The sequence below is a fragment of the Hypanus sabinus genome, chromosome 12 (assembly GCF_030144855.1).
Source record: "Hypanus sabinus isolate sHypSab1 chromosome 12, sHypSab1.hap1, whole genome shotgun sequence".
In the NCBI taxonomy this organism is placed as follows: Eukaryota; Metazoa; Chordata; class Chondrichthyes; order Myliobatiformes; family Dasyatidae; genus Hypanus; species Hypanus sabinus.
In genome coordinates, this window is record NC_082717.1 from 68,652,449 (window position 1) to 68,724,537 (window position 72,089).

Sequence of the window (72,089 nt, forward strand, 5' to 3'; positions counted from 1 at the left end):
CTCTGTTGGTAAGAGATGGAATTACAGCTTTAGAGAGGTGAAATAGGGTGAGAGAATGTTGAATCTTTGTAGGCAGAGTTAAGAAACTGCAAGGGCAAAAAAACATTATAGGAATCATATATAGGTCTCTGTGGGTTTGATATTGCAAAGGGAACTGGAAAAGGCATGTAATGAGGGTAATGATACAATTGTATCAAGAGGATTGGGAAAATCAGATTGGTGTCAGATCCCAAGAGAGGGAATTTGTTGAATGCCTATGAGATGGCTTTTAAAAGCAGCTTGTGTTTGAGCCTACTCAGGGAAAGGCAATCTTAGATTGCTGTTATGTAATAACAGATCTTATTTGGGAGCTTAATGTAAAGGAACCCTTAGGAGTCAGTGATCATAATATGATTGAATTCATACTGCAGTTTGAGAGGGAGAAGCATGGGTTACATTTATCAGTATCACAATGGAATAAAGGGAATTACAGAGGCATGAGAGAGGAGCTTGCCCAGGTGGATTGGAGGAGGATACTGGCAGGGATGGTGACAGAACAAAGGAGGCTGAAGTTTCTGGGAATACTTCACAAGGTGAAGGATAGATATGTCCCACAGAGGAAGATGTTCTCAAATGACAGGGTTAGGCAACCGTAGCTGACAAAGGAAGTTAAGAACTGCACAACAGCTAAGAAAAGGAAATAAAATGTAGCAAAAATGAGTCAGAAGTTGGATGATCTGGAAGCTTTTAATATCCAACAAAAGGAAACTAAAAGAGCTATAAGAAGAGAAAAGATAAAATATGAGGGCACACTAGCCAATAATATACAGCAGGACACCAAAAGGTTTTTTTCAGTTATATAAAGAGTAAAAGGAAGGCAAGAGTTGATATTGGACCACTGGAAAACGATGTTGGTGAGGTAGTAATTGGGGACAAATAAATGACATATGAACTTAATGGGTACTTTGCATCTGTCTTCACTGTGGAAGACACTAGCAGTGTGCCAGAAATCCATGAGTGTCAGGGAGCACGAGTGAGCACCAATGCTATTACAAAGGGAAAAAGTGTTTGGCAAACTGAAAGGCATTAAAGTGGATAAGTCATCTGGACCAGATGGAATACATCACAGAGTCCTGAGAGAGGTTGCTGAAGAGATAATGGGTGCATTGGTGATGATACTTAGATTTTCAGAAGGCTTTTTATTGGGACTGATACTTTTCACATTGTTTGTCAGTGATTTAGATATTGGAATTGATGGCTTTGTGGCAAAGTTTGTGGGTGATATAAAGATAGGTGGAGGGGTAGGTAGTGCTGAGGAAGCAATGCGATTGCAGCAGGACTTAGACAAATTGGAAGAATGGGCAAAAAGTGGCAGATGGAATACAGTTGGGAAATGTATGATAATGCATTTTGGTAAAAGGAACAATAGTTCCTAGTGTCTATTATTTAAATGGGGAGAAGGTTCAAACATCAGAGGTACAGAAGGACTTATGAGTCCTCATGCAAGATTCCCAGAAGGTTAGTTTGCAGGTTGAGTCTGTGGTAAAGAAGGCAATGCAATGTTGGCATTTATTTAAAGGAAAATAGAATATAAAAGCAAGGAGATAATACCAAGGCTTTACTCTAGTCAGGCCACGCTTGAGATATTGTCAATAGTTTTGGGCCCCATGTGTCAGAAAGGATGTTTTGTCATTGGAGAGAGTCCAGAGAATGTTCATGAGGATGATTCTGGGAATGAAGGGGTTAATGTATAAGGAGTGTTTGGCAGCTTTGCACCTGTACTCACTGGAATTTAGAGAACTATATGGGGATATCATTGAAACCTACTGAACGTCGAAAGGACTAGATAGGGTGGACGTGGAGAGGATCTTTTCTATGGTGGGGGTATCCAGAACTAGAGGGCACAGCCTCAAAATTGAGGGGCAACCTTTTAGAACAGAGGGAAGCTGGATTTATTTTAACCAGCGAGTACTGAATCTGTGGAATTCTCCACCACAGATTGCGCTGGAAGCCAAGTTCATGGGTATACTTAAGGCAGAAGTTGATCATTTCTGGGTCAGTCAGGGCATCAAAGGATATGGCGAGAAGGCAGTGTATGGGGTTGAGTGGGATCTGAGATCAGCCAGGATGGAATGGCGACGGGCTAATTTTGCTCCTATGTCTTCTGGTTTTATGGATTTGTGATTTAACAGGTCTGGAATTGGAAGTTGTTTTATGTTTCAGAGGATAGATAAATATATACTAAATATTATAAACTTATTATTTCTTACATCAACAATAACAAAGAAAAGTTCTGTAGGTCTTTCTGCTGGAAATGAGTTAACATCAGCAATATGAGAGCAAATAGGTTCTTAGTTTACAATTCCTTAAGATAAAGTATAGCTGGGTGGGTGAAAGTTCTTTTGAGTAATGGCAAACAATATTGGATAGAATGGCCTCAGTGTAACTTTTAGATATAACAGTTGAGAGAAATGAAGACAATACAGAGGATATCAGATAAATGTATACCTCATACTCAAGTGTAGTGGTTAGCACAATGCTTTATAGGACCAGCTGTAAAAATTGATTGTTCGATTCCTGCCACTGTCTATAAGGAGCTTGTGTTTTCTTCCTGTGACTGATTGGGTTTCCTCCCACATCCCAATGACCAGAGTTAAACACGTCGTGGGCATGCTATTTTGGGACTGGCAGCATGGTGAAACATGTGGATTACCCAGCGGAAACTTCACTGATTTGATTTGATACAAACAATGCATTTCACTGTATATTTCAATGTACCGGTGACAAATAAAGCTAACCTTAATCCCTTCAGCAGGGCAGATAATACACATTTTAATAATTAAAGGATACCCTGTGTCCATGTACTTCCACACATCACAGTTTTCTGCTGTGACTTAATGAAGGGCCCACAGGTCTGTGAGACCAAGTCTTTTATGTTGACAACCCCACTAAAGGCAGGTATATAGATGACATAAACTGATATTCTGGTGGATGTGAACAAGTTGCCAGGTTGTCAAGCACGCCCTATTAAGCTGTAAAGCATTACACTGAGATTTTCCTTATCCCTTCATATGGGCAAGGGATGTCAGGGTAAAATTTTGAAGATGACTAGATGAGTTTTCTCCAGAGGTCCTGGCTCATGTGTACCAATTAAAAAAATGCAAAAAAAAGGATCAGGAGTAGGCCTTTCAGCCTCTCAAGCCTTTTGTGCCATTGAACAAGACTGGCTGATCATCAGCCTCAGTACTGTATTCCTACCCTATCCCCATATGACTTGATTCATTAAGAGTCAAAAAGCTACAGAGATTATATTTAAATACAATCAACCAGTCAAATACAACCAATCAGTATAATAGCCAAAACTTTTGGGGTAGAAAGTTCTGGAGTTGACACCCTCAGAAAGATATTTCTCCCATTTCAGTCCCAAATTGCCAGCCCCTTATTTTGAAACAATGGTTTGGATTAAAAGTGACCTCTAGTTCTAGGGTTCTCAGCAGGGGAAAACATCCTCCGCATAAATATGCACAAAATAATCGAAGAATTCTGTGTGTTTCAATGAGGACACCTCTCATTCTCATAAACTCTACAGATCAGAGGCAACGACTTCTCACTCTCTACAAGTAAACAGACCCGTCATGGCAGGGACCAGTGAGGCGAATCTTTGCTGTATTCCCTCTGATATCAAACGGGACCTTTACGTTAGATCAAAATTGTACACAATACTCTAAATGGGAAGGTAAGTACAGAGGGATAGACCCGGTTTCCAAATTACTTTCTTTTCATACCTTACTTCGGAAACTTCTGTTATCACCTCTGTATGGCAAGACGGAGATTTAAAAATGCGGGCAAATGCCTATCCAATTTGATTGACAGCGATACTGGTAGCCATAGCAACAGCACCACCCCTCGCTGCCCGACGTCGTGAGAAGTGGGATCGGCCGCAACCAATCGGAGAAGCCGAGCTGGCCGGGCGGCAGTTTTCTGTCGGCGGAACAAAGATGTCGGAGGGGAATCAGTGTCAAGCGCCGGTGTGAAGAATGAAAGGGGAGGCGGGCGGCGGCGGCAGCAGCAGCAGCAGGAGAAGGCTAGAGCCACTCCCAAACCCACCGGTCACACCCGAAGACACGGGCATAAGAAATGCCCGGCGCACTCCCCGGACCGGGGGCAACAGGCTGAGCCGAAGCTGCAGGCCTGCAGCAAGGCCCGGGACGGCTGAAGGTGAAAGCACGCTGTCATTTGGAACCCTTCTCCGCCTTTCCCAGACTAACCACCTCCTTACCACTAACCAGCGGGACTGCTGCAGCCACTTACTCTTCTGCCATCTCTCTGCCGATGGAGGAAGATGGCTCACACCCTCCCAACAACTGCATTTCCTCTGCTGCCCTGGTTCCTAACTTGCACCAAAACCCCTGCTGTTGGACTTCCCACTCCCAAACTAGATAATAAATTCTTGCCTTGGTTGTTCAATCCCGACACGGTCTGACCCTCCCTCTTCCAGGTCCCTCTTCTGACCCCTTAATTATCTGAAATGCCTTCAGTTCTGATCTTTTGATCTAAGATGTAAAGTTGCTTTAACATTGTCAGCTGTCGCTCCAGCTACTGAAGTATGCCCGTTTGTCATTGCATAAAATCTACTTTTGATCAAGCTGATTTAATGATTAGTTATGAAGGTTCTTGGATTGGTAAAATGTGGAATAGAATTATCAGTCTGGGTGAAGTTAAGCAGAAGCACGTTTCAGCAATCTTTGATATCTGTTGTATCTATGCTTCTGAATAATAGCAATGACTTAGGGTAAGCAATTAATGAGGATATTTATTTATTAGAATCCTACATTAAAACAGTCAGCTTGGCTCAACTTGTAAAGATGACCAGTGGGTACCCATTCCTATTAATCCCTTTTTGTGGTACTTGATAGTACTACATAGCCTACTATGGCTAAGTGATTCATTGCTCATCTGGACACTTAAATACTGTCAGAACTCCAGATTCAGGTGGTACTTGTAACTGCCTGGGTGAAGAAAGTCTCCTTCATATTCGCTGTAAATCTCTTTTCCCCCATACCCAATCTGTGTCTTGTTATGGAGAAGAATTGTCTTTATATACCTTTCAACATTTTACCTCCCTGCTTTTGTATTCAACATGCCAACTAATTGGGATCTTATACAACTTCTGAAACATATCTATCTATGTTGCCACTTTCAAAGATCTAAAAACTTGTACTCCAAATTACTTCTGATTTTAATGATCTATAAGGCCCTCCCACTTTTGGCCTAACCTTATTAATGCTCCCAAAATTGCATTGCTTCACACTTGTCTGGATTAAACTCATTTTTCAACCCATTTCATCAACACGTCAGTATCATTCTGCAGTCGAAGACTAGCTTCCAAACTACAACAACTCTGTCAATCTTTATATCATCTGTAAGCTTGCTGCCCACAGACAAGATATTCATGTAGAGTGCCTATAAAAAGTTTTCTTTTTTTGGTTTACAACATTGAGTCACGGTGGATTAAATTTGGCTTTTTTGACACTGATCAGCAGAAAAAGACTTTCATGTCAAAGTGAAAACAGATCTCAACAAAATGATTTAAATTAATTACAAATATAAAACAAAACAATTGATTGCATAAGCATTCACCTCCTTCAAGTCAGTATTTAGTCAATACACCTTTGGCAACAATTACAGCCTTTAGTCTGTGTGGATAGGTCTCTACCAGCATTGGACATCCAGACTCTGCAATCCAGACATCCAATCCCTGTTGGTTTTTATAAAACTGCTCAAGCTCTGTTAGGTTGCATGGGGATTGTGAGTAAACAGTCCTTTCCAAGTCCGTGCACAAATACTCAATTGGATTGAGGTCTGGAATCTGACTTGGCCACTCCAGGATATTAACTTTGTTGTTTTTAAGCTGTTCCTATGTAGCTTTGGCTTTATGCTTGGGGTCTTTGTCTTGCTGGAAAACAAATCTTCTTTCAAGTCGCAGTTCTCTTGCAGACTGCATCAGGTTTTTCTCCAGGATTTCCCTGTATTTTGCTGCATTCATTATACCTTCTACCTTCCAAGCGCATGCTGCAGTGAAGCATCCCCACAACATGATGCAGCCACCACCATGCTTCATGGTAGGTATGGTGTGTTTTTGATGATGTGTATAGCATTTAGTCTTATGGCCAAAAGGCTCAATTTTGGCTTCATCAGACTATAGAACCTTCCTCAGAGTCTCCCACATGCTTCTGGCAAGCTCTAACTGAGATTTCATGTGAGTTTTTTTTCAACAGTGGTTTTCTCTTTGCTGCTTTCCCATAAAGCTGTAACTGTTAAAGCACCTGCTATTCTAAATGATTATTAATCCTTTCCCTTAGTATTTTTTCCTGTATCCTCTCTACCACTGCTGTTGGGCTCACAGGTCTACAGTCACCCATCTTTTCCCTGTTGCCTTTCTTTAAGAGTGAAAGATATTTGCTCTCCTCCAATGCTCAGGTACCTCAAAAATTTGAAAATGTCAGCCAGAATCCTAACAGTCTCTTCCCTTTCTTCCCTGTAACAGACTGGGATAAATCTCACCCAGTTTAGGGATTTATCTACCTCTAAATCCACTAAGGCATTAAGTATGTTCTCTTTATTTACCAATAAAGTAATTGTGAGATCTTGAATGTATGTTTATACTGAGCAAATCAACTTAGTAAAATTATATAGAAAAAGAATGGAACGGATTTCTAATTCAGTAAGTTGAACTAGGTCAATTAAGAAGCAGGTTATTTTAGTTGTTGTACAGTGCATTAAGAAAGTATTAATTCATTATTTTGTTGTAAAGGCACACTTAGGAAAGAGTGACCATGATACAGAATTTTCTATTAATTTGAAAGTTATATAATTTATTCTTAAAACAGTATTTTTACTATAAGTGAGGAAAATATGAAGATCTGATGGGATGCTTGCTTGTGGTAGATTGGGGCACTTTTTAAATATATATTCTGTTTTTTACACGATTTGTAATCTATTCAATATACGTATACTGTAATTGATTTACTTATTATTTTTTTCTTGTTATTCTGTATTATGTATTGCATTGAACTGCTGGTGCTGCTAAGTTAACAAATTTCACAGCACATGCCAGTGATAATAAACCTGATTCTGATTCATTTAAAAGGCATGAAAGTAGACAGGCAATTAAAGAAAAGCCTAGTTTTCTAGAAATATATATTTCTTTAAATCACAAAGGCACAGTAGGAAATAATCTAAGCACGGATCACAGAAGAAATTAAGAATATTAGTAAATCTTAGGAAAATCCTTACAAGTTTGCCAAAAAAAAGCAGTGAATCTGAGAATTGAAAACATTTTAGAGTTCACTAAGTGATGACTATGACTTTGCTAAAGAAAGGGAAACAGAATATGATGATAAATCAGTGAGAAATACTGTAAAAATACCAAAAGGGAAAGGCAAACAAAAGTGCAAAAGAGTACCCTGCTGACAGGGACAGGCGAACTTACAAAATCAGTTAAGGAAATGGCAAAGAAATTGATAAATTCTCTGTCTCTATTGACAAAAGGCGGCTCAGGAAAATCTCCCAACGATCCTGGAAAGCTTGTATCTGTGGGATAAGAGAAAATTGTATTGGTAAATAAATATTAATATAAAAGTTAATGAGCTTTATAAATACTAAATACCTGATTATCCTTATTCTAGTATTTGGAAACTGATTGCTATGAAGATAGTGAGTGTTCTGGTTACCACTTGCTGGGAACTGACATGGACCTGATGGATTAAATTAAGAGGGAGTGCAGCTAAGGTTCCCCAGTGGCAGATCTGTAAGACTGAGTAATGCAAGCCACTTATTCTGTAGGATTTTGATTCATGAAAAGCAGCTTCAATATTGTAAGAGGGAAGTAATGCTGGATAAATTGATAATGTTTTCTCTAGCTGAGGACTCTAAAACTAGGTGTAACAACCTCAAATTAAAAGATTACACTTATTTCATTTACAGTTGAAATGAGGCGAAGTGCTTTTACTTGTGGTGTGGTGACTCTTCAGAATTCTCTTCCCCAGAGGACCTTGGTCACCATTTGTATTCAAAACTGAGATCAACAGATTTCTAGAGGGTGGAGGACAGAACAGGAAATTGGTGTTGGGATAGAAGCACAGCTGTGATTTTATTGAACTGTGGATCAGAGTCAATGGGCAAATTGCCTATTATTTCATGAGTGGCTCAATATCAAATTTTGTTTGATAATTACCTCAGTAAAGTACTTTGAGAATTTTCCCAACTTTTAAGTTTATTTGTTAATGCTCTGGAGGGAAAAAAATAACCATATGATTGAGCAAGGGTTAAGAAAGAGTAATTTGAAGCCTTTAGTAGATCCAACCTGGATAAAGAAGTGATGTAAACACAGAAAGTTAAGGAAATAATCCTAATTAAAGGAAAGAAAAAATATGTCTTTCAAAGCCATACCAAACTGTTTTGCAGAGAGTTAGGATCTTTTAGGAGTATGGTCATAATTAAAGCAAATAAGTGTGGGTGCTGGTTTAGGCACAGTCAGGCCTTGCATTTAGCTTTGTAGTAATGTTCATGTAGTCTGTTACGTCGGTGTTGACTGAGGAATAAATGTGGATTAGTTGGTTGCCTGTAATTCCTCTATTAATACTTTTATCTGTACTTGAGGGAGTTGCGTAGCCTTGGTTGTTGCACAGACTAGGCCCTCGTGTCACAGGGTTGTCTGGTTCAGTTGCCCAGGGGAGGAGATGCTGAAGGCAATATGGGAGAGAGCAGGGATGCAGCGGACACATTGAAGTTCTTACTGGGTTGGGTGCTGCCCTGTAGTGTTTGTAGGTGGAAGGCAAGCTGGATTGCATTCCTCTTCAGCTGCACTCAGGCATGATCAGGACTGCTGTATCCTTGTTCTTACAGAAACTTGGCTCCAGGACAACATCCTAATCATCATCAAACTACAGGCCATGACTATCAGGAATTTTGCTTATAGTATTTTTTTGGACTATACATTTTCATTTCTATCATAATTATATGTGCTATGTGTATCTTGTGCTGCATGTGACTACTGTTTATTGTGATTTGCACGGGAGGGTTGCTGTTTTGTTTGGCTGTATTCATGTGTATAGTTAAATGACAGTTGAACTTGATCTTTAAAATAGGATTTGGAAAGAATTATTTAGAATTTCAAGCATAGGAATGTCGAGATGATAGGGCCATCTCCTCTTTCTCCCTAATCACTTTTCCTGCACTATGCTGGTATTAGAACTACAATTCCTGTCCATAAGAGTGACTGCCCACTTGCTAAATTCCTCCCAGCAATACATCAGTTTTGTATACTAGACCATATACTTGAACTGTAATGGACACAGCTGGTGAGAGAGGGACTATGTGCAGGATAGACCTCTCCCTTGCAATGGCCAGTAAGTATGGGTGAGGAGCAGTAACATAATAATCCTTGCCTGGTTAATACTGGGGCAGTATTTGGCAATAGTATCATAATTCTATGACTATGTAGCATTGAAAAAGGTCCCTCAACCCAACTTGTCCAAGCAGACCAAGTTGTTTATGGTTGTTTGTTCCACTTATGTGTGTTTGTCCATCTAAAACTTTCCTGAATGTATACCAGCCTCACTATCTTAAAGAGCAAACACGAGGAAATCTGCAGATGCTGGCACACAAAATGCTGTGTTCCACCAGCATTTTGTGTGTGTTGTAACTATCTTTTAATTGTTGTAATTGTATCCCCCTTTACAACTTCCTTTGACAGCTCATTCCATAAAGCTACCGTTATTTTTATTTCTATTTGTTTAACATCAGTTAAGAATTAACTAAATCCACCACAGTAAGAAAGACTTGTAAAGAAAAGTAGAGTACTTATTTATTTCAGATGCTACTTTGTTAATCTGTAGTTCAAAATAATTCCCTTCAAGGGATTTGTTTTATATCTTGTATTTGTGCGGTATTGTCTGAGTTGGAAAGACATAACCTCCTAAGAATATTTATTTGTGATATTCAAATCCAGTAATATTTCATCTTCCAGAAATATTGTCATATAAAACACCCAAGAGGATATTTAGAAAGCAACATTTCACTGCCAATCAAGAATCTCCAGTCAACGATTCGGAGTTGCAGCAGGATATTTATTGGGATCAGCACTCACCTACCACATTTAAATTGGGTAACGTAGCAAGTTATCAATTGAATGATTTAGACTTAAGAAATGCTGCATTTCCTTTTCTCATTGTTGTTCCTTTTTATCAATTTGTGCATTTGCTCAGTTTTTTAAAAACCTTTTTTTTCTCATTGTCCAGCTTCCTACTCCTAATTGGCTCCAGTTTCAGCATTTGTATATTTTGGATCATTCATCATAACAAATCTGCCCAAGTTGCTCACCATATCTTAATATCTGTCTTATTAAATACCAAAAATTGTGCAATATAAATGTTAAAATTATTCTTATATTTTAATTATTAACATTAAGCTGGCTAGAATTTATTGCATGCATTTTAAACTGTTTTTGTTGTTAGCTATTAGCAAGCTTTACTGAGAAAAGGAAGATGCTAATATGACATTCCATTTCAGGCTGGAAATGTTTGTTCATTATTTGTACAATGTAAAACCATTGTCTTACATTGTTTTTTTTTGAATTGATTAACTCATCTGCTGAAATACTTGCTAGCAGTACTGAGCTATGAAGCATTTGCCTCCATATAACATATTGTATAATATCAAGGCATTCAAATTAAAAATCAGGCCTATTTCTAAAACTTTGGAAAACAGAAAAACCAACTATTAAATTGCTTGAAAAAAGTAACTAGTAGTTATTTCCTTAAAAATGAATGGTGTCAATTTTTATTGAAGCTGAATATTTTTATAGAATGCTATATTAAGTTAATTTAGCCTCTCACCTTCTCTTACAGGTAATGGAAAGAAGTCATCTGGAACTTGTCCACATGTGGTAGAAATATCCGATATAGTTAACCGTATTGCTCCTCAGGTAACAATCTAGGACCCCTTAGCTGTTTTCAAAGTGATAGAGTAAATATGAAATTAACACATTCAAAATTTGCACTTTTTTTTTAATTTTTAGACTCGGTGAATAGAAATTAGCCATTCAGTCCTTCTGGTTTATGTCAGCATTGTGCTGCACACCATCTTCATAATGCTGTATTTCAGTCTGTCTATCAACATAATCTATTAAATTCTCATTTTGATCAAATACTATCATTCTCTGGTTAAAGAACTTTTTGTGGAATTCTCTGGAATGTATATGATGACTCATATTTTTTGATTCTTAATTTTAGGTTCATGCAAGCTATTTTACCACATGTGCCTTCTGAAGTCCTTCAATAATTTTGAACATAGTTATAGAGATATTGAATGATTAGTGTCCAGTGGTTGCTGGTGATTTTTAATCATCCATAGAATGAGCTAGAGAGAATGTTGGTGTATTTTTAACAAGTTAATTCATTAAAGTTAGATATTATCAGCAACCTATTTTAAAATAGAAACTTTAATTGCTTGTTTTAAATTTGTCATTTTACCAATGAACGCACAGGCTACCGATAGTTATTAAATAAGCTAATATGGCATTTGATTAAAAAGTTGTGCAGCTGAGAATGTGTACTTCAGTATGTCTCAAAAAACATTTTTTTTATGCGTGTTTGTAAATAAAAAGGTAAATAGATGAGACAAAGAAGCATAAAGTCAGTATCATACAAATTCTCAAAATATAATGCTGAGAATGCCCAGTAGCACAGGCAGTATATTGATGAGCAGAATAAATATTTCATCACTTTTCATCAGAGCTATAAAATGGTAAAACCTTTTGTATCTTCAATTTTCAGTTCTATCCTGAAACATTAACTCATGTTTCTGCATCCACACACGCTGCCCAAAATAATTACTTGTAGAATTTTGTGACCTTAAATTATTTCTTAAGGCATTTTGCCATTAGCAAGAGTGGCTCCTAAGTGGAATTAATATTTGAGTGCTTTAATTGCTTAATATTATTATTTAAGTGAAATATCAATAATCAGCCTTGTGTTTGGCATAATCAGAGATCTTCTGAAGTACCTTTGAATATCTGGCTAGGAGAAGAGGCAATCCAGTGCAGCCCTGCTGTTTCTTTTCGAGAAAGAATCAAAGCAAATAATTCAAGGTATGTACAATTTTACAGTACAGATGGCTCCTGTTTTTCAAACGTTCGCTTTACGACACCTCACTGTTATGAAAGACCTACATTAGTTCCCTGTTTTCATTAACAGAAGGCGTTTTCACTGTTAATAAAAAAAGCAGCGCACGCTCCTCCCCCAGAACTGCATTCTAGCCACCATTGCTTATACACGTGCCTGTGAGCATCTGTGCTTTACTGTATGTTGATTTATTTTGTGCATCCATTAGCAAGATGAGTTTAAAGGTATTGGAAAGGCCTAAAAGAGCTCATAAGGGTGTTACATTTAGCGTAAAACTAGACATAATTAAGCACTTCGATTGTGGTGAACTAAGTAAGGACAGTGTCCACGCGTTGAACTTGCCTGCGTCCACTGTTCACACTATTTACACGCAGAGAGAAAGACTTTTGAAAGCTGCCGATGTTACTATTGGTTCTGGATAAAATGGAAAGTCTGTTGCTTGAGTGGGTTGATGGGTGTACAAAGCGTGAGTAAGTTATACTTAAGGAGAAATCAGTCTTTTTAATAAGCTGAAACAGAAAGCACTGGACAATGGTGATTAAAGTGTTGCGAAAGTGGAATCTAAAGGCAGTCATGGGTGGTTTGATCGGTTTCTGAAGCGAGGGCAGCTTCATAGTTTAACGTTTACTGGAGAGAGTGCTTTGGCTGATACTGAAGCTTCTGAAAAGTTGCCAGCAGAACTGAAGAAAATAATTACAGTAGGTGGCTATTCGTATAAGCAAGTGTTGAACTGTGATGAAACTGCAATTTATTGGAAAAATTGCCGAGCAGGACATTTATTTTGATAGAAGAAAAGCAGGCTAAGGGACACAAGGCATCGAAGGACAGGTGTTACGTACCCAGTAACTGGGTGTCTTACCAGCAAAGATAGAAGTATCCGTTGGAGTCTGGTACTATTTTCAAAACAGTGTTTATTAGTAAAATATACAAATCAATATCAACAATACAAATATACAGATAATACACATTAGCAATACTAAACCTAAAAGTGTGGGTATAATAATAATAATAATAATAAGCAAGCTCTATCGTTGTCTAGGGAATAATGAATTATCATGGGAAAGTCTAAAGTTCAGTTCAGTTCATGTAGGCTGAGGTAGTTGTTGATTCTTTTGTTGTAACTGTTGGGGAGAGAGAGAGAGAGAGAGCGAGCAAACAGTGACAGCTACAGTCATTCAAACTTTCCTTTACTTTCTTGATCTGTGGATGTGTTGTTGTGGCCATTCAGGTATGACCCCTCTGTCCTTTAGCTAGACTGTTCTTCTATGGTGGACTTGTCACCCAGGCAAGGGTAGACACACACACAAGCCCCCACTGGCCTCGCTATAAACACTGTGTGTTAAAATTGACAGATCCTTCGTTCGGTGTCCGATGCCCCACACTTTTCTCGTGGGTTCCAACACTTAAGCAGTGCTCACTAGTGTGTCTCTTGGTGCATCTGAGGGGTGTCTCCCCAGACCCCTATTCTATTTAACATGGATAGAAAACTGGTTGGCAGATAGAAAGCAAAGGGTAGCAGTGAATGGGTGTTTCTCGGACTGGCTGGAGGTGACTAGTGGGGTACCACAGGGCTCTGTATTGGGACCACAGCTCTTTACGATTTATGTCAACGATTTAGATGAGGGCATTGAAAACTATATCAGCAAGTTTGCTGACGATACTAAACTGGGTGGCAGTGTGACATGCGAAGAGGACGTTAGGAGAATACAGGGAGACTTGGATAGGCTGGGTGAGTGGGCAGATACTTGGCAGATGTCATTCAATGTGAATAAATGTGAAGTTATCCACTTTGGAAGCAGGAACAAGAGGGCAGAGTATTGTCTGAACGGTGTAGAGTTAGGTAAGGGAGAAATGCAAAGAGATCTAGGAGTCCTAGTTCATCAGTCAATGAAGGTGAATGAGCAAGTGCAACAGGCAGTGAAGAGGGCAAATGGAATGTTGGCCTTTATTACAAGGGGAATTGAGTACAAGAGCAAGGATGTCCTTTTGCATTTGTACAGGGCCCTGGTGAGACCACACCTGGAATATTGTGTACAGTTTTGGTCTCCAGGTTTGAGGAAGGACATTCTGGCAATTGAGGAAGTGCAGTGTAGATTCACTAGGTTGATTCCTGGGATGGCAGGGCTGTCTTACGCAGAGAGATTGGAGAGATTGGGCTTGTACACACTGGAATTGAGGAGATTGAGAAGGGATCTGATTGAAAAGTTTAAGATAATTAAAGGATTTGATAGGATTGAGGCAGGAAATATGTTCCAGATGTTGGGAGAGTCCAGTACCAGAGGGCATGGATTGAGAATAAGAGGTCAGTTATTTAAAACAGAGTTGAGGAAGAACTTCTTCTCCCAGAGAGTTGTGGAGGTGTGGAATGCACTGCCTCAGAAGACGGTGGAGGCCAATTCTCTGGATGCTTTCAAGAAGGAGCTAGATAGATATCTGATGGATAGGGGAATCAAGGGATATGGGGACAAGGCAGGGACTGGGTATTGATAGTGAATGATCAGCCATGATCTCAGAATGGCGGTGCAGACTCGAGGGGCCGAATGGTCTACTTCTGCACCTATTGTCTATTATCTATTGACCTCACTTTTATCCCTAATCACAGGGTCTCAGGTGTCAATCAGTTTTGAATGGCTTAGCCCATCAAAGCAGCCCACTCCGGCTGTCCACTGAGGAATTTTAATGAACAGAATGGTACCAAGTAAACAGCCCTCTCCAAATAACAGTAAATCAATGGCTCCTCTTCTCTCTCTTATCAGCAGCAGATGTTCCAACTTGTTTTCCTCTTATCTGTGTGTCTCTCTCTCATTCTCTCTCATGAGCAGCATGGTAACAGTAACAGTTTGTGATTCTCCCAGGGGAGGGGGATATGGGCAACTCTGTACCCTTCTGCCCATCAGAGTTGTTCATCCTTCGTAACACCCCAATCCTTCTAGGAATTTTCACCAAAGGGTAAAATTAACTAGTACAGCGTCTTACAGGATTACAGAGTTTAGCAAAAATACAGAAGTGTTTTTAACAACAAAGCAATACAGATATACCTTCAACTTAGCATCTTGATAACCACTTAGCGATTATATTGTTACTTCCTTTAATAACATCAGCGAGTTGTTTACCTTTAAATTCCAAAACAAACTGTAATTGATTCACAGGCACCTTGTTAACAAGCCATTGTTCTTTCAGCCTGGTTACTGCTTCTAAAACCAATTCAGACTTTAAATTTTCTTTATTCAATTTAGGAACAACACCTTTCCCTTCTCCTTCAATAATATTCACATCACCACCTTTCATCTCCTCACTAACTTTTAACACACCTTCTAACACAAACAACTGAGAATTCTCACTCTCCACTGGTACCAAGATTAACCCTTTCTTTACTGAACCAAGTCCATCTGACCCAAAAGGACTGCACTCCTTTTCAACTAAATCAGATACCTCAGACTTTTCCTGAGTTTCAATACTAGGTTCAGTATCATGTGCATCCACATCTTGAACACACTCAAACGGGACATCTACCTCTTCCAGGCTTTCCATACCAGTCCCTTTTTCAAATTCTAAGTTCCCCTGATCCTCCCAGTTACTCTCTGGGCAATTCCCATCCAGAGTAAACTCAACCTTGCGGGTTAAAACAACTTCATCTGCTAACCCAGCAGACTCCTTCAAGGTAATGGCATCCTTTTCATCTAGGACTGCCCTTATATCATTATTGGGAACACATTTAAAATTTTCATCTTCTTCAAACTGCTCTGTCAAGCCAGACAGATCATCCATATCTAACCCTGGACCTTCTAACTGCCTTATCTGTTTCTCATCTTTACTCTGTGCCTCTATAAAGTCCCTCCTGACTAAGGATAGGTCTACCTCCTCTCCTTTACTCTCTTTCACCTCCCTATTCTCCGCTTCAGCATCCCCTAACCCCTCTTGGTACAGGGTTGCTAAAAACGTCTCAGCCAAATCAACACTGGACTCACTTAAACTGTCCTCTTTCTCAGCTGCCTTTCTCGACATGCTGCGAGTGATCGTGCATGCAGGATAGATCTTAGAATCCAGGGGCGTGTCCTCAGCCCTCACAGGTTTGCTCGTTAATTTCACTGCTGCACACACGTCATCACCTGCTAAATCATTACCAAGAAGGACGTCTACGCCGTCTCTCGGTAATTCTGACCGCACCCCTACTTCGACTGGTCCAGATACCAGGTCACAATTTATAATGATCCCATGCAAAGGCACAGCTTCTGTCCCTTTTCCTATACCTCTTAAAACTACCTCTCCAGTCTCAGGACCAAAATCTAGCACTTTACTTAGGATCAATGACTGATCAGCCCCAATATCTCTCCAGATTCTCACAGGAACTGGGGTCTCTCCTTCTTTCACAGACACCATCCCTTCTGAAGTAAATTTCTCACGCCCCTCTTGTACTCTGTCTACCTTTGCCTTCCTCGTCGATTTGCTAATCGACTCAATACACCCTGTAGGGACTGCCATTTTCCCTTTTCCTGTCTCCTTCTTCGGAGCAAAGCACTTAGATGCAATATGACCAACCTTTCCACAATTATAACAGGTCAAGCCAGGAACCTTCCTGCCAGCCTGCTTGTCCTCCTCCTCACCTTTTCCACTAGCTCCCGGCCTACTCTCTACCTTAGCCGGTGGACTTTCTCTACCGTCCCTACTGCCTTTCTGATAACTCTTATTCGAAGAAAACCTTGACTTGTGGGTTAGGGCATATTCATCTGCGAACCTAGCAAATTCCGATATAGACTTATTCGGCTTCTCGTTCAGATACATAACTGATTTTATCCGAAACACAAACTTTAAATTCCTCAATCAGACGATGGAAATCCTCCTCCACCTTTTCTGCAGCACACCAACGATCCAAGAGCACACCCTTTTCATAGGCAAACTCTGGATATGTCTGATTCCACAGTTTCTTTAAACTCTGAACTTCTGTCTGTATGCCTCAGGTACCAACTCATAGGCCCGAAGGATAGCCTGCTTTATTTCCTCATAATCCTCAGACTCGTCCTTGCACAATGCCACATATGCCCGTTGAGCCTTCCCTTTTAATGCATGTTGTAACAACGCCACCCACTGATCTCTGGGCGACTTCTGATTCACTGCCACCTTTTCAAAATGCAGGAAGTAACTATCAACATCCGTCACCTCGAACGGAGGGACTAACCTAAACTCCCTACGAACATTAAACTTCTCCTCTCTTGAGCCTTCCTCTTGGTCTTTTCCCTGTTGTTTTAACCTCTCCATGTCCAGCGCATGCTGCCTACCCCTCCCCTTTTCCCTTTCCTACATCTCCATCCACCTTTCAGCTTCCTCTTTCCTCCTTTCAGCTTTCCTTTCTTCCTCCTCTGCTTCCAGCTGTTTTAACCTAAGTTCATGCTCCCTCTGTTTCTCTTTCTCCTTTAGCTGGAGCTCATACTCCCTTTTCTTCTGTTCTGCGTCCAACCTTAATTTTTCCAACTCTAACTGAACCACCCCAACAGCTGGTTTCAGGGATAAGTTCCAATACCCCCGGCGTGAACACATCCTTGGATATATAATACTGGGCTATGGCCCTCTGTATCTCCCACTTTTTCATTGACAACTTCACCTCTGTGAGATTTAAACCTTTCACAATATTCACCAAGTCTTGTCTTTTTGGCACTCTCTAGCGCCTTCAAAGTCGGGTTTTCTATAAATTCGTCTACATCCATCTTTGCTGCTTTCCCGTCTGGTTACCCACACAACCAGAACAAATAATGGACTTGTAGCCCAATTCACTGGCCCCCCAGTCTGGTATCAAATCTCAAGACGAGGCCCCAATTTGTTACGTACCCCGTAACTGGGTGTCTTACCAGCAAAGATAGAACTATTTTCAAAACAGTGTTTATTAGTAAAATGTACAAATCAATATCAACAATGCAAATATACAGATAATACTAAACCTAAAAGTGTGGGTATAATAATAATCAATAATAAACAAGCTCTATCGTTGTCTAGGAGATAATGAATTATCATGGGAAAGTCTAAAGTTCAGTTCATGTAGGCTGAGGTAGTTGTTGATTCTTTTGTTGTAACTGTTGGAGAGAGAGTGACAGCTACAGTCATTCAAACCTTCCTTTACTTTCTTGATCCGTGGATGTGTTGTTGTGACCATTCAGGTATGACCCCTCTGTCCTTTAGCTAGACTGTTCTTCTATGGTGGACTCATCACCCAGGCAAGGGTGGACACACACACAAGCCCCCACTGGCCTCGCTATAAACACTGTGAGTTAAAATTGACCGATCCTTCGTTCGGTCTCCGATGCCCCACACTTTTCTCATGGGTTCCAACACTTAAGCAGTGCTCACTAGTGTGTCTCTTGGTGTGTCTGAGGGGTGTCTCCCCAGACCTCACTTTTATCCCTACTCACGGGGTCTCAGGTGTCAATCAGTTTTGAATGGCTTAGCCCATCAAACCAGCCCACTCCGGCTGTCCACTGAGGAATTTTAATGAATAGAATGGTACCAAGTAAACAGCCCTCTCCAAAAGACATAACAGTAAATCAATGGCTCCTCTCCTTTCTCTTATCAGCAGCAGATGTTCCAACTTGTTTTCCTCTTATCTGTGTCTCTCTCTTATTCTCTTTCATGAGCATCGTGGTAACAGTAACAGTTTGTGATTCTCCCAGGGGAGGGGGACATGGGCAACTCTGTACCCTTCTGCCCATCAGAGTTGTTCATCCTTCGTAACACAGGTTTACCCTAACGCCTATTATTAACGTCACTGGTGTTGCTGTCCTTAAGCCTCTACTGGTGTACCATTCAGAAAATGCGAGGGCACTTAAAGGCATTGATAAAGAAAACACTTCCCGTTGTGTTCCGTTCACATTCAAGTGGTTGGAATATCCAAGTGTTTTTTTTCTGAGTACATGAGTAGATATGTTAGTCCTTTTGTTGAAAAATACTGTAGAGAAAATAACCTCGATAATAGGTGTCTTGATTTTGTCGATAATTGTGCTGCTCATCCACCTGGCATTACAGAGTATGGCAGTAACATTCGTGTTGCATTCTTACCACCGAATACGACATTGTTGCTGCAGCCGTGCGACCAAGGCCTAATAGCCACAATCAAGGCTTACTATACGTGAAATGTGATGTGATTTTATTGTAAGTACCATTGACAGAGAGGGCAACTCCGAAGCATCTTTGCGAGAGACCTGGAAACAGTACAATATAAAATTGTCAATCGCCAACGTTGGAGATGCTCTCGATGAGAAATGTCGTTTGGAGGAAACTATGTCCCGAGCAGTGAACGATTTTAAAGGCTTCAAACCATCGATGATAAATATGGCAATAGTGTGTTTGGCTAAGGAGACTGGGTTTGTGGAAGTTGACGAAGATGATGTTGAAGAGGTTTTGGCATCCCATGACCAAGAACTGACAGATACAATTGCAAGAGGAAAGGATAACAATCGAAACCGAACACAGTAGCTAACAGCCCCAAAGTGAAGTCGTCCAGGAACTCAACATGAAGCAGTTGCGTGAGATTTTTGCTGTGATTGACAACGCTGCAATGATTGCAGAAAAGTATGACTATAATTTTGAAAGGGTACGTAGCTTTAGGGCATATTTGCAGGATGGTTTGAGTGCTTACAAAGAACTGTATGATAGAAAAATGCATGAGGAATCAAGCATACTGTCGTTTTTCAAGCCTTCCACACCAGCCATAGCAGACGACGAACCTCGACCTTCGCCATCGATGCAGGCAGACATGGAAGAAGGTGACCTGCCTGCCCTAATGGAAACAGATGACAATGAGATGACACCCCAGTCTCCTCTACCTCCCACCACCCCAACCTCCGGTGACTCAGGCTAACACACCTTCATCAGTGTGCTTGCTGTCTTCCCGATTCTGGTAAGTGAAACTACACTGTACATACATTATTTCTACTTTATATAGGCTGTGTAATTTTATGTATTATTTGGTATGATTTGTTATTTGGTTTGATTTGGCAGCTTCATAGCTTAAAGGTTACTGGAGAGAGTGCTTCTGCCGAGAGAGCTTGCATGAGATTTTCGCTACGGTGGATAGTGCTTGATTGCAGAAAAGTATTTCCACTTTATGTAGGCTGTGTATTTATAGTATCATTCCTGCTTTTACTATATGTTACTGTTGTTTTAGGTTTTATGTGTTATTTGGCATGATTTGTTAGGTTATTTTTTGGGTGTGCGAACGCTCACAAATTTTTCCCATATAAATAAGTGGTAATTGCTTCTTTACGACATTCCGGCTTACAAACCATTTCATAGGAGCACTCTACCATCGGATGGCGGGGGAAATCTGTATTTGAAGTTAACAACTTGAGACTTATTGTGGTATTTTATTTTAAAGCAAATTCTGCTGTAGATATTAACAAAGGCATTATTAATGAAATATTGAATTCTTATTTTTCTTGAGGGGTGGAATTGGAAGGTTGTCTCACAGCAAGCATTTCCTACCTTAGAAGTCTTCTGAGCCATTGCCTTAAATAATTGTATTCCTTCTTGAGAAGGTACTCCCAGAGTACTGTTAGATAGAAAGTTTCAGGATTTTCAGATACAGCAATAATGATGGACTGGGAATATATTTCAAAATGATAATTTGCACCATGGACGGGAAACTGCAAATGGTGATGTTGCCATGAGCTTCATCTCAAGTTCTGGCAGTTCTTTCAGATCGGCCTAGATAAGTGTCTGCATTTGTAGATGGTGCAGCCACTGCATCAGAATGGACAGAATAAATGTGCAGGGTGGCTGATTGGTTGCTCATTTTGACAAGTGGAAAATATTCTGCTGTACACTTGACAGACTTGTAGATGCTGGAAAAGTTTTGAATCAGGCAAATCAATTGCAGCAGCAACCCAGCCTCTGATCTGCTCTTGTTGAAACAATATTTATGTTGGAATTCTGACTGGTGACCCCTCACCACAAAAGATGCTGATGCAAGTGGAGCTAGTGATGGTGATACTATTTAAGTGTTGAAGCCAGTTATTGCTTGGTACAAGCACTTATTTGCTCGTACCTCCTGGTCAAGATGGCGAAGGGAACCCGAATTCCTTGAGCGACGTCTATCAGATAGTCTAAGATACTGCTTATTCCACTTCTTGTATGTGTTTTTTTATATAAATGAATTTCTGGAGCTGTTGGAGCCTGTGATTTACAGTTTGGAGATTGATTGAGTGATCTTGCACTCTGCTGTCTCTGAGAAAATTCCAGGAAAGTGGTGCAGGCCTCAAGGCGAAGCTTGCAGCACATGATCGACTCCATTTCACCAACTGAAGCATCCGTTAATTGCCAATTAAAGTGTTGGGGAGGATTGAAACATCAAATCAAATGCAGAAGGTCTGTGAGTATTCAGCGCCAACTGCCTGCCTTTTGCTATGCAGTGACGGATCTCAGCTGGGTAAGGAGTCTGTAAGAGTCTAAGTATCGCTTGCTGCTGCCAGGTAAGATATCTGTGTGTAGCTGCCTATCACTTGCTGCTAGCAGATAAGGTGACTGTGTGTGACAGCCTATCTCTCTCGCTGCTCTGCCTCTGAATTCGAGTCGTCTGCCTCTTTCGAGGCTGTTAGAGGATGTTACTGAAATTCTGTGATTTATGGATTGGATAGACCTCTCTTCAATTTTATGTCTTTTATATCCTGTGTTATTTGCCTGTTCTTTCTAGTTGCGATTTAATTTTGGCACGATTTGTAAGTTTTTTTGTGCGGGGAGGTTGGGTTTGATTTTCTTCCAGTTGCACAATTTGTTTTTCGGCATGGGGGGGTGCTCTTGTTGCTGTACTTTTCCATGACTTGTTAGTTTTTCGTGTGGGGTATTGATATTTTTCTTTGTTTTGTGGCTATCTGGAGAAGACGAATCTCAAAGTTGTATACTGCATACAGATTTTGATAATAAAATGAACCTTTGAACCTAAATGCTGTCTAGGTCTTGCTTTGTGCAGGCTTGGGCAACATCATTTGCCGAGGGGTTGCAAATAGATTTTTCTGCATTTTACTGGCATTAGTTTATTATTGTCACATGTACCAAGATACAATGAAAGGCTTGTCTTGCACATTGTTCATACAGGTCAAATCATTACTCAGTGCATTGAACTAGAATAAGGTAAAATCAAGAAACACGGGATAAGATGTTGATATCCCCTGTGCCAGTGGGTCATGAGCACCTGTTTGAGACTGCCTTGATGTTGGGATTGGCGCAGCATTGGCACGCAGTGGTTTTCAAATGGGCATCCTCCTTGGTGTTCCAGAGTCAGCTCTTGTTGTGTCCTTCCATTCTCTTGATGCTTTCTAGGAGCCCTGGAGAGGTCTCTTCACTTGATCCAAAGCCATTGACTGCTTCTTTTCTTTGCCTCTGAAGTGGCTCTGATGGCTTGCCATAGAGTCTGACCATGGAACCTAGCTCCTTCAGCAATTTGATGATGAATGTGGCTATAATTCCCCAAAACTCACGTCCAGAGGACAAACTGGTTTTCTAGCCGCGTTGCTGAGCTTCAGCTGCTAGATATGTATAGCATAGTTCCTTGCACATATGCTTCAGCCACTGAATCCTCCCATGGGACTGTGAGTTCTATGATGTAGATAATCTGTAATGAATAGGACCAAAGAACCAACTCAGGCCTAAAACTGATGGTAGCAAAAAGGTGAGTTGTTTATTGACATCCATTAGCATTTTTCAGCCAATGGCTGTGTTCGTCTTTCATGATTTTGGCTTAGGAGGGAGATTAGTTGGTCTTTTTCCTCCTTCCAGGATGAATGCTGCTGGTTTCAGAGCATTGGTCGTTCTAGGTGGCAAGGAGTTGGTTGCTATCCTCTTGGTTGGTCTCAATTGCCGCTGCCAGACTCCTTAAGACCTGATTTTGACACCTCATGTATCTGCCTTGTGTGAGGCTGGATTTGCAGCTTGCCAAGAAATGCTGAGGGTTGCTGGAATCAGGCACAGGGCACAAGTTGGGTCCTCACCAAAGCACTGGAGGATGTATTTTTGTGAGGGAAGCACGCCATATGTAACTCTGAGTTACTTCCATCTCGTATGTCCTTTCAGCTGATTTTCCTCTTCTCAATGCTTTTCCACTGCATCCATTGTTCCTGCTTAGCCAGGGAGACAGCCTTTGTCTCACTCTTCCTGTCACTGTACTTCCTCTGCAACCATCTTCCTTCGCTCTGGAATGGTGGCAGTGTGCGGGTTGGGTCCAGTTGCTGCCAGACCAATGTCTCTATGTTGCTTGCTGCACTGCATCAGCTGGAGTCCATTTCTGCCTAGTTACTAAGGTCCTTGTAGTGTTACTAATGGTCTTGGCATGAGAGTCTTTGAGTGGTATCTGTAGATGCATCTTGGAACATTTGAATTCCTCTGTAAGGCCAGTGAAGGGTAGTTTAAGGACCCTGTACTATGGAGACTAATGCACCTTGGGGCATTGAGCCACTTCTTTACGAACGATGTGATGGTTTGAGCTTCTTCACGGTTGTTAGTGGGACCTCGTAGACAGTGAGTGGCTACATCACCCAGGGTAGGAGTCTAAACTATAAGCACCAGAGCTTCAGTTTTCCAGGCAACGTGGTCTTGTCAATGTTATCCAGGCTGCTGATGATGTGTTGCTTTAGTTGCTGCACCTTCTCTTTGTCCGTGAGGCTGACGTGGTACCATCTACCCAGGCTTTTGACAGGCTGTTCAGACACTCTTAGAATTGGATCATCACCTTTGAAGAACTTTGTCTTTCAGCATTCCCTTGACTGTGGAGATACTTCATGACTTACTGGGTTTGATTTTCATTCTAGCGCACTTGATGCTTTCCTGCAGCTTTCCAAGTATTCGCTTGATGCATGCTGCAGTAGTGGTCAATGTTGTTATATCGTCCTTCTACACCTTAATTGGGGAAGACAAAGTCTAGTACTTGTTCTTTCACCACCTACCACTCATATTGAAGCTGTGATAATGACCTCCATGGCCATTATGAAGGTGAGGAGGCCATAATGTCTAATTCTAGTCTCTGCCATGTTGTGGTAAAATCTGCTGTTGTGAAGCACAATTGCAGGTCTTGAAGGTACAACTTCACCAGCATTGTGAATGCTCTGGTATCTGGAAAAAGTCCAATGCTCCCCAGGGGAGTGTATGGGGAAGTGAGCTGAATGCTTTGGCGAGGTCTAAGAAGATCACATAGAGATCTCCTTTCTCCTTCCTAGCTGCTTGGATCTGATGCCATATCATGTTTGTATGTTCCAACACCTGGAGAACCCTGGAATTCCTGCTTTCTGTACAGATGTATCAATGTATTCGTTTCTGTCCAGGTAGGTGGCCAGCCCATCTGCTGTTACAGGGAAGAAGGTTCTCCCCTCGCTGTTCAGAAGGTAAATAAGACAAAACTGACTGATGTTTTCTGCATCCTTTTCGTTTGGAATCAGGACAGTGCTTTGCCATGCTTTGGGTATTATTCGCTGTTGCCACGTTGCCCTCATGACTCACCAGAGAAACTGCAAGAAGTCCAATGCATTCTTATAAAGCCTGTATGGTACTCCACTTGGCCTGGGAGAAGATGCCGCCCTTGCCCATCGTAATCCCTTCTCCACTTTTCTCCATTTTAGAGGGTCAAAATCTAGGTGGGGAGGGGAGGCTGAATTGGCAGGATGTCAGATGAAATGATCATATGTTTCTGCCTTTTCAAGTTGGTGTGAATCTTTTCCAGGTGCTCTTCCAGTTCCTTTTTTTTCCAGGAACTTTTTACAAAGTTCCACTTTTTTTCTGGTGTGAAGAGACCTCTAATGAACGTAAAGGGGTCTTTGTAGAAATGTGTTCTTGTTTGATCTTTCTTTCTTTCTGTGCAGCTTCTTTAGATTCACAATTTTGTCAGCCAGCTCTTAATATCCACTTGAAGTTGGTTGAGACTGTCCCTCTCACTATCTGGGGCTTTCTTCCACTGTTTCCTCAGCTGTCTTATTTCTTGAACCAGTCACTCAATCTCCTTTCTGCTGGATTTTATTGGTGGTGATGATGTCTTTCCACTCTTTATTGCACTGGCTCCAATCCACTCTTCCTCGTAGCAATAGAAAGTGACTCCCATTGCATCCAGCTTCTTTTCTGCTGTTTCTTTTAATTGCTCCAAAATTTTCATCAAGTTGTTGATGATTTCCCACTCTGTTCAGCAGTTTTGGGCCACTTCATGAGTGGTCTATGCCCTTTGATCTTTCCCTCCTTTAGAAGTGTTGGTTGGTAGGTTGTTTTCTGTGCTGACCTCCTCAGTGACAGGGGTGCTGATGCTCTGTGAATTTTAGCTTGTCTGATCAACTTCACTCTACTTAATTGATTGACTTTGCAAGAAGTACTCATCAATGCGAGTTAAAATAATAACAGAATGAGGTATAAAAGCTACTGAAGAAGTAAAGTGCAGGTAAACAATAAAGTGCAAGGTCATGACCAGGTAGATTATGAGACCCGAAGTCCATATTATCGTACAAGAGCTCTGTTGAAGAATCTGATGACAGTGGGATAGAAGCTGCTCTTGAGCTTGATGGTACATGATTTCAGGCTCTTGTATCTTCTGCTCACTGGGGAGTGGAAAAGAAAGAATGCCAGGATGAGTGGGATCTGCCACTATACTGGCTGCTTTAGTGAGGCAGTGAGAAGTACAGGCAGAGTTCACCGAGGGGAGGCTGATTCACACAATGTGCTGAACTTCAGACTCAGCTCTGCAGTTTTTTGTTGTTACCGTGCAGAGCAGTTACAATACCAAGCTGTTACGCATTTAGACAAAATGCTTTCTATGGTGATTCAATAAAAATTGGCAAAAGTCGATGGAGACATGTCAAATTTCTTTAGTATCCTGAGGAATTAGAGGCATTGGTGAGCTTTATTGACCAAGCCATCAATGTGGTTGAACTGGGATAGACTATTGATGGTGTTCTCATCCAGGAAAGTGAAGCTCTCAACCCTCTCTACCTCCACACCATTGATGTAGACAGGAGCAATTGCCCCCCCCCTCCCCCGTTCCTGGTTAATGACCAGCTCTTATGCTGACATTGCGATAAAGGTTGTTGTCTTCAATTCCTTCCTGTACTCTGACTCATTATTTGAGATGTGGCCCACTATGGTGGTATCAGTAGTATCATCTGCAAATGTGTAGATGGAGTTAGAGCAGAATCACAAGTGTATAGGGACAGATTAGAGAGTAAGGACCCAACCTTGTGGAGCACCAGTGTCTAGAATAATCAAGCACTAACTACAAGCACTACTACACTACTGCACTAGATGCTTCACACACACCCTGTGAGCAAATACTCCCACCCATCAGTGGTTCGCTCACTTCACATATGTAGTCAGTCCATGCCGCATGGTGCTCTCTGCTTGCTACTGTCTGCCGACAGCTATTGCCACTGGCTAGCCCTCTTAATAGAGGGTGAAAAGAGGAGCTGAGTGTGTAAGCCTCCTCCTGCCAGTACAGAGCCTCTCCACCAAGACTCCTGCAGTCCCTCCTCGGGACCACACACGGAAACTGGGTACTTTACGGTCCCAGGCTAAACTACAGGGGATCTCGGAGCAGCAGTGGGCCCCAGAGACGTGGCATGCAGGCCCACCACTGTGTGGACACACCTTGGTGCCTGTCAACCACTGTCCCAGCTATGGGCAAATAGCCCCACTGCCTTGTGGTAAGTCTGTTGAGGCAAGGCTAAGGGAGCACACCCTGACAGAAAAGCAATGCACTGGCAGCGCGCAATCAGCGGGCCTTAACAGACAAAAGATCCGGCAGCCTCCTGCAGCCAAGATGTGGGACCAGTTGTCCTGGGATCACCCTAGCCACCGGGATTTACCTCATCATGGTAAAGATAGTGCTACTGGGGATGGCACACCCCCTGTGGCACTTGAAAAACTTTCTTGCGCAGATCCCCACCTCTGACCGCAGTGAACAATACCTGGATCTTACTTATGGTTGAAGTCTGACGGCGATGGGGCGTCTGGCAACGGGAGCAGGTACGAATGGACTGGGAGCTCCTAGTCAGAACCTTGCATGGCAGTGACTCTTGGACTGCACTGCTCACCCTAATTGGGGAAGGGCATAGAAAAGGTGGCCTAAAAATTGCCCATTCAATAACTCACCTGGATAGGTTACCACGCCTGTTGGGTTATTCCACTACTGCAGTCGAAATAAAAAACAATACAACCTAAAGCTGGCAACGTGGAATGTAAGGATTCTCCTGGACTTGTATGTCATCTCTGACAGACCTCACTGGAGAACAGCCTTGATCGCTGCTGAGCTGAGGCGCTACAACATCGACATTACTGCCTTGAGTGAGACCAGGCTCCTGGATGAAGGCTCCTTAACAGAGGAAGGGTTGGGTTACACCTTCTGGAAAGGTTTCCCCCCAGATGGACAACATCTCCACGGAATAAGATTGGCCATCAAGAACACCTTTCTACCAAGTCTCGCAGAACCACCTGCTGGCTTTAGGGAAAGACTAATGACCCTTCTTATCCCCCCGGTAAAAAAATGTTATGCCACACACTAATACCTACACACCAACTTTGCCATCTGAGGAAGAGGCCAAGGAATGCTTTTACCAGACATTGAATGAAGTTCTTTGCCAGATCCCTAAGAATGATAAGATCCTTTTGCTTGGGGACTTCAACGCTAGGGTGGGACAGGACAACAGGATATGGAGTGGATTGCTAGGTAGGCATGGTATTGGCAAAGTGAATGCAAATGGCATGAGGCTACTTACTCTTTGCTATGAGCATAACCTTACCATAACCAACACCATCTTCCAGCAGAAGGCAAAATATAAGACCTCATGGATGCACCCTCGCTTTAAACATTGGCACATGATCGACTTCATCATTGTGAGACGGAGTGACATCAAGGATGATCTCATCACCCATGCCATGAGAGGTGCAGAGTGATGCTGACCATCGTGTGATTGTAGCCAAGCTACATATGAAAGTGTGCCCCCCCCTTGCAGTTGCAAAAACCCAATAAGAAACGGCTAAATTGCAACCACCTGAGAAACACAGAAGCAAGAAGTGAGTTTCGACGCATTGTAGCTGAGAAACTAAGGGAACTGGATTCTTCTCTGGGCTCAGAAAATAACATGGAACTCCAGTGGACCTATTATCAGCTCTGCGCACTATGAGGCAGCAGCCCAATCCATCGGCCATAAGAGCAGGAACTATCAAGACTGATTTGACGATAACTCAGACACCGTCCAGAACTTGCTTAAGGACATGCGCAAAGAATGCCAGGCAACTTTAGACAACCCTTCATCCACCAGCATCAGACGGCTTTGGCAGGCAGCTCAGAGGAACGGCAATCCGGCCATACAAAATGAGTGGTGGACTGAAAAGGCACATGAAATCCAGTCCTTTGCTGATAATAATGACGTGCATAATTCTTACAATGCTGTCAAAGCCGTCTACGGCCTAATAAATCGTTGTGTTACTTCCCTGAAAACAGCAGATGGACTAACACTTCTGAAGGATCAATACCATTCTGCAGAGGTGGGCTGAGCATTTTAACACCCTGCTTAATCAGGATTCTGATGCAGACCCCACCATCCTGAATGAACTGCCTGAACTTCCTCCTGTCCTCGACCTCAGTCTACCACCAACCTTCCAGGAGGTTCTATCAGCTGTCCATTCCCTTAAGAGCAACAAGGCCCCAGACACTGGCAATATCCCTGCCGAGTTACTGAAGAATGGAGGGTACATGTGTACGCTCTACCAGTACATCACCAAGGCCTGGACTAATGAGAACATCCCACAGCAATGGAGAAATGCAAACATCATTGTCATTTATAAGAACAAGGGTGACAAGGCCATCTGCGGCAATAGTAGGAGCATATCACTACTTTCCGTTGCTGGAAAGGTCCTGGCTAAGGTGATGCTTCAGAGGCTCATCAGCAACATCGCCGAGTCAATACTGCCTGAATCACACTTCAGGAAAAGTGCTGGGAATAACATCACAACCTGATTTATGGCCTGTGTCGACCTCTCCAATGCATTCGACATTGTGCAAAGAGAGCTGTTATGGGATGTCCTCCTCAGGTTTGGCTGTCCCAATAAATTTGTTAATATCCTCCGCCAGTTCTACAGTGAGATGACTGCTCGGGTGACCATAGGAGGACAAGAGTCCGAGCTCTTGTGCGCACAGGGGTGAGGCAGGGAATGTGTGCTAGTGCCAGTGCTCTTTAACATCTTCCTCTTGTGTGTTACCAAGCTTCTCCACAACAAGATTGAAGACACCAGTTTTGTGGCAGTGGATGTCAGATTAGATGGCAACCTCTTTGACATCAGGAGGCTCCATGCAACCACCAAACTGCATAGAGAGTGTATCTTGGAGCTGCAGTATGCACATGACTTTAGTGGCCCGTACTTCTGAGGATCTTCAGACTGTCCTTGCTGTGGCAGTGAGAGTGTACAACAGGATGGGGCTGACTGTCAATACCACCAAGACAGAAGTGGTTTGCCAAAGGAGTACCAGTGTCCCACCCACCCCACCTGCCTTCACTGTGGTGATGAAAAGCTGTCAGTAGTGCCACCTTTCAAATATCAGGGGAGCATTCTCTCTGAGGATAGCGGCAATGACGACGACATCCAGAGCTGCATTAAACAGGCATCAGCTGCCTTTGGGAGACTTCAGAGTAGAGTCTTTCGGAACAGGAGCCTTTGTCCCTCCACAAAGGTCGTCGTATACCTAGTGGTCTGTGTCACCACCCTCCTTTTTTTTAGCTATGAAGCTTCCACATAAGCTGCCTCCAGCACATCCTGTGAATTACCTGGCGTGAGCAGGTGCCTCACACTGAAATACTTGTAAAGACCAACTGCAGAAGTATTGAGGCCATGATCAGCCAGCGTCAACTGCAATGGCTGGGACACGGGATAAGGATGCCCCCATGTCAGCTACCCCGCAGAATGTTATATGGCCAGCTACATCATGGTCAACGCTTAGCTGGAGGGCCGAAGAAATGCTATAAGGATCAGATGAAGAATGCTTTTACAGAAGTGCAAGATCAGACCTGAGGACTTGGAGGATGTTGCTGCTGACCATACCACTTGGCGACAGCTGTGTAGGGATGGGGTTTGTATTCTGGTGATGGATAGAACAACCAGAAGACAGCAGAAGAGAACCAGGAGAAATGCAGCCATGGTTGCCACCACTACCACATATACATGTCCCACCTGCAATAGAGCTTGTGGGTCCAGGATAGGACTGTATAGTCATCAAAGATCTCACCGTTAAAGGAGTAGACGTCATCATTGGATTTCGATGGACAACTGAAGAAGGAGGAGAATAATCATGGTGGAGATTGTGTTGCCTTCCCTTACTGATTAATGTCTGTTGGTCAGGGAATCAAGATGCTGAGGAAGGCATTGACTCCCAGGGTCTGGAGTGGGTAATATTATGTTTTAGGACTGAAAATTTTATAGAAAGCTGGATTATGATGGAAATATAATTTTCTAATCACAGGTTTAAAAAAAAGACAAGTCAATGTAATCCATTGAAAACAAAACTATCCATTGTTTCCTATTGAGTATTATGTTCAAGATATAAACAGAATCTGTAACCAGGAAATGTAAAATTTGCTGTTAAAATAGCTTCCATAGTTCATTTGCATTTGAGAGCTATTAATTAAGAATTTGTGCCAAAACTGCTGAAAATATTTGGGCTTGGCTTTCACATGTTTCAATGCATGTAACAGTCAGAATTGATAACATTATAAATTAACGTCAAACCTTGCAGAATACTTGAGTAATAGTCTGAAAAAGCCCATTCACAACACTGACCCAAAAATTCTTCATGTCATATAAATCATTGTGAACTTTTGGATTTCATTTCTTGCTGGGGCAGTTTGACCTTTATTTGTTTTAGTTTCCTGGGGACACTGGTAAAATAATGACATCATTGGGTGACTAATCAAGTTTAAAGAAACCCAAGAGATGCTTTGAATTTAAAACAAGGCTCTGAACCTGTTTGCAAGTTAACTGCTTTATGACCTGTAACATTTGGGTGCAGTTATTCAGGATGTTACCAAATTTAATTCTGCTTCAAGCAGTTTATTATTGTTTGAGATACATGACCATTTTGGAAACGAGAAAATCTGCAGATGCTGGAAATCAGAGCAACACACACAAAATGCAGGAAGGTTTGGAAGGGTCCTGCCCAAAGGGTTTCGGCCCAAAACGTCGACTGTGCTTTTTCCCATGGATGCTGCCTGACTTGCTGAGTTCCTCCAACATTTTGTGTGTGTTGACCATTTTGGAAAAGGATTTGTTTCTATCATTATGCTTTGCATCAATTGTGACTTCAGTAAAATAATAATCATGATTGGAAAAAGTCAACTTAATTGTTTTTCTTAAAAGGTACATTTTTCTATTTCTAAACCTTCTTTCAGTTCCTCAGATATCAATGACTTGTGGATCTGTATACATGCGTTGATCTAAGTTGAGGGTATTTTCCTTAATAAACTGAGTAATTTGCATGCTGCTACTGCATTTGGTTGCATTTCCATCTCCATATGAATTAAATTTTATTGAAATTTCTTCCTTTTATGTTTGCATTATTATTTTTGTGCAACTCTTACTCTTATGCCTTTAATTTCATTTTGTACATCAGATCCGCTTTAATGAAGAATATTAACACAGGTAAACATTTTCAATTTGGTGGTCTCATGTGATTTTTTTTCCCCAAGGTTAAAATTACTTTTCACCCACTTATTAATCTCTTGATGGTGCGACTTTTGTGCTGTTAACATTTTGGAAAACGCTACAGACATTTTGTCTTGTGTAAAGATATTAAACCAAGGAAAGAAAATGTGAGGAATTTTCAAATGTTTTTTTCATTTCAGATTTCAAAGAAGCACAGAGGAAGAATTAATGAAGTTGGCAAAAGAATTTGATCGGAATATGGTAGAACAAGATATCAGTTATGGTCAAGAAATTAGTGAACTTAACGAGATTCTGGGCGATGGAGATTCAGAACAAACAATATGCACTAAGCAAGCAAACTGTGACATTTCAACATTGGAAAAGGTGGCTGAGACTAAAATTACTGAGCAAGTTGAACATGATGGAAGACGGACCCTTCCTTTGCTAAGGTTGCACAGTCAGATTAGTAGTCAGAAGTCATTGGATCTAGAAGCTGAAGCTGCTGTCAATGCCTTGTTTGATGGGCCCACTCAGTATACCAACCTTCCCTTGAGTCAGGGCTTCTCAGGAGATGACAGTTCAAGTCCGAAATTAAATGACTATCATACTGCCGGAGCAGTTTCAACACCTGCAAAAGGCAACACTGATCATGACAGGAGCATGGATATAACGAGTGTAGGAGAGCAAGTGGTTTCATTTTCAACTGCTTTTAAACAAAAGACAATTCCTCATGTCTCTTCGCCAGTTGAACTGGATCTAAACAACTCTAAACATGACAAAAGGTTGGTTTATGAAGATTCCACTACTGATTTTAAATTACACCAACAAAAGACAATTGACATTCAACCCAAAGGCAAAACAGCTGCAGCTTGTTCATTTGAGTCCGTCCTTGATAATGGGTTTGATGACTGGACGAATGATGACTGGATGGAAGATGACTCATTTATACTGCAAATTTCACAAATCCCAGAACTGATTGATTCTCCCACTGAATGCACACACTTTGGAAACCAGTCCTTGGATACCCCTGGCCAACAAGTTACAAAGGAGTTTAAGGATGCAAATGAGCCTAAGAATAATTCTGACGTAGTACCATCTGTGTCATTTATGCAAAGTTCTATCAGCAAGTCCAACAGCAAAGAGTTTGTAACCAAGACCTTACAGTTTGGAAAAAAGTCTGAAAGAGCAAAGCCAAGGGCTACGTTTACATTACAAAACAAAGCAAACTGTAAGATATCTGACGAGCAATCTGTCAAAAAATGTCAGCCAGGTAAAGACTTTACAGGTGCAATTAATACAGTAAAGAAAAAAGAACAAAAGAATTCTGATTTTTCAACACCTCAACATGTTTCCAACCTGTCTAATGTATCTCTAAGGAAATTGACTTCTTTGACTTGTGCAAAATCTTTTAAACAGGAGAATCGATATGATGACAGTACACAGAAAAAAACAGAGCATTCCCTTGTTTTACAAAAGCTTGCTTCTAGTGAGAATTCTGAATTGAACTCGGTTAGTATGCTGGCATCTGAAAGACCCTGTGGTGCTGGCACAGAGAAGGGATCTGATGTTGTGATGCAGGGTACTTCTTCTGAGTTTGTGGTTGATGATTGGAATGATGCAGAGTTCTACAGTGAAATTCAAAACGCATTTTCTGAATCTGACATTTTATGGGAAACTGGTGATGATGATGATGATTTAAACAGGATGTGTGATGATGTAGAAAAGCTGATTGAAAACCAGAATTCTCAAGTGACTTTACATACTGGAATGATAGAATTGAAGGTAGCGAATGGCAACCGGAGTTTAACAAACAAAAATATGCATAAAAATCAGTGTACCAATCAGCTTAATGGACAGCAAAAGCATTTAAATCAAAATCAACCATCAAAACAAAATGTCTTACCTTCATTGAGGGCTCAACCTACGCCAACAGATTTGATCTGCACAGTCTGTACTATAACTACGTCCTCTACACAAAGCCATCATTTGAATTCTGTAAGCAATTTCCAGAGTAAATCTTTATCAAATATATCCAAAATGTGCGCTGTGAATGTTAACAGAATGGCTTCTGGGTCTGGTTCAAGAAACTCTATTGATGCTTCAAATATTCCAGGTTCTGCAAACTTTGGCCATGGGCAGAAAATTTGCACGTCCACTGTGACCACAGGTCATCCAGTCCCCAAATCATGTGGTATAGCTGGCCTTACCAGAACTCCAAGATTCACTTTCAGTAAAATTACAAGTTCTTCTGTGATTGGTATTCAAGGGAACACTAGTAGTCATGCAGCACAGTATGCTTTCGGCAACAGGGATCATGTAAAAAGCTCCATGGAAAAATGTGTTCAGTCAAGTGAAATTACTGCAACTATACAGTATCCAACAGCATCTCTAAAGAGACATTTCTCAGACTCTACTTTAGAGCTCAAAGGTGATCAAATTATTTAGTTTTCACCATTTAACGTTCACTTGTAATTATTGCACTTTTGTGGCATATCTATTCATGCTGATGTTTTTTTCAGGAAATAGTGTTTTCAAATGCTGATTCAACAGGGATAATTCCTTCATTTACAACAGAAACAGGGAGCCTGCCCAATGAATTCTGATCAGGGAATGGGTTTATCTATACTTGAATTCATAATGTGAACTCCAAGCCACTGAGACTTGTTCTCAGAGCAGTACCAATTGAGCTGAATAATCCCCAGGTAGATTAAGTTGCCTTGATTATATTGTCAGTATTTAAGCATTCCTTCCAGTTTAGTTCACAATATGATAATTAATATCTCCGTTCCTTAGATTGTACAGATGTTATGTTGATATTGTGACTGCAGCAATAAGGATTTTTATTCTTCCGCGGTTACGCTGTTCTTTCCTTCCCATTCAAGCCCCACCATTAGATACAAAGTAACACACACAAACTGCTGGAGGAACTCAGCAGGCCAGGCAGCATCGATGGAAAAAATAGAGTCGATGTTTCGGTCCGATACGTTGACTGTACTCTTTCCATTGATGCTGCCTGGCCAACTGAGTTCCTCCAGCATTTTGTGTGTGTTGCTTGGACTTCCAACATCTGCCTATTTCTCTTGTTTGTGATTAGATACAAAGTTTTGCTTTTTATACTGGAATTCTTAACATAAACAAGAAAAGTAATTACTAAAAATGGGCTTGATTCTAAAAGGGGAAATGAACATGGTTTGTTTGGAGAGAGATTTAGAGGATACATTGGTGGAGGAGGCAAATCCGAAAGAGATTTCAGAGAATAAGTTGAGTATAGAACACAGAGGGAATGTATGATAAACTTTTTCTTTAAAGCAGGAGAGGATAAGGGGCCAATATCATTTGTGAGAACATAACCATCCACCCTCCATGATTGTTACATATGATTCTATTCAGGATTGGCTGAGTTTTGGCCTAATTACATATTCCCATCATGTCCCTTAATACTCTTGGTTAAAACAACATCTGTGTCCAAAGTAAAATAAGGAAATGAGCTCAGTCAAAGGAAGTAATGGTGCTGGATAAAGTGGATACAGTTTATGAAGAGAATACAGGTAATAGAGATACACAGCACAAAACAAGCCCCTCATCCAACTAAATCCATGCTGATCATGAATCACCCATTTACATATTTACACTTGTTCCATTATTCCAGTGTTATTTTTTGTTCTCACCACTTTCTCAGCAATTCTCCCCAGTTTCTACCACACACTGGTACATTGGGGACAACTTGGAACAGCCAGCTAACCTACCAACTTACACATTCAAATTCCACATGGACGGAATCAGGTTCGGACACAGGCATTATGAAGCAGTAGGTCTGCAAGCTGTACCATTGTTAACCAGCTTTTTGTAGAGATGGCAAACAGGTTTATGATAGTTAAATAGTTGTGGGCTACAGTATACAGGCTTGGATTGCAGGAAGGCACAATTATGCAGATGAAGCTAACTTCAAGGATTCTGTATAATGGTAATAGCCAACCGCAGAAACTTAATCTGTCTTGAACAAGAGGAAGTCTGCTGATGCTGGAAACAAAGCAACAGATACAAAATGCTGGTGGAAGTCAGCAGGTTAGGCAGCATCTCTGCTAAAGAGTAAACAGTGATGTTTCCAGCCGAGACTCTTTATCTGTCTTGAAATGTGTGTTCTGTTAAATAATCATATCTTGTGATCCACATTAACTGACCATTTTTCAAAATAGAAACACAAGGGATTTAGATGCTGGAATCTGGAGCAATAAACAATATGCTAGAGGAACTCACCATGCCAGGTAGTATCTGACTGGTCTCAATGAGGAGCCTTGATCGGAAACATCAACTGTCCATTTCCCTTCAAAGGTGCTGCCTGCGTGACCTGCTGAGTTCCTCCAGCATCTTGTTTGTTGGACTATATTCCCAAGTTTGGATTATTTAAAATTTAAATAAAACTAAATGCTGCATGGGTTGCACATCTAAGCTGTTATTTGTCTCAAAGAATGGTGCTTTTTATGTTTTCATTTGTGCAGTTGGTGGAATGGTGGAGAAGCCAGTGGCAAAATGTTCTCAGCAAGAGATTGAAAAAAAGAAGCAAGCAGCATTAGCTCGGAGGAAGATGAAAATGCAAGCCAACTGCACTCATCCATCAACTGTGACTTCATGAATCCAAAAAATGACTTTATTATAAGAAAGTAATGAAGAAATCAGCACTTGAATAAAGGGGTGTACTTTTTCTTTTCTGTGGTAAAACCGGATAATCAGGTTCTGCATCTTTTTCCTTCTCTAATGTAGCCCAATAAGTTAATGGAGCACATTGCTGAGCAACAGAACTAAAGGTTATGGAAGATTCTTTTATTAAAGAGGAATTTGAAGTATTATCTCACAGATGTATTTCTAATATCATGATTTACATTGTGCTTTTCACACAGCCTTCTTTTCTATTTTTGTTTATCTTCTAACTGATCTGACTTTCTGTTCCTGCCCTCTAAGCCCAATGTTGCAGTTTATGGGTACAATTTCAGCAACAGTATTGAGTAGGAGAAAAAAAAACAGGATTTTTTTCCCTATAAATCAAGGACATAGATGTTAATTAAATTTTCCTTGCTGCTACCTATTTGAGAAAAGTTCACTTAGCAAAGACTGGGAATTCAAGCGGTGGTCTGCGTGCGTGAGTCTTAACTGAGAATCCTATTTGAAAGATTTCCAGAAATTGCTTACTGGTTATGCATGAAATACTAATCAAAATTTGAATTGAGTTCTTTAGTGATACCAGCAACCTATATCAGACTTTTCAGATTAAACTGCACAATTTTGAGCTGCACTATGTATTTAAATAGTTTGCCTTAGTTTAATTTATGTATTTTGCTTTGCCAATGAGGTGCTTCCAAGAAGTTCCATTCTTGCTGTGAAAGATGTTCCATCTTAAAGAGAGTTTTACTTTCTTATTGTTGTTAAGTTGTTTTTAGTTGGTTTAAAAATGTTTTGGTTTAAAGCTCCTGTACACCATTTGACATTTCTTCTGAACACATTAACTGCTGCCCCAAATAGCTGCCCAGAATCATGGAAATCAGAGTTTTTTTTTTCATTTTACACCATGGAGTTTTATGTTCATTTGTCACTACTTTGGTGTTGCTTAAAACATAAGCACTTTCCATTTTTCTTTAATTTACATTTGAGTATGATGAAAGGTCAATTCCAAAGCTCAGACCCAGACAAATGTTTCATTTGGATTTATTTTGTCATGTGAATAAAGCTGTGGTGACATTTTTAATGTATTCATGGATGACTGCAATAATGTTCCATAACTTTTATTGCATAAATGTTTTATCACAAACATTCTCTGTTATCTCTTATAATCTACCTCAAAACATGGACATTTAATTAAACTATTCTTGACCCTGTCCAATGGTTTATTTAATGTAATAATTGGGTGAAATATTTGTGATACTTCATCAGTTATTAAATATATGCCTTTTAGTTAAATTTGATACCTTTTTTTGGTTTGTGTGCACTACTTTGTTAATGTTTGTGGTCTAAGACTTAAAGAGCAGTCTGAGAGCAATTGTAATGTTCCAATTCTGTAGCATTATTCTTTGCAGTAGATTTCTGCTGACCTCTAATGCTTCGGCAAGTGTACATATGTAAGTGTTTATGTATACCTGGTGCTTTTTAACCAAGAGTCTAGACATCTAATAAAGAAAATTTTCAAGGAGTCATTTGGTATTAGAAAATGGCAAACTAATGTACCTTGCATTTTGCTTATATGCAGTTCCATTTACTATTCTTAAGGGAATAATCTAGTTAACTTTCTGTATTTGGCTGAGTGCTTGATAAAATTGTAGCAATCAACTATGTTGCAAAGCTGAAGATTTTCTGTTAAGATTTCATATACTGCCGCTCTGTCTAGGACCATACTAAATTTATTTGAAATTTAAGATACACGGAACTAGTCTTAAGTGAATCGCTTGTGAAAATATTGCAGTATCTGTGAATTTGGCAACCTTGCTAATAGGCAGAGTTGATCTCATTGAATCTTAATCTTAATGATTCACATTTCTAATGAACCATTTACATTATTGACCAGCATATGGCTGCTGGTAAGATTGGGTGGTTGTAATTTATCATAGAATCATGCAGCATAGAAATGGGCACTTACGGTGCAACATCCGTTTCAACAGTGAGACTATCTGTGCTGATTCCATTTAACTGCATTGGACCTCATCCCTCTATGCCCTTTCTGTCTAGGTACTTGTCCAAATACCTTGTAGCTGCTATAATTCTATCTACCTTTGATAGCTTATTCGAGATAACCATCACCCTTTGAGTGGAAATATTAACCCTACAGATCTCCTTTAAATTCCTCTTTTCTCATCTTAAACCGATGCCTCTAGTTCTTGACTCCCCTGCCTTGGGAAAAAAATAGACTATTCATAAAATTATGAGATGCATACTATTTATAAACCTGAACATAGAAATAACAGACCCTTTGACCCATGAAGATGAGTTGACTTTTGAACCTATTCTAAGATTAATCTAACTCTTCTCTCCAATATAGCCCTCCATTTTTCTATCATCCATTTGCCTATCTCAGAGTTGCTTAAATGTCCCTAATGTTTCTGTCTCTACCACCACTACTCTGTTTTTAAAAAAACTACTTCTGACATCCCCTATACTTTTTAACAATCACCTTAAAATTATGCCTCTCATATTAGCCATTTGATCAATCCTGTTAGAATCTTGTATTCCTCTAGCAAGTCACCTCTCATCTTCCTTTGCTCCAAAGAGAAAAGCCTGAGCTTGCTCAACTTTTCCTCATAAGATGTGCTTTCTAATCCAGACAGCATCTTGGTGAATATTCTCTGCACCCTCTCTAAAGTTGCCACATCCTTCCGATAATGGGATGACCAGAACTGAACTTGATATTCAAACTGTGGTTTAACCATGGTTTTATTGAGCTGCAAAATTACTTTGCATCTTTTGAATTCAATCTCCAGACTAACTAACTAGCTTCATACACCTTGTGCAGCCACTTTGAGGGATCTATTGATATGGATCTTCCTCGCTGCTAAGAATCCTACCATTAACCCTGTAATCAGTCTTTGAATTTGACCTTCCAAAGTAAATCACTTCATACTTTTCTGGATTGAACTCCATCTGCCACTTCTCAGACCAGTTGTACATTTTGTCAATTTCCCTTTGTAACCTACGACAACCTTTGACACAATCCTCAACCCCATCTCTAAGGTTACCCCTTAGTTTCCTTTGTTTTAGTGAGAATAGCTTATCAAAGTTCTTCTAACTACAGTTCTCCAATCCAGGCAACATCTGATGAATCTCTGCTGCACTCTGTCTATTTTGCAACTACTAGCTTCCTAAGGTACACAAACCAGAATTGACAAGAACTTCCAAGTGCAATCTAATCAATGCTTTGTTCAACTGTAACGTGATGCCCCAAGCTCTCATCAGTTCTTCCTTCTTATGAACACTCAGATTATGTACAACCTGCACACATGAATGAGCATTTGGAGACCAGTGATATGGATTTGTCAGTGCAGGGCTGCGGGCAGTCCATTTACAGTTTCATTTCTGATTGTGAGCTGTTCAGGTTAAAAACAGTTAATCAGAATAGTGTCTGGAAAGGACTTCTCCTCGAAGCCTCAACCTATGAATTTGTTTGCCTTTATGTGGAGAAGCATTCAGTAGAAGGTGATAAAGTCTTCCTCACTATCCTGCTGTGTTACCATTTTCAGGGACTTATGTACTTCCACTCTTGGTCCCTCTGTGCATAAATTCTCCTGAAGTCTCTATCATTAACTAATATGTTCTACTAGAATATCAGTTCTCAAAGTGCATTACATCATACGTTTGGATTAATTTCCATTTGTCACTGCTCTACTCAATTTTCTAACTGATCTATAATCCTGTATCCTTGGAAAGTGTTCTTCGTTATCCATGACTACAAATGTTTGTGTTGTTTGCAAACTTCTTAAATGGTCCCTGGGGGAATAAAGTTGAGATAGCAAATCGTGGAATAATATTGTATCATGTCTCCTACCCAAAAAATGGGCACATTTTTCATTTCAAATTCACTATTAAGCATATTGAACATGGAGCACTGCCAAAAAGAAGCAGCATCCATCATCAAAGATCCCTGCCATCTGTGCCATGTTCTCTTACTACTGCTATTAGGCAGGACGTACAGAAGCCTTAGGTCCCACACGACCAGGTTCAGGAACAGTTATTACTCTACAACCATAAGGCTCCTGAGACTGTATGGATAACTTCACTCTTTTACAATGTACAGAATCAGTTTCAAGGACTCTTTATAAAAATGTATAAAAATTGCATTAGCAGTAGCCAAAAAAGTTATCGCAGTTACTTGGAAATCTGATCTGTATTTAACTATGGATCATTGGAATAATGAAATACATAGTTGTATTCCACTTGAAAAAATTATGTATAATCTAAGAAATGAATATGATATATTTTTACAAAAAATAGGATTAAATGCATAGGTCCTTTGAAGATAAAATTATAGTAATTGGGGAAAGTAAAAATCAATACCAAAATTATTTTGAACTCCATGGAGCATGTGGGGATCCTCCGATATCCAGGCAATCCTTCTCTTCTTTCCTTTTATTTCTTTCTTTAGATAAGGGTTAAGGGGAGGGGGGGGAGGGTCAATATTAATTTTCTTACTATGTTATTACCATATTTATTCTTTGTAATTTCTAAAATTTAATAAATATTTTTTTTAAAGAAGGACTCTTTATGATTCATGTTCTAGGTGATAATTTTTTATTTGCATAATTTGTCCTGCACATTGGTTGGTTGTCAGTTTTTGCTTAGGTATAGTTTTTCATTATTTCTATTGTATTTATTTACTTTCCTGTAAATGCAAGAAAATTAAAACTCAAGGTGCTATATTGTAATATATATGTACAGATAAATTTTCCTTTGAACTTTCATAATTTCCACCCTCTCTGTGTTCTCAAACTCTTGATTAAGTGCTACTACTCATATCAAGTTTCCACTTTATTACAGTGTTGACAATGTCATTGTTGAAAATAAAAATCAGAAAATGCTGTAAAGGCTCAGCTGGTCAAACAGCATCTGTGGAAAGAGAAACTGTTACTATTTCAGGTCTGTAAATAATCCTACAAGTGAAGGGGATGTATTTAGTCTTATATTAGGAAATGAAATAGGGCAAGTGATGAAAGGGTCATTGGATGAACATTTTGTAAGTTTCAGTGCAGTTCTGGAAAGGGAGAAAGTTAGGGTCTTAACTTAGTGGATGGGTGATTTGATAGTGTAAGAGAGGACCTGGCAAAAATTATACAGCATCTGACCCTAAGGGTTCAAAGACAATGTTCCAATAAGGGAGAAAGGCAAAGATGGCAAGATTAAGAATCCTTGGATGACAATGTTTATGAAGGTTTGATCAGAAAAAAATCAGAAGCATAGTTCATGTATAGGCAACTACAATCAAGCATCTCTTCAGTAATGTAGAGCATTTTGTAGAGAAATTAAGAGGGCAAAAAAATGGCCATGAAATATCTTTGGTGGTGAAGATTCAGGAGAATCCTAGTCGTTCATAAATCTATAAAGAGCAAGAAGATAGCTAGGGAATGAGTGTGTAGCCAAACATGTGGGTCACATTCGAAAACAATGGTTCTTGTCTATATTCATCAAGGACAAAGGCATATAGGAAATGAGTTCAGGACCAGATACATTAATACTTTGGAGAATGTACGCATTAAGAAGGTGGTGTTATTAGATATCTTGGAAATTATAGCATTGGATAAATCTCCAGAGCCAGATGAAATCTATACATGGAAATCAAGGGATGAGATTGATAAGGTACTGCAGAGAATTTTGCATCTTCATTAGCCACAGTTGAGTTACCAGAAGACTGGAGGATAACTGTTGTTGTGTGTTTATTTAAGAAGCCAGCAGGAACAAGCCAGGTAACTACAATCCTGTTAGACTTACATCAGGGATAGGGAGAATATCTTAAGGGATAGGATTTATGTATATTTGGAAAGGCAGGTATTGGTCATGAATAGGAAACTTAAATTTCTGAAGAAGAAATACTCTCTAATTTGCCTGAGTTTTCTGAGGAGGTAGCAAGAGCGATTGATAAAGACAAGGTGGTAAATGTCTATGTGTACTTCAGAAAAGCATTGGACAAAGCCCACAGGTAGGCTGGCCCAGAAGGTTAAGACACATCACACAAAATGCTGGAGGGACTCAACAGGCCAGGCAGCAACTATGGGGGGGTGGGGGAGTACAGTTGACGTTTTGGGCTCCTGCTGAAGGGTTTTGGCCCAAAACATTGACTACTACTTTATTTTCTCATAGATGCTGCCAGGCCTGCTGAGTTCCTCCGGCATTTTGTATGTGTTGCAGATTTTCTGCTGTTTGAGGTTAAAGCACATGGTGACAAGATGAGCTGGCTGACTGGAATCAAAATTGTTTTGGAGATGGGAGGCAGAATGTAATAGTGGAAGAAGGTTTTCCTTATTGTAAGTGTGTGACTCGTACTACAACTGGGATCATTGCGTTTGTTGGATATATTAAACACCTGGATGTGAATGTAGAAGGTATTATTTGTGAATGATGCAGCAATAGGTCAGACTGTGAATAGCAAGCAAGCTGTCTAAGCCTATAGCAGGATATAATTTAAATGAAAGTTAGGGTGAGCATTCGTGGATGGAAATTTACCTGAAGTGAAATGTGGTACATCATGGGCAATCAAATACAGGTAAGACATATACAGTGAATGATAAGGTACTAAGGAGTGCTGATGAACAGCGAGACCCAGGAATCAAAGACTTAGTTCCCTGCAAGTGGCAACACATCAATAAAGTGGTGAAGAAAGCAAATGATATGCTTGCAGTCTTATGCACACAAGCCTTCAAGACCCTCTCTCAGCTGGCAGTAGCACTATGTCCCTCAGACTCCACCCTTTCACAGACATGCTCTTGGTTCTTTCCATCCCTCCTTTTTAATTTAAAACACATTGAATTTCTAACTTTTCCACTTTAAGGTGAAAAGTCAGAGACCTGAAAAGTTTCCTCTGTTTCTGTTTTCACAGATACTGCCTAACTTCAAATTCTGTTTTAATTTTAGTATTCCAATGTTTGCAGTTTTGTTTTAGATTGTCATTTGTGGGTGTGGGCTGTGCATGTATTGGTTGCCACATTTCCTACAGAATAACCACAAAACCTTACAGTATTTCACTCACTATAAGGCATGCCAGAGGATGTGAAAGGTACTATTTAATAAATGCAATATCCTTCCCCCCCCCCCCACTTTCTTCTATTTCTTAATGAGATGGAGACAATATTGTAAATTGAGGTCGTTAAAGATTTAAATTATAAAGGTGCTAGTTTGACAAACAAATCTTTTTTAGGTCTGCTGAGAATGTACGCTTTCAAAGAAGCAGAAGGCACTAATGTTCTATCAAAGTACTATATAGGACATTTCAAGTATTTTTTAAAAAGATCTTTCAGTTCTAGAAAGCCCCCATCTCAGTAACAAGTCTGGTTATTAATGAGCGGACAGTCTTATTCATTGAAGCAGTTCTGAAAGGACTTGAATATTTTCCATTTGATAACCAGCCAAAATAAAAAAAAACAGTTTCATGAAAAGAAATGAATCCAAGATATGTCTCTATTTAACGAAATGCTGCAATTAATCATAAGTCTTAAATTTGAGCCTAAGGCACTTTTTTCAGAATTTGATTTCACTTTGGGAAGCTTTCCAATGCTGTTTTGGCTTCCAACAGAAAAATAATGCATTTATATTTGTCTTTATTGCAAAAAGATTTAAATGCAGAATTGTAGCTTATTTTCCTTGCTGTTTTTTAATGAATGAGTGAAGATTCTGGAGGAACCACTAGTGAGAAATTTTATTTGGTCAACATGGCCTTTACTGCTGGGAGATGTATATTAGTTTGCAATTCACTGCCCAAGCATATTTTTGAAACAGCAATCATATCTTTAGGTTGGGCTCAAAATAAACATGATTTTGTTTTTGCAAAGCTGGAAACACAATATAGCAAACAAGAACTCTCATTTAAAATAGTATAAACACAGGTAGTCATGGTGGTGGAAGATGGGTGCATGATGGATTGAACTCAGTAGAGGGAAGGTGCAGCTAGAATATATGAAACTTGACTCCAGCCTCACAAATAATGTATTCAATAAATCAACTATAATTATCATTCTGGATCTTAGTATTCAAGATTTCCTTGTACTTGTTGGCAAAGATCCCCCTTGTGGGAATAGGAGGAGGTCACACAGCTCCTCAAATCTGAATTGCCTTTCACTGAGATCATGATTAATCTGTACCTTAACTCCATCCACCTACTTGATATCATCATTCTTAATAACCTTAGCCAATAAGGAACACTCTGTCAATTTTGAAATTTATATTTGGCCCAAATCTCAACAGGTTTTTGGCAGAAATTGTTCAGATTTCCTCTACTTGTTGTGCAGAGAAATGCTTCAGATATACTTGAACGATCTGGCTATAGGTTTGTATTCCTGTTTGTTCTGAACTCCTGCTGGAGGACAGTGCTTCTATCTAAACTTTTAAATTCTTTAATTGCTTCAAACACCTCAATTATATCGCTCATTAATTTTAGGTAAACAAGGGACTGCCAATCAAATCTATATATACTGGCCTCCTAATTTAACCTTATTAATCTATAATTCTGCATTTTTAGATAGTTCTTTACTCTCAGACCCGGCAGCAGACTTTCACTGTAAAGGAGCATGCTGGGGGTCAAAAAGAAACCCTAGTTACTGTGTACATCACAAGCCCACTTATCATCGCCTAAATGCTGGAAAGCAGATTTGACAGTCTGCCAGACCCTTGGCTAAAAAACGACTGAATAAACATTTATACTATCAATAAATAAGAAAGCCACAACAAAGTTGAATAGATTTACTGTAACTGCACAAAACAATCATTCAACTACAGAAATGAATGTTGTTTCACCATGCTAATTTCACAATACTAGACCTGATAATGTCTTTTAACAATCCTCCTTTGTACTTCGGTACACGTTTTCCAGCCCAACTTAGAGCATCTTTTTCCTCTGCATTTATGTTGAGTAGAGCCACATATGCTCAGAATAAAATTTACAATATATTATATACAATAAATTCTGTGGAGGAAAACAAATTCAAATATGGAGTATAGTTTCCTTATAGCTGCTTCTTCTAAAGCAGTCCTTCAGAATCAAGAATAACATGCTTCTAATTTATTTCCATGGGTTCAGAGGTGGCTGATGTGGCCAATGTGGGCTCTACAAATGTGGTGAACTATGTGCCTGTCGGGACACGCCCCTGCTGACTGCTCCTGTGGCTCCTCCCACAGGTCCCTGTATAAAGGAGATCTGCGGCCTGACGCTCGGCCTCAGTCTCCAAGACCTTGTATGATAGACACTCACTCCTGGTTCCTTCTTCCAGTCAATAAAAGCCGATATCTCGCCTACGTCTCAGTGTGAGTTATTGATGGTGCATCAACAAACTCTGTTAAAGGTGGGGCACAAGTGGCTTTAGGCAGGTGAGTAGTTTGGGAGGTAGTTAGAACTTCCAGTCCTTTATATTGGATTCCCTAAATTTTAACCCAGATGCTCCTTCACATTGAACAATCATGGGTCAGAGGTTTCCAGGAGTCAGTGTGGATATTGCATTTTCTCAAAGGAGACTTTGAGAATATCCTTAGATTCTTTTTCACTATCTACCTCTAGCTATGACTCTGAAACACTGGAGTCTGTTGTTAAACATGTACATGTAGCCTGTTTGATTAAATGTAATTAGGATCTCACTGTTGATGACTTAGCTATCTTGATTCATTGATTCATGCATCTTGTTGACAATGGCGTCCAGGGCTTTGAGGTTGTGGTGAACTACATATACCTGTCTGGGCACGCCCCCCCCCCCCCCCCCCACTGACTGCTCCTGTGGCTCCTCCCACTGACTGCGGCTCCTCCCACAGACCCTCGTATAAAGACGATTGGAGCCTGGGCCCTGCCCTCAGTCTCCAGGATGTAGTATGGTGTTCAATTGCTGCTTGTTCTTTCTTCCAGCCAATACAAGCCTATATCTTGCCTCACGTCTCAGAGAGTTATTGATGGTGCATCAGAGGTACTTGCTGTCAGTAGTCTCAGGAGCATGTAGGAGGATGACAAATCACTGCTGGCTGAAAGCCCTCTAACTTTGCAAAAGTTAGAAACCCTAACTTTGCAACTCCTTATGAGGGTTTCGGCCCAAAATGTCGTCACTACCTCCTCCCATAGATGCTGTCTGGCCTGCTAAGTTCTGCCAGCATTTTGTGTTTTTATTTATTTCCAGCATCTGCAGATTCACTCGTGTTAACTTTGCAAAAGATTTGGTCTTGATATTCAAACACACATTTCCTAAGACAAGCTAAGGCTGCTTTGTTTGCAATAGTGAATTTCCTCAATCAAACTCTGCGCCTACTGGCAGTAGCAGAACTTTGCATTTGCATTGGCCATAGGATTATCTTCGATGGCACAGAACTACTGTGCCATGCCAAAGGTTTTGGGACTGCCTGGTAAAGGAAGCCATTGAAATAAAATTACAGGAAAAGAATTTTAACAAAGATGAAGGTCTCGCTGTAAGTAAGAACTGGAATTCGATTGTAAATAAGATAGGAGAGCAGAAATCTGATTGGATGAGGACTAACCTATCAGGAGGGGCCATCTACAGTGTATAATACAACTGGACTAGACATGCCCAGGCATCATCCCTGATGAAAATGGCAGAGTTTGTCATCGGTAATAGTCAATACCTGTACCAGGCTGGAAGCCCGAGAAGAGTTTATTCACCTTCTAACTTGTCCTCCCTCCCCTCCCCTCACCTTTTTATTTTGTCATCTTCTCCCTTCCTTTCCAGTCTTGGTCCAAAATAACGGCTGTTTATTCATCTTCTTAGATGCTGCCTGATCCCCTGGGTTCTTCCAGCATTTTATGTGAGCTGCTCTGAACTTCTTGCATCTGCAGAATCTCTTGTATTTAATCCTGTTCTAACCTATTTAAATCTCCTCATATTTCCATCAAGGCCCCTAAACCACTCATCTATTTGATAGTGGTGACTAAACAAATGACCTGTATATTTTTGGGATGTGGACAGAAAGCAGGAGCACCCAGAAGAAACCTACATAGCCACAGGGAGAACATGCAAACTGCGCAAAGACAGCGCCCGAAGTCAGAATTGAACCTCTTTCACTAGAGCAGTGAGGCAGTAGTTCTACACGGCACCATAATCTTGCCTAAATGTGCTTAAACAGGAAACATTCATAAAACCAGGACTCAAGATCTTCAAGTTTTTTTTTCATTACAACCTAACCCAGAAGCCCATGGACTCAAATCCCATTTTAGAGCATGAGTACTCCAATCAGTGAGGGAATTCCAGCCATACACAATCCTCTTTTTTGGAAGAAATTTTGAACTTAACACACCATTATGCCATGGCGTTATTGCTAAACGGAACTATTCCGGTTCTCCTTACATATATTTGTCCCTGAATCAACATTATTGTTATTGAAGGTACTCAGCATTCAATTAATCCAATGGCTAACACAACAAATTATCCAATGTCATACCATACGGCTCACACAATTCACAATATCTAGTTATTAGCACATTTCTGGGTTAAAAAGAGAAGATATAAGAAACATCCAAACTATTCTGCAAGTGAGCCATCAGAAAAATATGAAGGAATCTGCCTGACTTAGCTGAGTATTTCTGTGTGAAGCTAGACCCTGGTAATCAATAAGATACAGGAAAACATAAACCTCATCTAGTTTTTAGGCAGGTGAGTAGTTTGGGAGGTAGTTAGAACTTTCAGTCTTTTATATTGGATTCCCTCAATTTTAACCCAGATGGTCCTTCTCCATATTGAACAATCATGGGTCAGAGGTTTCCAGGAGTCAGTGTGGATATTGCATTTTCTCAAAGGAGACTTTGAGAATATTCTTAGATTCTTTTTCACTATCTACCTCTAGCTATGACTCTGGAACACTGGAGTCTGTTGTTAAACATATGCATGTAGCCTGTTTGATTAAATGTAATTAGGATCTCACTGTTGATGACTTAGCTATCATGATTCATTGATTCATGCATCTTGTTGACAATGGGGTTCTGATAGGTTAGTCCTCATCCAATCAGATTTCTGCTCTCCTACCTTATTTACAATCGAATTCCAGTTCTTACTTAGAGCGAGACCTTCATCTTTGTTAAAATTTTCCTCTACGTTTATTTCAATGGCTTCCTTTACCAGGCAGTCTCAAAACCTTTGGCATGGCACAGTAGTCTTGTGCCGTCGAAGATAATCCTAAGGCCAATGCAAGTGCAAAGTTCTGTGACTGCCAATTTCTCCAGGTAGTGTAAACAGATACACCTTCTCTGTTCCTTGATGCTGATTTCCACTGTGTGTGCCTTCTGGCCGATGTACGCTGCTTTGTGGTGCTGGGCAAAGCGGTCTCCTAACTTATGTCATGTCTCAACAATGTAGAGGAGGCCACACTGGGAGAAATTGCTGGTAGCAGAGTTATTACATTCACAATGGCCACAGGATTGACTTCGACAGCATAAAACTACTGTGGCACACCAATAGCTTTTAATCTAATAGGAGAGAAAAGTGGACCATGGGAAAAATGGAAAAAGGAGGGGTACCAGTGAGGAATGAAAGAAGAGAGAAGGGGGGGGGGGAGAGATAAATACTACTGGAAAGAGAAATCAACGTTCAGGCCATCAGGTTTAAGGGTACTTAAATGGAATATGAGATGTTGCTCCTCCACCCTGAGAGTGGCCTCTTCATGGCAAAAGAGGAGGGCAGAACAGGAATAGGGATGGGAATTAAAATGGTTGGACACCGGGAAATTCTGCTTTTTGCAGATGGAGCAGAGGTGCTCGAGAAAGAGGTCTCCCAATTCATGTCATATCACACCAATGTAGGGGAGGCCACGCTGGGAGCACTGGATACAAAAGAGAACCCCAATGGATTTGCAGGTGACCTGTTATATAATTTAGAAGGACTGTTTGGGACCCTGAATAGAGATGACGAAGGAGGTGAATGGGCAGGTGAAGCATTTCTGCCTTTTGCAGGGATATGTGCCAGGAGGGACAGATAGACAAGGAAATCACATTTGTGAAAAGTGGAGAGTGGAGGAGAAGTAAAGATGTGTATGGTGGTAGGATCCCATTGAAGATAATGGAAGTTGCGGAGAATGATGTGTTGGATGCAGAGGCTCAGGGGAGTGGTAGGTGAGGACAAGAGGATCTCCATATATGTTAAGGCAGCGGGAAGATGAGTTGACATATCTAAGAAATGGAGATGCATTAGCAGAGAGCAGGATTAGTACATAAACATTTTTTTGATAGTTGGTATGGACTTATGGGGCTGAATGGTCTGTTTCTGTGCTATATTTCTCTATAACTATAAATTACTACATATTTAGCCTCTGTTATTAATTAATTAATTAATTATTTTCATTAGCTCATTTATGTAGTACTTCCTTGTATGTATTAGTTTGCTTTGTATAGCAGCTGGTTTAAAGTGCAGGTTGAACAAAGCATAACAAGGAGCAAAGTTTCTAAAAGTTAACTTGAAGGTTTGCTGAGATTCTTTTGTACCCCATTCTAGCTATGTCAATTAATGTGGAAAGTCCCTGAAGTTTTGAAAGTCAAGCCTTGGATTGTATTATGGATAATAGAGTTAATATGCTACGATCTGCAACAATTCACCCATTCACATTGGGACTAAAGATAGTACAAATAATGGGACAGCTGGAATCCAGAACATCAGCTATGTGCAAGGGAGAAAAATCCTGTACCTTTTTTTAATAAAACCTTATACTAAACTTACTGTGGGTGCAATCAATTTCAGGTGGTTATGGCTTAAAACTACTCAAACAAGTTTTGAGCAGAGAGCAATGATGTTGCAGATGCTTCAGGCCAGATATTTCTCTAAGTGAAGCACCTGCAGACCATTTTCTTTCCAGATGGTCGAAATTTTTGAAGAATCAAACTGTAAAATTTGTTTAAGAAACATTTATTCACTGACCCAGTGACTTGAGGGCTCTGCTCAGCTGGAGTTTAAAAGATGAACTTAGATTTGCAAGTGTATTTTGAGTGACAACCAGGCATAGAATGAAGGTTATCCAAGTCAGAAACATGATCAACGTATTGAAAGGAAATTTTTCCAAGTTTCTTCTGCTAGAAAGGTGGAGTGCAGGCCAGCTTCTGTTCAACATGTGCAGAGACTTGGGATCTGTTTGGAATTAGAGAGCAGAGTTTCTATGATAGGCACAGTCAGCATTTTCACTGCAAATCCTGTCTGTTTTGAATATTCTCCATTTCCAGTTTCTGCATTTGTGTTATATCAAAAACAAAATCTGCCATGAGCCGGCATAATTGGGAGGTAATTTTTAAACTTAAAGCAAATTTTAAAATAAATAAAATTAAGTCATATTTAAATGGAATTATCACAAAAATGTGTTTTAAGTTGTAATATCAATCTACTGAAATTTATTTTTAAAAGCACAAAAAATATTTGCTTGTCATGTTGGATCAGTTTCTTTGTAAGTTTAAAAGATGTTCAGATTTTTTAAAAACACTATTTTCATGCCCTTTAATTGATATAATTATGCTCACTGTCAATTTGGTAGCAAACAATGTCCCAAGGAACTTTGTAATAAGTTTCTTGAGAGTTCTGACTAAAATTAACAATAGTACAGAACCAGAGCCCACAAATTGCCAGTGAGGTAGAGATATGAAAAATGAGAATGTTCAACATGCTAATTAAAGAAGAATGTAGTATATGATGGCTCTTGTCTGGTGCTATTCAATAATGCAACTAATAAGGACAGAGTTATCAAAAATACTTGATTGAAATCAGGCAGCATTCAACTAATGCCAGTGGCTGACACAACAAGGTATCAAAAGTTATACGAGATAATTCACACATTTCATAAAAGCACAGCTGCAGTAATTTATACCACAAATATCCTTTAAAGAATAGCAAACTCAAGTAAACCACAAACTGTATACTGTATGTAGGTAACTATTTATATGAAATTAAATAGATGAATAATTGTTTATAATGATCCACATATAATGTTCTTAAACTTAAATAAACATAAGTTTATTTTGTTGATCCTTCAGTCATGAAATATACCTGATAAGTTGAAATAAAACTCATTAGTAACCACTTCAAGTACTAAAATTTTTCATATAATCATTTCTCCAAGTAAGTTTTATCCATGAACAATCTCACATCCCATATGAAAATTGTTGTTCAAGAGAGTTAGTGTATCATGTACTTTCCAAACATCAACTATAACATTAAGCTTAATGCCTGTTTATAATGCTTGTTCAATATAAAATCTTGTATGTATATTGTTTCCAATATATTCCCAAACATCATAAACTCGATAATAACATCTCCTAATAATTGTTATGTAATAACTATCTGATACTTGGGTAACTCTTCGGTCTTCCCAGCTTCAGATTTAAGAGTCTTCTTGTTTGGCTTCCCATAGACAACTAGGTGAAGATAGATCTTTTTACTTGGGCCCCTTTTGAATTTATAAGACCATCTGCTCTGACTTTTCTGCTTTTCATTATTTCCAGTGCTTGCACTTTGAATGTAACTCTTTCCAGTCTCTCTCAGTCTACCTGTGGTACACAGTATCCAGCCAAAATCACTAAGTCCAGGCCTACAATAACATCACTCTTGGGAATCTATGGAAACCCTGACTCACGTACACAACACAATACATTCTTCCCTTGAGGCATCCAGTGCAACCTGAGTTTGATTCAGCTAATTACTAAATCCATGAATACAGAAACCTGATAGAAACCATGTTGTTTCTTAATACTTGTGCAGTCGCATCCAACTTGAATGAAATGGCCATTCAGTAAGATGATGACTGACCTTTTACCTCTGTGCCAACTTCCTACAATAACTCTAGCTCCTTTGATCCTCATAATATTCAGCTCTTTCTCGATTATAGGCAATGACTGAGCCTCCACATTCCTGTTGAGTAGAGAATTCCAAAAGCTTGCCACCCTGTGGATGAAGATTTCTGAGTGGGTGACTGCTGATTTTGATGCTGTGCCTGATGTTCTGTACGCCCATTCAGGGGGACCAACATTCCTGCCTCTACCCTGAGGATCTCTGTAAACATTTTGCATGTTTCAAAGAGATTAACTCACATTCTTCCAGGAGACAGAGTGTGTAGACCCAATTAGCTAAATCCTTCCTCATTAAACCAACCCTTTACCAGGAATTAATCCAGTGAACCCTATCTATTACAAAATCTATTCTTCCTTAGGTAGTGTGCTGGGATCTGTACACAATTTTCCAGCTGTGGTCTCACTGCAGTTATATAAACCACATGCAATTGCAATGTGGAGTTATCATCATAGAAAAGTACAGCACAGGAACAGGCCCTCTGGCTCGTCTAGTCCGTGCTGAACCATTTAAATTCCCTAGTCCCATTGACCTGCACCCGGAGCATAGCCCTCAATACCCCTGCTCCCATCCACATACCTACCCAGACTTCTCTTAAATGTTGAAATCGAGCTTGCATTCACTACTTGCACTGGCAGCTCGTTCGGAACTTTCATAATCTTCTGAGTGAATAAGTTTTCCCTCATGTTCCCTTTAAACATTTCACCTTTCCCCCTTGACACATGACCTCTAGTTGAAGTCCAATCCAATCTCAGAGGAAAAAGCCTGCCTGCATTCATAAGCATAACCCTGAAGCTATCTATACCCCTCATAATTTTGTATACCTCTATCAAATTTCTTCTCAATCTTCTATGTTCCAAGGAATAAAGTCCTAACTTATTCGATTTTATAACTCTGGTCCTCCATATCCCGGCAACATCCTTATAAATTTTCTCTGTTCTCGTTCAGACTTATTTATATTTTTCCTGTAGTTAGGTGATCAGAATTGCACACAATACTCCAAATTAGCCTCATCAACATCTTAAACAACTTCACCATAACATCCCATCTCCTGCACTCAGTACTTTGATTTATGAAAGTCAATGTGCCAAAAACTTTCTTTATGACCTTATCTACCTGTGCCACCACTTTCAATGAATTATGGACCTATATTCTCAGATCCCTTTGTTCTAGCACACTTCACAATGCCCTATCATTCACTGCATCAGACCTTTGCTGGTTGATCCTACTGAATCACAACACCTCACAGTTGTCTGTATTAAATTCCATCTGCCATTTTTCAGCCCATTTTTCTAGCTGGTCCAGGTCCCACTGCAAGCTCTGATAATCTTCCTCACTGCCCACTGCACCACCAGTCTTGGTGTCATCCACAAATTTACTGATCCAGTTAACCACTTTATTATCCAGATCATTGATACAGATGGAAAGCAACATGGACCAGCACCAATTGTCACAGTGCTCCATTAGTTACAGGCCTCCAGTCAGAGAGGCAACCATCTAGTACAACTCTCTGGCTTCTCCACAAAGCCAATGTCTAATCTAGTTTACTATCTTATCTTGAATGCAAAGCAACTGAACCTTCTTGACCAACCTCCCTTGTCAAATGCTTTGCTAAAGTCCACAAAGGCAACATCCACTGCATTGCCTTCATCCACTTTCCTGGTAACTTCCTCAAAAAAATCTCTATAAGATTGGTTAGGAATTACCTAACATGCACAAAGCCATGCTGACTATCCCTAATCAGTCCCTGTCTATCCAAATAGTCATATATCCAGTCCCTTAGAACATCTTCCAATAACTTCCCTGCTACTGATGTCAGACTCACCAGCCAATAATTTCCTGGTTTATTTTGACAGCCTTTCTTAAACAGTGGAAGAATGTTAGCTATCCTGCAATCCTTCAGTACCTCACCAGTTGCTAAGGAACATTTAAATACAGTATTTCTACTAGAGCCCCTGCAATTTCCTCCCAGAGGTTCTGAGGGAACACCTTGTCCAGCCCTGGGGATATATCCTCCCTAATTTGCCTCAGGACAGCAAAAACCTCTTCCTCTCTAATCTGCATAGGTTTCATGATCTCACATGCTGCTTTGCCTCACTCCTATAGACCCGGTGTCCAACTCCCGAGAAAATGTTTCTTGTAACAGTCAGTGATCTCTCTACAAATTTGGTCCTCTACCGCAGACTGTTGGGTGGTCTAAAATATAGCCCCATTAATGAGGTCATACCTTCTTTATTTCTCAGTTCTATCCATAAAGCCTCACTAAACAAGTTCTCTAGTCTGTCCTGATTGAGCTCTACTGTGACATTTTCCCTGACAAATAACACCACCCCTCCTCCTTTAATCCCTCCCACTCTGCCGCATCTAAAACAACAGAATCCCAGAAAATTAAACTGGCAGTCCTGCCCCTCCTGCAACCAAGTCTCACTAATGGCTAAGTATCATAATTCCATGTGTTGATCCATGCCCTGAGTTCATCTGCCTTTCCTACAAGACATCTGAGTGATGTCTTCATTTTTATATTTAAACCCTCTGGCCATAAAGACAAACATTCAATTACATTCCTAATTGCTTTCATGGTCTTCATATTAACTGGCACTGATTCATGTACAAAGACACCCAGATTCTTCTAAATCTTTTAGAATATTGAACATAGATCAGTACAGCTCAGTACATGCCCTTTGACTAATTGAATTGTGCCAGTCTTTTAATTCAGAATCAATTTAATGCCTCTCTCTTCTGTATCCCTCCATTTTTCTGTCATCCATGAGTCTATCTAAAAGTCTCTTAAGTATCTCCAATATATACCACCATCCCTGGAAGCACATTCAATGCACTTTAGAACTCTCGATATAAAAAAATCTACCTCTGACATTCCTCTTATATTTTCCTCCAATCTCATTAAAATTATGCCTTCCTATAACATCCCTCCCACAACCATCCATGCTTTTACTTCCACAGGAGGTAAAGACATTTGTCATATCCCGTTCGACCTTCACCAATTTTTAATGATGCGCAATGGAAAGCTTCCTATCTAGACGCAAAATAGCTTGGTATGGCAACTGCTCCGTACCAGACTGCCAGCAAGTTTGCAAATGATAAGGAGGTAGATGGAGGAAGTAGCGAGGCTACTGAAGGACAGACGGATTTGAAAAATGGGCTAAGAAATGGCGGATGGAATACAATGTCTGGAAGAGTATGGTCTTGCACCTTGGTAGAAGAAATAAAAGTTTAGACTATTTTCTAAATGGAGGAGAAAATACAAAAAACTGAGTTGCAAAGGGATTTGGGAGTGCTTGTGTAGGATTCCCCAAAGGTTAATTTGCAGGTTGAGTCTGTGGTGAGGAAGGCAAATGTGAGGTCATCATTTGTTTCAAGAGGACTAGAATATAAAAGCAAGGATGTAATATTGAAACTTTATAAAGCACTGGAGAGGCCTCACTTGGAGTACTGTGAGCAGTTTTGAGTCCTTTGTCTTTGAAAGGAGATGCTGAAACTGTCGAAAGTACACAAAAATTATTCCAGGATAGAATGGCTTGTTGTATGAAGAGCATTTGATGGTACTAGACCGTATCAACTAGAGCAGGGGTCAGCAACCTTTACCACTGAAAGAGCCACTTGGACCCGTTTCCCACAGAAAAGAAAACACTGGGAGCCGCAAAACCCGTTTGACATTTAAAATGAAATAACACTGCATACAACGTTTTGTTTTGACTTTATGCTGTGTATAAACAAACTATAATGTGTTGCATTTATGAAATTGATGAACTCCTGCAGAGAAAACGAAATTACATTTCTGCATGCAACAAAAACATTTTGAACTCCGAAAAAAAGACGTTGGGTTGAAGGTTACTTTTAAGTAAAATACTCAACGTCTATTTGAGTCCTTCTTGTATTTATGAAAAACGCCAAACTTAAATTTGCCGCCAGCAGCAGACCAAAAATAACGTCAGCCAGCTGTCAACCTGAAAAATGAAAGGACTATTTCACTGAACAATGAAAACATATGAATATACATAAAATAATAGGCAATTAAAATATTTATCATACTTGGTTAATGGGATTTCTGCTCCTGGACCTCAGCGCACAGCGTCTGCACATCAGAGCTGTATGACGTCACCTTCATCTTTACACAGGATCGCAAGCTGTCATCTGTGAGGCGTGAGCAATGTTTGTTTTTAATAAAGTTCATGTTGGAGAACACCTGCTCACATACATATGTGGATCCAAAGATCGACAGGACTCCAAGCGCATACTTTTTCATGTTTACATAAATGTCGGGCATAGCATTCCATGTTTCGAACACAAGTTTGTCCGGTTTTGGAAGGTTTTCAATATCACTCCATCTGTGATTCTGAGCAAGAACGGCCTTCTGACGGGCAACATCTTCAAGGTCTGCTGTCAAGCGTCTAAACTTGGACACCCATATGTCTTTGTCGGCTATGTCGGCCAGTTCCATCTCAAGATCAGGTTGACTCACACCTGCCAATGCAGTCGTATTCAGTAGGGAAGGATCGATGCTTAAGGGAGTGACCGGGAAGGATAATGTGTTTTTTTCCTCTCTGAACTCACAGAAGCGTTTCCCAAACGATGTTTGCATTGCGATGATTGCAGAATGTAAATACTCCGAAATTATCATGTCGTGACCTTGTTTGAACTCTCTCAAATTGGGGAAGTGAGACAAAGTGCCTTTCTGTAAATCTCTGGCAAGCACTGTCAACTTGCGCTCGAATGCCAAAACATCCTCCAACATGTGCAGGGCTGTGCGTCCTTTCCCCTGAAGAGCTGTGTTCAGCGTGTTCAGGTGCGCTGTCATGTCTACCATGAAGTGTAGCTTTTCCAGCCACTCTGGCTGTTCCAGCTCAGGAAAGGTGAGCCCTTTGCTGCCCAGGAAAGTTTTCACTTCTTCCAGACACGCGACAAAGCGTTTCAGCACCTCCCCTTTGGACAGCCACCGGACTTTGTTGTGCAGCAGGAGATCAGAATATGCGCTTTCCAGCTCGTCCAGTAACAAACGGAATTGACGGTGATTTAAACTTTTTGCCATTATTTTATTGACAATCTGAATGACAACATCCATTACTTCTGTGCATTCCGGAGGAAATGTTTGAGCGCACGGTGCCTCTTGGTGCAAGATGCAGTGAAAAGTCAGCAGCTTTCTGTCCAGTGACTTCTGCAGTAAAGCCACAAATCCCTTGTGCGTTCCCGTCATATTCGGTGCCCCATCAGTAGCTACTGACACCAGATGGGTGGTCTTTATTCCTTTGGCTCTTAAACAATTCAAGACAGCCTCACAGATGTCCTCCCCCCGTGTTTGGTCTTTTAGAGGTATCAACTCAATCAGTTCTTCCTGTGGCCCGGCAGAGTTTACATACCGGCAGAACAACGCTATTTGTTCAATATCACCTTTGTCTTTAGACTCGTCACAGGCAATCGAGTAGGCCACAGCTGAATTGATGTCTTTAATTTGCTGTCTTGTGATGTCTTCTGCCATTTTTATGGTTCTGTCTTTGACAGTCTTTGCAGAGAGGGGCATATCCCTGATTTTCTGCACAATTTCACTCTTGTTTTTAAAGTCCGTGAATAGATGTTCTGAAATCTTAATGAAAGATTCTTTTATATATTCACCATCTGTAAACTGCTTCCCGTGCCTGACTATTTCCTGAGCGGCAATATAACTGGCGTATGTCGTTGATTTTCCAGACTTCATCCATTTCTGGAAATGATTTTTGCTCAGATCAACCTTCCGCATCAGTTCTGAAACGGCTTTTTTTCTCTCATCTCCATCCGGATATTTTTGAGCAAAGGCTGCGTGTTTATTCTGGAAATGCCTTGCGACATTTGACTTTTTGTTGTTTGCTAGTTTCTCATTGCATATTAAGCATACCGGTAAACCAGTCTCGTCAACAGTGAAAGCAAATGAATCTGTCCACATTCTGTTTTCTTCAGTCACTTTTCTTTTTTTAGAATTCTCCATAGTTGGCTTACCTTGGATCGAAAAATTAAAGAAATCGCGCACTGGCGGGTGTCAGGTATTGGCAGTGGTGACGTATATTAATAGCGATAAAAACACGTTGTAGCGGTGTGCTCACGCAGTCAGTAAACTGCAGTCGAATAACTTTATTCGAACTAAACAGCCTTGCTTTTAAGCCTCCTTCAACCCAGCCCCCATGGACGCAGATGCTGCAAAAGACGCGTACTCACAAACCCCCGTAGGCTATCTCCCTTAGCCGGAATGCTGGCTAATTGTGAGCCGTTTCGGATGTGCCAGGAAATGTGTCGCCACACTTAGATTGTACAAGATCACCATAATCTTCAAATTTAGAATTATATTTCAAAAGCTAACAAACTAACATAAAATACATTTTAATTAAATACTGACCAATTATTTCCCAAAGCCACAGGGAGCCGCAGCACAGAGGTGAAAGAGCCACAAATGGCTCGGGAGCCGCAGGTTGCCGACCCCCGAACTAGAGTATCATACGGAGCAGTTGCCATACCAAGCTATTTTGCGTCTAGATAGGAAGCTTTCCATTGCGCATCATTAAAAATTGGTGAAGGTAGAAGAATGAGGGGTGATATTATTGAAACTTACCTAATGGTGAAATAGAATGAATGTGGAGAGAATGCTTTCTATGGTGGGAGAGTCTAAAACCAGAGAACTCTATCAGAATAGAGGGGCGCCCTTTTAGAATGGAAGCACAGAGAAATTTCTTATGCCAGTAGGTGGTGAATCTGTGGAATTCTTTGCCACAGGCAGCTGTGCGGCCTAGTCTTTATGTATATTTAAGGCAGTGATTGATAGACTCTTGATTGGTCAGGGCATGAAGGAATACAGGGAGAAAGTAGGAGATTGGGGCTGAGAGGGAAATGAATCAGCCATGATGAAATGGCAGGGCAGACTTGATGGGCCAAATGGCCTAATTCTGCTCCTATATCTTATGGTCCAAGTCGGATTAGTTGAGTTATTGATGATCAGAGAAAATGTGGTGATCTGAAGGAATTGGTTCAAAGTTGAATAACCCTGTGATACAATTTCCCAGCCAAAAAAATCACCCATTTATTCCTGATCCTATGTTCTATTCACTAACCAATACTTAGTCCACAGTATGCCATCTAAGTGCAATAACATTTTATGTTGGACTTTATCAAAGACCTTCTGATAGACTAAATATATTACAGTGCATCTTTTGTTTATTTTTTCATAATCACCATAGTGTTATAATAATGCTTGTGATGAAGGGACCTAGTGTAATATATCCATTTGCTGGTGATATGTGATTAAGTGACATAGTGGGTTGCTTTGAAAACAGATTTGTGAAATATTGCTATACCTATTACTCATCACATCTGGTAAGATGGTGGCATGCCCAGTCACAGCTGCCTCGCAGGGTCCAAACAAAGGTGTAATTGTTCATCGTTTAATTGTTTTTACAATCGCAAGATACTGCTGGATATTAAAAACATCAGTCACTGCAGGTCTGCCCCACCAGCAAGGAGTTCAATAGCAGCGGAGCTGGACTACGAAAAGGCGTTGGAGACAGTGCACAGAGGTTGTGTGCAGTCCAACAAGCAGTGCAAATAATTACCTTGGGCATCCCTCTTGTCATCACAAGACCCTGTTGGATATTGGTAACCACTGCAAGTTTGGTTCGCCGGTGAGGCCAACAGCAGGGAGCTAGCTGTATGGCCTCGGTTGTTGCTCAGTCCAGAACGTCATGCTGCTGGGTCCATGGCGTAGCCCTCCGACAGTGTGGAGCAGCAGGCGTCCAAGCTGGCCTCTCCTGTCCCTCCAGTGTCCACTCAGTGGAAGACAAGCTGGGTTGTGTTCAACAGCGGCTACACTAGTGTCTGATGACCGGGCGGCTGGAGGCGTGTTTTACCGGCATCATCCACGCACAATCAACCTACAGGATACGACACTCAGAGACTCGGGCTATATTTCTTTGAGACCGTACTGCATACTCACTGTTATCATAATTATGAGGCTGCGCCCTGTGCTGTGTATGATTGTCGGTGTTGTGTCTTGCACCTCGGCCCTGGAGAAACGTTGTTTCGTTTGACTGTATTCATGTATGGGTGAGTGAACTTGAATTTGAACTTGGGCCACATGCATCATCCAGCCATTACCTGAACTGGCTGTCAGAGACTGACACCATAAAATACTCACTCTGACATGAATTTCTGCCTCTTGATGGATACTCTGTAGCTTTGCCTTTCTGCTTCTGCAGGTATTTCCACAATGATTGCCTTCTGCCGAGGTGTCTTACTACCATTCAACTGCACAACAGCATCTTTCTTTACTTGTTGCCTCACAACCATGTAAATAGGAGTTCAACTCTAACCCTGTGTTTTGAAAGGAGTCTTAGTAGTCATTTATTCCCCAGGTATATTCTTCATTGATAACATCAACTTGTTTTACCCCACTTCTAGGATCCTCACCTTTAAATTCATAGATATGCAATTCCATCATAGGCGTTCCATTCCAACATCACTCAATCCTTTTGCAAACTAACTGGCACACAGCTGTTGGCCCAACTTCTAGCTTGCTTCTTCTGGGAAACTCAGTTCTAGCTGCTTGGCAAGCCTTTTACCTTGGGGTTTAATTTCCTTTACAAATAAGCTACCAATAAACACTGGCTGTAATGCTGCTAGTCCATCACTATTCATAACTTGATCATTGCACTTACTTCCATAGAGGGAGCCATCTAATTTTGCCACCGTCTTTTCCCAAATTACCTTTCAGGCAGTGAAACAAATGCCATCAATTTCTCATTATCTGTTCTCCATGTTGGAGCCCCAGATCTGGACTGGTCTGGTCTGGGTTGAGCTCTAGACTTCTTGGCATCTGTCAAACCCACATGACTAAAGGCACAAAGCATGACTGGCTCCAGAATATTTTCTTACACTCTGATTCTTAAATTTTGCTTTAACAGTGGGACAGTGAATAGAGCCTCTTCCTCATAGTAATGGAGATTTGGGTTCAATCCTGACCATGGATATGGTGTGCTTGGAGCTTGCATATTCTCTACATGTGCATTTCCTCTGAGTGCTCCGGTTTCCTCAAAATCCCAAAAATTAACAGCTCGTTAGATTAGTTTGCCACTGTAAATTGCTCATTATGCAAATTGAAATTAATGTGGAATTATTGAAATGTGAGACAGATGGCCTTCATGGATTCAGTAGACACATATTTTAATTCTGATGTATTTCTTTTAAAATGAGGAAACTGCAGTCTTTAGTTGTAGCACAGCTACAGCCTCACCCTCAATTACTGCCCTGCCTTTCCCTCATTCTCAACACAGGCTCATCTGTTTTGCTGTTTACAGCAAGTGACAAGGTTGGGCTGCCAACAAAGCTTCCCTTAATGAAGATGAAGATGGACAGCTCTCAGCTTACAACAATGAATCAAACATCACATAACGTGGAATGCTCAGTTCTTAAAGGTACACCCACACTTCTATATACCATAGAAGTGGACCATTGTGAGTAAGTCTGAGCATAAAACAAAGTCTCTACATTTTTTTGAACTTGTGGAAGGCCACCACTTGTTGAGCTACATTAAGCTGTTGATGGGAGGCAGTAAGACACAAAAAAGCCGGCCATCAATGTTTTTGTCTTATTGTTATAAATCCCAAGTGAATATTTTATGTACATCAACAGAACCTTAAGATTAATCCGTCTCAAATATATGGGTTATTCATTGCAGTTTAAAATTGCATCCTTTTCCATTTTACGGCCATTATGATGTGCCTAGTGTGAAGCAGGAATGTTGCTGCTGAAAGAGTAATAAAAGTTATAATGGCACATCACAGTGCTTTCTCTTTTGGCACCATTTCATGGGCTATTTCATACAGCAATTCCAAGACTTCAGTGGCTCTTGATTACTTATTGGTACATAACTATATTCTCTATTGAGTGCACTTTGCTCTTTGATTGAAGTCCTGAATTGAAATCTGCTTTTCTACAGATGCATATGTTGGTTCAATGTGTGGGTTAGCCAGACCTGCATTAGCTAGTCTGGTCAATCATTGGCTCCTGCTCTCCAACATCAAGAGTTGCAGGAATTAGTCCTGGGTGGCTAAAAATGAAATTTCCCTGTGATTCAGACCAGATCTCTGTGGAACAAATAAATAGAGTTTCTCATAACCACTTCAATTTCTGATAGTACACTGTTATAATGTTAGCACCTAAAAAAGGTCATTCTACATCTGTGTGAAGTTTATTTGCATTGACTAGTGACTGTTATGATTCTTCATAGATCTCCTTTCAGGAATATAAAGAGAAATCAAAGGGTTATCATCATAAAGTCCTGTTGACTGACCCGCTATTCCTATCCAATAGAAATTGCTTCAGATTTCTGAAAAATATTTAATTCCTCTTTGATGGCATCTCTTGGTAGCCTTTAGATTTTCAGCTTGATATACAAGTTGCTGTAGCGACTTACCATCTTTATAGATCTTTCTAAATCAGTCACCCCTTCAGATTTCCTCTTCCAATATTGAAAGTACTGTCATGTTGAATTTTTTTTTAATGTTAAAGGATTTTGTGAAATATGTGCTCCATTTAAGTGAGTTTGCTTTTGTCTTGGAACTTTTTTAGCTTTGGAAGATTTAGCTTTGGAAAAAATTAGCAATTCTGGCAAAAAAAAATGACCCACTTTTTGCCATCGATTTTTGTTCAATCTCACTGGAAATGTACATCAAAATGAAGTTTTAATTGAAACTTGATGAAAAATCATTTTCCAGTGTCCCTCAACTTACTCAAGAACTTAACATTGGAGTTGATTAATAAAATAAATGAAAATAGGTTTGTAGAAAAATAAATCTTTCCCATTTTTGTGCCAATCTACCACCCATGTATAACATAATTTTACAGAACTGAAGTTACCCTTTAAAATTACAAATCCAGATACACTGCGTTTGAACATTTTGTCTTATTGTAAATTTAAAAATAAGTCATGCAAAACCATGTCAATGTTCAAGAAATGAAAAAAGTGAAGATATAGGCTAACTTTGAGGAGATGCGAAAGGATTTAGAGAGAGTGGATTGGGTCAAGTTGTTTTATGGGAAGGATGTAATACAGAAATGGAGGTCATTTAAGGGTGAAATTATGAGGGTACAGAATCTTTATGTTCCTGTTAGGTTGAAAGGAAAGGTTAAAGGCTTGAAAGCACCATGGTTTTCAAGGGATATTAGAAACTTGGTTCGGAAAAAGAGGGATGTCTACAATAGATATAGGCAGCATGGAGTAAAGGAATTGCTCGAGGAATATAAAGAATGTAAAAGGAATCTTAAGAAAGAGATTAGAAAAGCTAAAAGAAGGTACGAGGTTGGTTTGGCAAATAAGGTGAAAGTAAATCCGAAAGATTTCTACAGTTATATTAAAAGCAAGAGGATAGTGAGGGATAAAATTGGTCCCTTAGAGAATCAGGGTGGTCAGCTATGTGTGGAGCCGAGGGAGATGGGAGAGATTTTGAACGATTTCTTCTCTTCGGTATTCACTAAGGAGAAGGATATTGAATTGTCTAAGGTGTGGGAAACAAGTAAGGAAGTTATGGAACCTATGACAATTAAAGAGGTGGAAGTACTGGCGCTTTTAAGAAATTTAAAAGTGGATAAATCTCCGGATTCTGACAGGATATTCCCCAGGACCTTGAGGGAAGTTTGTGTAGAGATAGCAGGAGCTCTGACGGAGATCTTTCAGATGTCATTAGAAACAGGGATTGTGCCGGAGGATTGGCATATTGCTCATGTGGTTTCATTGTTTAAAAAGGGTTCTAGAAGTAAGCCTAGCAATTATAGACCTGTCAGTTCGACATCAGTGGTGGGTAAATTAATGGAAAATATTCTTAGAGATAGTATTTATAATTATCTGGATAGACAGGATCTGATTAGGAGTAGCCAGCATGGATTTGTGCGTGGAAGGTCATGTTTGACAAACCTTATTGAATTTTTTGAAGAAGTTACAAGGAATGTTGACGAGGGTAAAGCAGTGGATGTAGTCTATATGGACTTCAGCAAGGCCTTTGACAAAGTTCCACATGGAAGATTAGTTAAGAAGGTTCAGTCGTTAGGTATTAATGCTGGAGTAATAAAATGGATTCAACAGTGGCTAGATGGGAGATGCCAGAGAGTAGTGGTGGATAATTGTTTATCGGGATGGAGGCCGGTGACTAGTGGGGTGCCTCAGGGATCTGTTTTGGGCCCAATGTTGTTTGTAATATACATAAATGATCTGGATGATGGGGTGGTAAATTGGATTAGTAAATATGTCGATGATACTAAGGTAGGAGGTGTTGTGAATAATGAGGTGGGTTTTCAAAGCTTGCAGGGAGATTTATGCCGGTTAGGAGAATGGGCTGAACGTTGGCAGAGGGAGTTTAATGCTGAGAAGTGTGAGGTTCTACGTTTTGGCAGGAATAATCCAAATAGAACATACAGGGTAAATGGTAGGGCATTGAGGAATGCAGTGGAACAGAGAGATCTAGGAATAACAGTGCATAGTTCCTTGAAGGTGGAGTCTCATGTAGATAGGGAGGTGAAGGAGGCTTTTGGAATTCTGGCCTTTATAAATAAGAGCATTGAGTACAGAAGTTGGGATGTAATGTTAAAATTGTACAAGGTATTGGTAAGGCCAAATTTGGAATATTGTGTACAGTTCTGGTCACCAAATTATAGGAAAGATAACAATAAATTAGAGAGAGTGCAGAGACGATTTACTAGGATGTTACCTGGGTTTCAACACTTAAGTTACAGAGAAAGGTTGAACAAGTTAGGTCTCTATTCATTGGAGTGTAGAAGGTTGAGGGGGGATTTAATCGAGGTATTTAAAATTTTGAGAGGGATAGATAGAGTTGATGTGAATAGGCTGTTTCCATTGAGAGTAGGGGAGATTCAAACGAGAGGACATGATTTGAGCGTTAGGGGGCAAAAGTTTAAGGGAAACACGAGGGGGTATTTCTTTACTCAGAGAGTGATAGCTGTGTGGAATGAGCTTCCCGTAGAAGTAGTAGAGGCCAGTTCAGTTGTGTCATTTAAGGTAAAATTGGATAGGTATATGGACAGGAAAGGAGTGGAGGGTTATGGGCTGAGTGTGGGTAGGTGGGACTAGGTGAGATTAAGAGTTTGGCACAGACTAGGAGGGCCGAGATGGCCTGTTTCCGTGCTGTGATTGTTATATGGTTATAGAATCTCCTAAAAGGCTTCAAAAAATGAGAATTAGAAGAAATTCCCAGCTTTGATTGATTTGACCTGGCCTTGAGGATGTGCTTTTGGGAGGGGTACGGATTTAATATAGAGTTTGTAGAGAATGTAGAGTAGTAATGTAGAGAATAGGTGTGAAAAACCTATTTTGTATGGTGAAGCAAATAAAGATAGAAGAACAGAATCATTAATAATTTCAGAACGGAATTAGTGTTGCAGAGTCATATAAGACAGTAACGGTTTCTTTGGCCCGCCATGCCCATGCCAGCCATCAGGTAACTATCCACACTAATCCCATTTCCCAGTACTCAGACATAGCCTTCCAGGTTATGGCATTTTAAGTGCTCATCTACAAACCTTTGTAAATACTTTTAAAATTTTATCAGAATACTTGTCTGCCACACAACAATAGGCAGTGTGCCAAAGGCTTCAACCATCCTCTGGGTGTAAAAATTTTTCCTCAAATCTCTTCAAAACCCCTCATACTTTTTAAATGCATGCATTCTGTCATAGATATCTCTGCTAAGAAAAAGTCCTCATAATCTTGCCGTCCTCAAATCAGGTCTCCTCCACTCCAAGGGAAACAAATCCTGCCTCCAATCTGAACTGAAAATCTTCATGCTGCTCTCTGCCCTTTTTTCCAACTTCACTATTCATATCTGTCAACACCTAAAGGGGAAACATGTGAAAAGCTATGGGGCAAAGAGCAAAGGAAGTGGACAAATTTGATGGATCTTTCGACATAACCATATTGCACTGAGCACCACCAAACACGTGAGGGTGTTGTCTGTTTAACCGAAGTGAAAAGGAGATTTGGAATATCTTGCATGCGTTGCAATAGGAAGTGAATACTGTGCTCACTGCTATCTCCCAGATCTTACTGTAACTATTGGGAACATTAAACAGCAGGGTTGAGTTCCTCTCTCAGGTAATACCTTGATTCCATGGCATGCTTCTGACATCTGTTTCTGCTTTTACCTACAAAACTAAATGAAAGAAAGGGGTCTTTGGCAGGAAAGGAAAATCATTTTCAGACACAAGGAAAGATTTCACTTTGCAAAAGACCAAATGCTATGCAATATCCATAATCTTATTTTGGATTATTGCCAATTATTCTAGTTCTATGTTTTCATATTCCTTAATTCTCTATATAGATGGAAAATTTGAACTGAGAAATCTTCCTTCCAGGGGTAATTGTTTAGTAAATTATTTCTTCCATGTCCGTGTAATCATGTTGACTCTTTAATGCACATCTCATGGATAATCTGGGTTCAAGAGAAATAGCCATGTAAATCACATACACCTTTTTCTTTTTACATCAATATTGATACCAATATTAAAATGAAGACAATTGTAGTGGCCAAAGATTTTGCAAATGTTATTACATGGGTCCCACACACTTTTATAATTTAGGTTAAAGAACCAGTCCACGGACTTGTGTGTTAAAATCTAGCTTGGCACCTTAGTGCCAAGCTGAGAGACATTAACAAAGTCAGAGAAACTTACTGCTGAGATAACTTAATCCACCTTCTCATTTATGACAAAATATAATTTCAAATCTCTGTTTTCAAATCCCGTTACACCTTCTCCATCCCTTGAATCTTCTTGAATCTCATAGATTTTGCACTCAGGTCTTCGTAAATCCCACAGTTCATTGACAAGAGAAAATGTACAGGTCTGGAATTTCAAGCAGCACACACAAAATGCAGAAGGAACTCAGCAGGCCAGGCAGCATCTATGGAAAAGAGTAAGCAATCGGCTTTTCAGTCAAGACCCTTCATTAGGACTAACATGAAGGGTCTCGGTCAGAAATGTCGACAGTTTATTGTTTTCCATAGATGCTGCCTGGCCTGCTGAGTTCCTCCAGCATTTTGTGTGTGTTGTCCACAGTGCATTATCTATTATTAATGTTCATGTCATCAATTGCCTATATCCTGGGCTCTGGAATTCTCTCCAGCATATTTCCCTCCTCTTTACTTCATTTAAGGTTTTTCTCAAAATAAATACATTTGGCCAAATTTCCAGCCACCTGCAGAAATATTGCATAATTTATTCAGTGATAGATTCTGCTAAATAATTGTCCTGTAAAATACATGAGTTTGCTACATTAAGACTTTGTATAAATGTATAAGCTAACATTGACAACATAACAGTTGCATTTTGTCTTGCCTTGAGGCAAGTTTGCACATTCTGATAATTTTCTAAGAATGGATTATTTTGGATATATTTAAAGCCAAGTGTATTCTTGCTTCTTTGATAAAATTACCCTAGACAATAGTTGAGCAAGATCCTGTCAGCAAGTAAGATTGATGGTCTGTATCACTTGTCAATTGTACAATTTTTTTTGTACTTGTCAATGTGGCTTTGTTCAGATTTCTTTCTTGAGAAGTGCCCTACAATGAAAGGGCTTCTCCATGTCCCCACTGCCCGAGCTATTGTCACTCATCACAATTTTTCTTTTATTTCTTTCTTTCAGTTATTGTAGACAAATTGCAAGTTATTACAAAAGCAAAATGTTGTTAATTTGAGAGAAAAACCAGAAAATGCTGGAAATTCTGCACTCGTTCTATAGAAAGAAAATCAGCTTTTTTTTCTCTCTCCGTTAAACTCTCAGATTTGACAGTTCAGCCCCATAGCTTTCAGGAGAAATATTAGAGACATGAAGAGTAGTTTTTGATGAACTCTAGACCATGGTCTCTGGGGGCCAGCTGTTGATTCCATGGGGGGTGGCGGGGAGGCTAGTGCTTTTGCTGGAGCAAGTGAGGGAAGGGGGGTTGATGTTTTTGCTGCTGTTTGTGTGTGGGGGAGGGGGTTTTGGGTTTCTAACATTTTTCTGTCATTCATTTTTTGAGATTAGTTTTTCTCTCTGTTTTAGGGGTGTTTATGAAGAGTAAAAGTTTCAGGTTGCATACTGTATCCATTCTGCATTGAACATAACCTGTGTTAGAGACTATTGGGGTTAGAGAGAGGGAAATTTGATAATTTAGGATATCTTATGTGTAGTGGCCAAACCAAACCAAAGTCAAAGCAGTGGCCGCAGCTGGGGATCTTATGGATTTGTTAGACTTGCCTTCTTCCTCTTCTAGTGATTGCTCCAAATGTTGAGGATATGTATTTTGATCCTTTATTAGCAATTAGCAATCATACAATATTGAAACAATGAAACTTAAGCATACCCAAGTGTAAACTAAGCATAATTAAGCTTTATTGAGGGGTATTAAGTGGTCAGCGTCCACCAGTCCCCAAGCTACAAACTGCCTAGAACAAAGCATGAAGAGGTAACTTATTCCCTTCATTTTTACCACGTCTCCCACTCATGAGACAAGTTACCATAATAAGCACAATAAGCACACAACACAGAATACAACTCAGACAGAGAACAGATGTATGGCTTCTACGTTACAATTACTTTACTGTAAAATAATTGAACTGTGTCTGAAATAGGCAAAGATGCAAACTTCTAGTCAGGTATTTGAAAGATGAAGTTCAGAGACACAAGAGACCACAATAAATGTTCCTTTTGTTTAATGAAGAATTTTAACACTAATTGTCTACTCTTGCCTCATCAAATATTTAATACATTCCCAGATTACTGCACAATACTTGGATGTTCTCTATCCCATCTGGCAGCACACCTGCTGAGAGGAGGTAGCCCATGTTGTTCAAAATTACCTTGGACCTCATGTCAACAAGTCAAGCAGGAGCAAAGAACTTCTCTCCAGATTAACCACCGCTTTCTATCAGCTGATGAATCAGCACTCCTCCATTATCTGCTGCACTTGGAAGAAGCCCTGAGTCAAGCAAAGGTACAGAACCTATTATTTTACAATACTTTCAGGGTAGTGTCTCTGAAAAGGAGTTGCTTTCCTAATGTTGGTGAAGCTCATAGCCAATTTGCACAGAGCAAACTCTCACAAACATCAATAAGCAAATGTAAAAGTAAACTGCTTTGCCTTTAACATTATTCCTACCGGCCTTGCAGTATTTTACCAGGGATGAATAAATATGGAGCAACTGCAAGGAGCTGAACTAAAGGAAGGTGGAAGTAGCATGAGTAATGAAGGAAGGGGAGTGTGTAGAATTCCAAGTAAGGATGTGCTGGTTGTGTGGGTAGTATCATGTGCCAAGACATGGCTGTGAAATGTATAGTGTGAAGAGGTAAAAAATGGAGTGCAGTGTGTTTGGAATAAGAAGAACCTTTGTCATCCCCTCATGAATGTTCAAGGATATAATTGACAGAAGACTATTGCTAAGTGGGCTAGGACTGATAGGGTAAGTGAAGAACTAAACACACACAACTCTCTTGTGGGATTATTGAACCTCTCCCTTCAGTAAACCAGCCATGCATCAGGACTTAAGCATTTAGTTATCAGTTACAAGTTAAATGTCTAGGCAATCTTTTGTTATTTCTGCTTTCCAAAGGAGAGGAGCAGAGGTGGACCTGGGAGGATTTTGGAAGAATTGTAGACACTAGCAAGGAGTGGGATATTGTGGCACTCCTTTGCGAGGACAGGCACTCTGTCTCCTCTAGGCTCTGCAAAGCAAGGCATGTTAATTATTTCTGAACATGGGCTTTCAATTGAAAATCTGCTTCTACATAAACTACTACAGTATAGAATACCACAGTATAAGCCCACTCCAGTGCACTGCTTCAACACCCCTCAGAAGCAACACAAGCGATAATAATTGAACCCTGCCTTAAAACTTACATAACAAAAATGATTTGGGATTATCTCTGATTAATCCCCTCTGAATGTAAAGTCACAGTACAAAGCAGCCTCCTCTTTGGCAGCCAGTGATTCTGAAAAACTGCATGGCACCACAGTGCTGTCGTCCAAAATAACAATGCAATTGAGCTGTCTGGATAATGTGAGAACGTCTAATGTTGTTTCTGACCTAAATATTTGCAGCCAAATGGTGCTAATGCCAAATAAAGTGAGAAAAATAGATTCCCTTGTTTAAAACTGGCAACCTCCAATAACAACACAAAGAAGAGCGCTGGATTAGTGATGGGTGATAATGACAGGGTTTCAGAGCAAAATCAGCGCAATTTCTTTCTTCTGTTTCAAAAATCAGCTCTTGAATTTCTTTGCAGTTTTCTAAGAACTAGCAATTAAATATTTTTGAAATGAGGAAAGTGTCTCAAAATGTCAGCACCACAAGTGGATTGTGAACGTGTTTTCTTGAAATATGCCTTTAGTTGTCGTTGTGGCTTGTTTTTAAGTATTAGCTTGCAGGCACAATGCAACTAAATGTACTTTTTGGCAATGTCATTCCTTCTCAGGTAACAGATTTAGCTAATTTTGCCAAGTATTAATTTGTTATCCTTTAAAACTTTTGGAGTACTTGCTAAGGAATTACCTTACTGCAATTAAGTCCCCTGAAACTTTGCTAATATTTACCAACAGTCGAACAAAAGAAGCTACAGCATCTCATTGAGGTGTCTGAAGTTTGGTGCTCCCTTTACGTCAGCAGCCTGCAAGCATCTCAGTACAAGATCCACAAAATCTAAGCTATCTTATAACCAGAAGAATTGCAAAGAAAAATCAGTAATTTAACTATTTGTGTAAGTGCCTTTATATGTGTCAAAATCTGTTCAAACCAGTCTGTTGAAATAAATGGCAAGAAGTGGCATCAGTTTCTAAAAAAAATTGCTGGAACTCAAGATCACAAATTGCTGAAAATCTTTTCAGAATATGCCCAAATGTAAATCTAATGGTAATTAGTATAAATAATTGATACTGTAAGTAATCTTCTAACATGTTCAATCAATCAATTTTAAGTCCCTCCTTTATGACCTGATGTTTTCTTTGAAATGAAAGACATCGTATCCAATATTTATACAGGCCAAGTAGACAATGTTTAAAATCAATGAGATTTGGGGATTTTGTTTTAACGCAATGGTTTCTGGTAGCATAACAAACTAGAATTATGGCAAGATGAAATATTCCTTAAACGTAGATAAACTTATCATTAAAAGTTCTGACAGCTCATAACTTCGTAGTCCGCAGCAACTTAACTGTGCAGCATTTATGTCCATTAAGAATCGTTCATTCTGTGTGCCATGTTGTATGACGCAGGCGATTATGATCTTTCTTGGCAAATTTTTCTATGGAAGTAGTTTTCCATTGCCTTTTTCTGGACAATGTCTTTACACGATGGGTGACCCCAGCCATCATCAATATTCTTCAGAGATTGTCTGCCTGGCGTCAGTGGTCGCATAACCAAGACTCATATACCAGCTGCTCATATGACTATCCACCACCTGCTCCCATGGTTTCATGTAACCCCGATCAGTGCGGGTAGGTGCTAGCCCTTGCCCAAGGGTGACCTGCAGGCTAGCGGATGGAAGGAACACCTTACACCTCTTTTGGTAGATACCTATCTTCACATCGCCACCCTCTGTTAAGAATAGGCTTAAATATAGAAACACAATGAGTCATCATTTTTGTTGGTGCTGAATTAAGTAAGCTAAGGAGATTCGGTCATATTTTGGAATTACATCAGTTATAATGTGTAAAATTCCTCGGGGAAAAAGTGCACTACTAAATTAAGGATGAAGATACATTGAAAGAGACTCTAGGCCCTTGGGTTTCTC

General features: G+C 40.1%; 1 protein-coding gene across 2 annotated transcripts; it reads left to right on the forward strand.

Annotated features, from left to right (window-relative positions):
- The first annotated feature begins 3,952 nt into the window (after positions 1-3,952).
- Positions 3,953-40,883, forward strand: etaa1a (ETAA1 activator of ATR kinase a). Of its 2 annotated transcripts, XM_059986169.1 has the most exons (6): positions 3,953-4,197; positions 10,010-10,147; positions 10,890-10,966; positions 12,030-12,130; positions 32,003-34,230; positions 36,302-40,883. In XM_059986169.1, exons 1-6 carry the CDS (start codon positions 4,017-4,019, stop codon positions 36,433-36,435), a joined length of 2,859 nt encoding a protein of 952 aa, XP_059842152.1. In that variant the 5' UTR covers positions 3,953-4,016; the 3' UTR covers positions 36,436-40,883. The 2 variants fall into 2 exon arrangements, with proteins under 2 accessions (XP_059842152.1, XP_059842153.1); XM_059986170.1 differs by lacking the exons at positions 3,953-4,197; positions 10,010-10,147; positions 10,890-10,966; positions 12,030-12,130 and adding an exon at positions 19,837-20,049.
- Positions 40,884-72,089: the final 31,206 nt, after the last annotated feature.

Excerpts from the sequence above, each read along its gene's own strand:
- etaa1a (XM_059986169.1), top strand. The coding sequence starts at position 4,017 with ATGAAAGGGGAGGCGGGCGGCGGCGGCAGCAGCAGCAGCAGGAGAAGG. Across the intron at positions 10,967-12,029 it reads TTAACCGTATTGCTCCTCAG|AGATCTTCTGAAGTACCTTT; the intron begins GTAACAATCTAG and ends TGGCATAATCAG. Across the intron at positions 34,231-36,301 it reads CTCTACTTTAGAGCTCAAAG|TTGGTGGAATGGTGGAGAAG; the intron begins GTGATCAAATTA and ends TCATTTGTGCAG.